The 72,089-nt window shown below is 42.8% G+C and overlaps 3 protein-coding genes across 4 annotated transcripts in view; all 3 read left to right on the forward strand.

The window, feature by feature from the left end:
• The first annotated feature begins 9,176 nt into the window (after nt 1–9,176).
• Nucleotides 9,177–22,132, forward strand: LOC112253031 (multiple inositol polyphosphate phosphatase 1). Its single transcript, XM_024424893.2, has 5 exons — nt 9,177–9,857; nt 11,393–11,587; nt 15,462–15,559; nt 17,947–18,077; nt 20,753–22,132. Exons 1-5 carry the CDS (start codon nt 9,275–9,277, stop codon nt 21,129–21,131), a joined length of 1,386 nt encoding a protein of 461 aa, XP_024280661.1. The 5' UTR covers nt 9,177–9,274; the 3' UTR covers nt 21,132–22,132.
• Nucleotides 22,133–22,527: 395 nt separating this feature from the next.
• LOC112253030 (bifunctional 3'-phosphoadenosine 5'-phosphosulfate synthase 2) lies at nt 22,528–48,453 on the forward strand. The gene is made up of 12 exons (XM_024424892.2): nt 22,528–22,698; nt 39,700–39,814; nt 39,961–40,196; nt 40,369–40,507; nt 40,909–41,027; nt 43,336–43,449; nt 44,090–44,201; nt 44,448–44,653; nt 44,863–44,998; nt 46,823–47,091; nt 47,321–47,550; nt 47,741–48,453. The coding sequence occupies exons 1-12, from the start codon at nt 22,669–22,671 to the stop codon at nt 47,880–47,882; spliced, it is 1,848 nt and encodes a 615-aa protein (XP_024280660.1). The 5' UTR covers nt 22,528–22,668; the 3' UTR covers nt 47,883–48,453.
• A 15,608-nt stretch (nt 48,454–64,061) lies between these two features.
• Nucleotides 64,062–72,089, forward strand: part of LOC112253032 (phosphatidylinositol 3,4,5-trisphosphate 3-phosphatase and dual-specificity protein phosphatase PTEN) — a 17,080-nt gene continuing 9,052 nt past the window's right edge. Inside the window, exon 1 of one of the 2 annotated variants that reach the window (XM_024424896.2) lies at nt 64,062–65,033. In XM_024424896.2, coding sequence (XP_024280664.1) covers nt 64,955–65,033 — 79 coding nt within the window. In that variant the 5' untranslated portion in view covers nt 64,062–64,954. The remainder of the gene's footprint in view (nt 65,034–72,089) is intronic. The other variant, XM_024424894.2, reaches the window with a different exon arrangement.

A 72,089-nucleotide genomic window follows, 5' to 3' on the forward strand; every position in this document is an offset into this window, starting at 1 on the left:
CTATATTTAGTTTAATACAGACCACTAAAAGATATCAAAAACAATTTAGTCCAATCAACTTAAGCTAAATATGATGTGGCTGTCCATGGTTATGATTTCTCTGTGTGTGTGTGTGTGTGTGTGTGTGTGTGTGTGTGTGTGTGTGTGTGTGTGTGTGTGAGAGAGACTCACCCTACTTGTAGAGAAACGCCAATGTCATCTTCCTCTCTTTCATGTTGAATAAATGGTCTATCACTCTGTCATACATTACACACTCATTTTTTTGTCTTAGGCTACCTGGCTAAAAAGCTTGCTCCATAGGCTAACTTCCTTTCATGGGCAACGTTAGCTAGTTAACATTAGCCTTCTAGATCTAGCTACATATTGAACTTCCATTCTCTCAGACCAGGGGCACAACAATGTATGAATTAATGGTTGGATCAGAATCGCCGTTATAATAATTGGCCAACACGGAGAATCAAGTAAAACCCCTATCTCCATCCCTGGCTAATTTAGGAAAGGGACCATTTTAGCTAGCTAGCTAGCCACCGGAGGACAACAACACAATGACATGCATAACGAGTTTCTGTTAGAATATTTTATTTTAAAAGAAACAACTATTAATGTTAATTTGAAAGACTCTGATATTATGTTTTATTTTGAAACAAATGATATGGACCCTGATTTAACTTTAATTGTTAATTTGTTTATCTTTAATGGAAGATTCTTTGTCCATAAAATTAAGTGGATAGAAAACAAACCCCTTTTCATATTATTTAAGATAGAATTGAAATATTATTTTGAAATGATCAGTAAATGTAAAAACAAAAAAGCAATATGCACCATAAAATGAAAATTAATCTTGATATGTAATACCCCTGTCTGTTAGGTTTATGTACTCTTGTTTGTATATTTCATTTTTTTTTGTATTTGTGTTCATAATGTATTTTCTTTTCTTTTTTTTTTTTATCAAAAAATCTTTTGAAAACAATAACGGCAAGTTTCTGTCAGTGACATATGAAAGATCACAATCTTTCCACACACACAAAAACCTTATATCCTCTCATTTTACTCTCGATGTGATTGGAATGAAGCCATTACACAGGTGCACTTTGTGCTGGGGACAATCGAAGGCCATTAAAAACCAGACAGCTCTTTTGTGAGGAAAAACTCATTCAGATTGGCTGGGCCTGGCTCCCCAGTGGGTGGGCTTGGCTCTCAAGTGGGTGGGCACATGCCCACCCATGGCTGCGACCCTGCCCTGTCATGTGAAATCCATAGATTAGGGTCAAATTAATTAATTTAAATTGACTGATTTCCTCATTTGAACCGTAACTCAGTAAAATCCTTGAAATTGTTGCATGTTGCATTTATATTTTTGTTCAGTATAGATATCACCTCTACAGATGGTATCTAACTGCACACTCATTATCTCAAGATGCTGAAAGACAAATCATATTTCTCCACTCGTTCCCAAGTCAAAATTTAGCCTACACTTAGTGTATACTTTTACTGCAACAAATGCTTAATTCTGCAGAAGTTAATATTAAGACTATGTGAGAGGTTATAAACCTACGGAGTGTCCAGATTTCAGTTTCCATTTAACCCATCTGAACAGAAGGCTACAGTTCCCTTGACGTGCCATAGGAGTATCTGATGTCCCTGTCTTGTCTGTCAAATTTGTATAGTGCCTCACAATCATCACACATAATATCATCCTCTTTTACCACTTCACCAAATCTTTCCCAAACATTAGGCACACTTTTCTGGCTCTCCCTTCTCAACTCTCCATTTCACAGCTTTTCTACTATTGAAATAAACTCTGACATAGTCCTTTTTGCCTCTGTGGATCAACTAACTTTTTCTGACCATTCCCAAAACCATTTGGTGATATGTATATAGGGCAGCAGCCTCTAAGGTGCAGAGTTACGTAACCATGTGGAAGCCGCCTAGTGCTGACTATTTAACAGTCTGATGGCCTTGATATAGAAGCTGTTTTTCAGTCTCTCGGTCCCAGCGTTGATGCACCTGTACTGACCTCGCCTTCTGGATAATAGCGAGGTGAACAGGCCGTGGCTCAGGTGGTTGTTGTCTTTGATGATCTTTTTGGCCTTCCTCTGACATCGGGTGCTGTAGGTGTCCTGGATGGCAGGTAGTTTGCCCCGGGTGATGCGTTGGGCAGATTGCACCACCCTCTGGAGAGCCCAGCGGTTGCAGGCGGTGTAGTTGCCGTACCAGGTGGCGATACAGCCCGACGGGATGCTCTCAATTGTGTATCTGTAAAAGTTTGTCAGGGTTTTAGGCACCAGCCAAATTTCTTCAGCCTCCTGAGGTTGAAGAGGCGCTGTTGCGGCTTCTTCACCACACTGTCTGTGTGGGTGGACCATTTCAGATCATCAGTGACGTGTATGCTGAGGAACTTGAAGCTTTCCACCTGCTCCACTGCAGTCTCATCGATGTGGATAGGGGCGTGCTCCCTCTGCTGTTTCCTGAAGTCCACGATCAGCTCCTTTGGTTAGTCGACATTGAGTGAGAGGTTATTTTCCTGGCCCCACACTCCCAGGGCATCTCCTCCCTGTAGGCTGTCTCGTCATTGTTGGTAATCAGGCCTACTACTTGTTGTGTCATTTGCAAACTTGATGATTGAATTGGAGGCTTGCGTGGCCACGCAGTCATGGTTGAACAGGGAGTACATGAGGGGGCTGAGCACTCACCCTTGTGGGGCCCCTGTGTTGAGGATCAGCGAAGTGAAGGTGTTGTTTCCTACCTTTAAAACCTGCGGGCGGCCCATCAGGAAGTCCAGAACCCAGTTGCACAGGGTGGGGTTCAGACCCAGGGCCCAAGCTTAATGATGAGCTTGGGTTCAAGTCCAGGCTCTGGCTGGGCCACTCAAAGACATTCAGAGACTTGTCCCAAAGCAACTCCTGCGTTGTCTTGGCTGTGTGTTTAGGGTTGTTGTCCTGTTGGAAGGTGAACCTTTGTCCCAGTCTGAGGTCCTAAGCACTCTGGAGCTGGTTTTCATCAAGGATCTCTCTGTACTTTGCTCCGTTCACCTTTCTCTTAATCCTGACTAGTCTCCCAGTCCCTGCTGCTGAAAAACATCCCCACAGCATGATGCTGCCACCCCCATGCTTCACTGTAGGAATGGTGTCAGGTTTCCTACAGACGTGGCACATGGTATTCAGGCCAGAGTTCAATCTTGGTTTCAGACCAGTGAATCTTGTTTCTCATTGGACTGAGAGTCCTTTAGGTGCCTTTTGCCAAACTCTAAGTGGACTGTCATGTGCCTCTTACTGAGAAGTGGCTTCCGTCTGACCGCTCTACCATAAAGCCCTGATTGGAGGAGTGCTGCAAAGATGGTTGTCCCTCTGGAAGGTTCTCCCATCTCGACAGGAGGAACTCTGGAGCGCCGTCAGAGTGACCATTGACTTCTTGGTCACCTCCCTGACCAAGCCCCTTCTCCCCTGAGTGCTCAGTTTGGTTCCAAACCTCTTCTATTTAAGAATGATGGAGGCCACTGTGTTCTTGGGGACCTTCAATGCTGCAGAAATGTTTTGTTACCCTTCCCCAGATCTGTGCCTCAACACAATCCTGTCCCTGAGCTCTATACGGACAATTCCTTCGACCTCATGGCTTGGTTTTTGCTCTGACATTCACTGTCAACTATGGGACCTTATATAGACAGGTGTGTGCCTTTCCAAATCATGGACTCCAATCAAGTTGTAAAAACATCTCAAGGATGATCAATGGAAACAGGATGCACCTGAGCTCAATTTCGAGTCTCATAGCAAAGGGTCTGAATACTTATGTTAATATGGTATCTGTTTTTTATAGTTAATACAATTGCAAACATTTCTAAAACCCTTTTTCTGGTTTGTAATAATGGGGTATTGTGTGTAGAATCTGTAGATTGATGAGGGAAAAAATGTATTTGATACATTTTAGAATAAGGCTGTAACGTAGTGTCACACCCTAACCTTAGAGAGCCTGTTTATTTCTCTATTTGGTTAGGTAAGGGTGTGATTCGGGTGGGCATTCTAGTTTTCTATTTCTTTGTTGGCGGGTATGGTTCCCAATCAGAGGCAGCTGTCTATCGTTGTCTCTGATTGGGAATCATACTTAGGCAGCCTGTTTTCCACCTGAGTTTGTGGGATCTTGTTTTTGTTCAGTTACTGTGTAGCCTGCAGAACGTTACGTTCGTTTATCTTTTGGTGTTTTTTGGTGTTCATCTAAAATAAAGAAAGATGTACATCTTCCACGCTGAGCTTTGGTCTCATTCCGACGACGGACGTAGTAACACGTAGCAAAATGTGAAAAAGGGAAGTGGTCTGAATACTTTCCGAATGCACTATAAATGTAGCCTATAAATATAAATTACAAAATAATTATACATTTATGGATTTAAGGTTTTATTTTCTCTTTATTCAACCCCCTCCGCCACCTACCCGCCCTTCATCCACACAATATCTAATGACCCTAAACCCGCCAGCTATGCGTTCTAATGAATGATATGGAATGTGTTCCACAACACGCTAGCAGAGTGGAACTGACCTCCCACGGAGTTGCATTATTTTCCAGAGAACGCATAGAGCTCCCAGTTTATTATCCCTTTATAATTTAACATGTCACTAGAAATGTGTTCATTTCCAAGTAGAAATGTGTTCAACATCCACTGAACTAGCTAGCAAGTTTACTAGATAGCTACAGGAGTTGCCATAACCAACCAGACTTGCTAGTTTAGCTAACCAAACCATCAGTCCTAGCATGCTATTATCAAAATCGAATTCAACAATACCAATACTGTTTTCAAATTAGACTTTTTCTCTCAAAAGCAGCTAAAAAACGTAAAAATTAACTACACCGTGCGTTATAGGGAAATAATGCATGCTCTAGAATACCCTTCAAGCCACTCAGAAAGAAGAATTCAACAATGCCATGTTATAATTAAGCAATAAGGCCCGAGGCCCGAGGAGATGTGGTATATGGTCAATATACCATGGCTATGTTCTGTTCTTATGCACGATGCATTGCATAGTGCCTGGACACAGCCCTTAGCCGTGGTTTATTGGCCATGTATCATAAACCCCCAAGGTGCCTTATTACTATTATAAACTGGTTACGAATTTAATTAGAGCAGCAAAAATAAATATTTTGTCATACCTGTGGTATACGATCTGATATACCACAGCTGTCAGCCAATCAGCATTCAGGGCTCGAACCACCCAGTTTATAAAGCCTATTATAAACTGGATGGTTCGAGCCCTGAATGCTGATTGGCTGAAAGCTATATTTATCAGACCATATACCAAAAGATGACAAAATATGTATTTTTACTGCTCTAATTACGTTGGTAACCGGTTTATAATAGTAATAATGCTTCTCGGGGGTTTGTGATATATGGCCAATATACCACAGCTTAGGGCTGTATCCAGGCACTCCGCGTTGAGTCGTGCATAAGACCAGCCGTTAGCCGTGGTATATTAGCCATATAACACACCCACCCTCTATGTTTTCTGGGCCTCCCACTATGACTCGGCAAACCATGCAGTTTATTAGGCTACAGATTAAATAGAAAAAACTTCACAGGGTGGTGCATGTGATGAGCTGGATGCTCCTTTGCAATAAATATAGAGGGTCTTATTCTGGTGATAAGATTGATGCTTTTATAATAATAATCTCATAATGTATGTAGCCTACCTGCACTGTATCAGCGAGCTGTTGGCTAGAGCACACATGCCAAGACCAGTGAGCACATTTGATATATAATGCAACTGTTTGTGACAAAACCATCAGTAGAGTTGAACATGCGATGGAAACCCATTCAACTTGGATTTTTCATTCAATACATGGGAATTTAACCACAAACGTTGTTTTTATGTGCACTACGTCATCACGCACATACTTTTATCCTCAATAAATCAGTTTGATGGAAACACATTTCTGGTGTGAAAATGCACATGATTTTATGCAGATTATAGAATATTCGCATGAAACCCTGTCGCAAATTGAATGCAAACCTAGCTAATGAGGGACTTTTATTTTGAAGGCGAAACTCAAATTCCATTATTGTGGCTAGCTTCACATAGGTGTGGTTTTGTGACCTGCCTGGGTAAAGGCAAATATGTGCAAATTTGGAAGTCCAACCAGCAATGAACACTGGATTAGTTTTCATGATTAAATGTAAAATTATCCTACATTTTTTGCTCAAGATTGATATGTGGGTTAATTTTGATTACTAAAAAGTAGCCTGAATCATTTTGTTATCACAATAGTGTACATGTTTTAAAACTATTTATTTAAAAGAAAAGATGAGTATGGCCAATTAATAATAGATGTATTATATATGTTTTTATATGTTTTATATATAGTGCTTTTTATTAAAGACAATCTCAAAGATGCTTTAAAAAACTAAAAATAAATGTAGGGTTTTGGCAGTGGCAGGTCTTGACATGGCGATGGTCATGTCAAGACGCCTGGATAGGTTTTTAATGTATATCAGCTGACCACATATTGTTATTGCAATCTGGTGCCCGACGGCACAGTTAATGACATGGCATGCAACCATTGGTTGATGCATGCAACGTCTGAGCAGTAGAACACAACACACGTGTTGATGCAGTTCAGAAAGGCAGTAGCGGAGGGAGTGACGACGGTACAGGGAGGGAGAAGCGCCAGTCGGGTAGACAGGCCCGGAGCTCGTCTGCATGATTTAAGAGGCCACTTATCAACATTAATGCAATTAAGGTTGCCAAAATTACTTGGCTCTGATATCTAACAACCATGGTTAGACTAACAATATGATGCCCAAAATGCACTGGAATGGGCTGTTTTCTGTTACTTGATCAAGTAGTGTACCTCCCTTTCGTGGCTGAAAATGGTGGGAAATCACACAGCTTTTTAACGACATGAACGGATTATGTGCTAATCTGACTGAAACCAAAGTTCTGTTCTATAACACAACTGTTTGTTTATGGGACAATCATAGAATTAGGAATTAGAATCATTTAATAGGATCTCTATAGATGCAGTGAAGGAGTCAATGGAGCACAGATGTTCCATTGACCAGATTGGCACACATTCAACAAATCTGATCTAACAAAGTGGATATTCATCAAATCTGTCATTATGTATTGTTATTATTTCTGTATTGTAACAGGCACACAATGTGGTTACTTAAGTCCGATTTGGATATATTTGTCTGTTTTCGCTGCATGTAGAAGTAATCCCTTTTCAGGTATAATAATAATTTTATATAATTTTGCACGCCCAATTTTTCAGTTTTTGATTTGTTAAAAAAGTTTGAAATATCCAATAAATGTCGTTCCACTTCATGATTGTGTCCCACTTGTTGTTGATTCTTCACAAAAAAATACAGTTTCATATCTTTATGTTTGAAGCCTGAAATGTGGCAAAAGGTCGCAAAGTTCAAGGGGGCCGAATACTTTCGCAAGGCACTGTATGTTTAGAATTTGCTCAATTTCATACAAATTCATTGAGAGGTGTGTTTAATGATATGACGTGTGTTTGTTTGTGACTGATTTCGAAACTTGACATATAAAACATATTAAATACTTACCAAATTAAAATGTTTTACTGTAACATCTTGTAAAACAACTGGGGGATTTGTTTAATTTAATTTCATGTTTTATTATTTAAATGTGAACATGAATTGCATCATTCAAGTCACCAGTGTGTGCTGAAGTTGATAGGTTTATTGATCCCTCGCCACTCTATGGAAGTCTCGTTCGGTTGTCACTGGGGCCTTTTCACATTTGGGCAAGTCCGTCTTCCGCCCTCTCTCCTCTGTCCTCTCATCGATAAGTGGTCGATAGCCTCCTTTTGGCAAGGAAGCACAAGTGTATCCCACCTGAGTCTTTCGCAGAAGAGTTTTGAAATCTGTTTGTATTAGCAATTGTTTTCTCAAAGGAGAAAAGCATGCGAACATTTAAAACGATATCCTACTTTCATCTGGAAAATGTCTTGCACAACTTGCTACATTTGTTTTTATAAATGTATTTTGGAATTCCACCCTGTAAACGTAATTTGCCTGATGAGGCGCGATTGGAGGAGTCTCATTTCATATGAGCACATTTTCGTACATTTTCCCTCTCTTCGATTACCTTACCTTTTTCAAAAGGAAGCGTCAGAGAACGGAGAAGAGAGGATGCAGGAGTTTAACAAATCCAATTGAGAAAAGGCATAGATCGTATACAGCTACGGACAGAAGTGACTTTACGTAGCAGGTTAGAACAGCACATATAAGCCTGGGACAGTAACCACTCAAAGTTGGCCTTCGTGGGAGTGACCTATTGAGTAAAGTGTTTGTCATCATTTCATTTTTGCAAATCATATGAGGCGTGGCTCTGTGCTTGTTGTGTGCATACGGGGATGGTTAGCGGGAAGGTGCTGTGTGAGATGACTGGTTGGTAGCACTCACTTCTGTCATCAAGAAGTGCTTTGAGAGACTAGTCAAGGATCATATCACCTCCACCTTACCGGCCACCCTAGAACCACTTCAGTTTGCATACCACCCCAACAGCTCCACAGACAACGCAATCGCTATCACGCTGCCCTATCCCATCTGGACAAAAGGAATACCTATGTAAGAATGTGGTTCATTGACTACAGCTCAGCATTCAACACCATAGTACCCTCCAATGAGCCATTGGGCCCGCACTGCAACCTCATTGGATAGTGCTGGACTGGCCTCTTGCAAGCCGTCACTAAAATGCGAGGGGCTTAGGCTCATAGGCTCATAGGCTAGAACTCTAATTACTAGGGAGCTGGCCCATGCGGGGCTAAATGTAGGGTAAATGGTGGCGGCACAGCTTCAAGAAAACTGTCGCCTTGAAACTAGAGATTTCATGGTTAATTGAGGTAAAAACAGTAATTCTGCGCATAGATTATGCGAGTATGAACTACACATTTACACAACCAGCCCAAAGTGTGGGGTTTAAAAAATACATTCTTAGTCGCCAAAGTACAGGAGTATGTATTTAATTGCTGACTTCATGTTTTAATAGATTGCCCCTAGGTGTAGCTCCAGGGGTATGACAGAGCTGTGACAATCCAGTTGGATATACAAGTATTTCAATTTATCAAAACCAAATTATCCATCCATAGTTCGAATGACTGAAATCCTAAAGTGTTCTGTACAGTTGGCCATGGACCTGAAAACTCCGGGAAAGATACCAATAGGCCTGCTGATTAATATTTAACAAAAATGGAACGGTAGTGCACGCCTGGAGTTGAGGGCAGGAATTGTCTGATACGTTTTTGGCGAAATAAAGTAAATATGCTGCTTACCATTCCGTTGAAAGTTATTAGTGCGCATTTCTTCTTTAGTTACACCTCGTGTTGTTCATTATGGGGAAATGTCCAGACCACTCCAGATATTCCAGCGATTGCTAAATATTTCACCACAAAAGGTAGATATGAAGAAGTGAACCCTTACCTCATTGATGACATACTCGCTGTAAACAAATCTCTTGTAAAGCCCCCATCTGCAGAATGTCGCGAAATTCATCTGACCGCTATCATACGGCACGGTTCAAGGTACCCGACGACGAAAAACGTCAAGAAGATGCGAGCACTTCACAATCTTGTTGTACAGAAGGCCTCTGGAGAGGAGCGCTGGTTGCGTGAAATTACGCAGTGGAAGATGTGGTACACTGATGAGATGGATGGCCGTCTCGTTCAGAAGGGAGTCCTCGACCACAGGCATTTGGCAGTCAGGTTGTCCAAGTTATTTCCATCATTGATATCTAAGGAGAAGCTACAAGATGGTCACATCAAGTTCATGACCAGTTCTAAGCACAGGTGTGTGAACAGCACCCTTTCTTTCCAGGGAGGACTGGCAAAGCTCTGGGACATAGAAGGTAGATATAACCCTACTCGTTGTCTGTATGATAACATCGTATCAAAGTGCAAGCATATTGCATACAACTCTTTATTTATTATTTGGAAGACATAAGGCATATATATATACTAAGTAGGTCAATGTTAGCCTTGTCGAATTTGAGGAAAGCTCAACTACGTTCTTAAATCGAGGCGGGGTTGAGGATCGATAACTGGTCAATTTGCTAGTAAGAGAGTGGCCAAGTCTGTTTCCCTCCAGCAGGTGGCATTGTTCTTCGTTTCGCCCACCAAGCGAGTTTTTGGATGGAGGTCAGTGAGTCGAATTTGGTCAAATCATGACGTCAGTTTATTTTCGGGTCGGAATGTCCGAATTTAAGAAAGATGCCCGAGTTGACTGTTCAGTTGGAAGACTGTTTTTTCAGAGTTCCCAGTTGTCTTGAACGTGGCATCCATGCTTATCAATTCAATTAAATGCAATGGGCTTTATTGGCATGGGAAACATATGTTAACATTGCCAAAACAAGTGAAGTAGATAATATACAAAAATGAAATAAACAATAAAAATGAACAGTAAACATTACACTCACAGAAGTTCCAAAAGAATAAAGACATTACAAATGTCATATTATGTATAAATACAGTGTTGTAACGATATACATAAGGGAAAATAAATAAGTATAAATATGGGTTGTATTTACAATGGTGGTTGTTCTTCACTGGTTGACCTTTTCTTGTGGCAACAGGTCACAAATCATGCTGCTGTGATGGCACACTGTGGAAAACAAATGTACACTGCTAATCTCAGTGTACGTAGTACCTCAAGGCCGCTACACCTGCAGTTGAGCAACACAAATTAGGAAAAAAATCTGTGGTTGTATTCGATAAAAGTTTTTATTAAAAGTATGAATTTCAGCACCCCACAGAAGGACCACAGTTGTACAGGAAAAATGTAGATACAGGTAAGCGTTTTCAGAATTGACATTTTTACAAGTATAGACTGATAAATCACGCAACCAGTTATCAATACTCAACCGCTTAGATATAAGAGAGCAGAGTTTAGCGTTCCTCAGCTAGGCTGGTCCCAGATCTGTTTGTGCGTTTGCTTACACTATTTGTCATTGACAAGCTAAACAATTGACCCTTCGCTAAGCTCCGACCCCATTGGTTACTGTTGCGTCCTTGGACAACGTGTTCCCTGGAATCCCAATTCCCCAAATTGTTTGGCATGAGTTGTTAGGAGAGCAGAAACAACACCCACGCTAGGTAAATGTAATACCAATATTATATTTTGTCATAAGTGGTCATTTTTCATGATATTGCATTGGCCAGCAGTCTTTTGGAAGTGAAATTATAAACAATTCAACATGTCTTACTGTGTCATAACATGCAGGGTTATAACACTATCGATAACACTGTAAAAAAACTTTCTGAACTTGTCACTAGCTTTTCATTTGTGCTTTTCATTCACTTTCATTGACCTTAATATTATTATAATTTTCAAAACTTTGAAGATCTCCCTTTGAATGACCAGTGCCTTCTATGTTTGATTCCAAAGATGAAGAGATTGACTACGAGGTGAACGATGCACTGATGAGGTTCTTTGACAAATGCACCAGGTTTGTGGAGACTGTCGACAAGAACCAGTCAGCCATGGCTGAGCTGGACAAGTTCACATCCAGTGCAGAGATGAGGAGGGTGCAGGAGAAGATAGCAGACCGGCTCCTGGTCCCCTACAGCCACATTACATCAGGTCTCCATCTCTAGCCTATCTGTCTCTATCTCTATTTGTGTGTGAGTTGTCACAGGACGTTGGGAAACAAAAATGGCTATTCTACAGTGGATAGTAAATATTTTATAGCTATTCTATTATTACTGAGGGCTATCCTCATGATGTTGCTCATGTTCTCTATACAATGAATGGATCTCCTTCAGATCTGCTTGATTGCAAACATTTTATAGAATATTTAGACACTAGATGGGGCTGTTTTCTCACTAACAGTACAAAACAGTTAAGCACTCCCATATACAATTCCCTCAACTGAATGGTTTTGTCAGAATGTCATTTTTACATGGAATAGCGGCAGGTAACCTAGCGGTTAAGAAAGTTGGTCAAGTAACCGAAAGGTCGCTGTTTCGAATCCCCAGGTCGACAAGGCAATTAAAGTTCCAATGGAGCCGTTTTTTAAAATCTCAATATCAAATCATTTCTGGGTAACAATTAAGTACCTTACTGTGATTGTTTTTAGAGACCGAGCTAAATGTTGTTTGGGGTCCGATATGATTCCTGTATTTTGAGGGGGAAAACGTACCGATACTGATATATCTGCCGATGTACTGTTTTACAGTGGGGGAATTAGTGTCATTTTCCCACACTGAATTCTCATACATTGCCATCCAAAAGAGCAATTGTCCAATAACTGCTTCAAATATTGATTCCATACATTGTGACATAATAATGGCACATCATGAAAATGGCCGCAAGTGTTCAGATTAGTGCCCTCAGAAAGTATTCATACCCCTTGACATACCCCTCACATTTTGATGTGTTACAGCCTAAATTCAAAATTGATTAAATCAAATTCAAAATCTCACCTATCTACACACTATACTTCACAATCACAAAGCGAAAACATGTTTTTAGACATTTTTGCTAATTTATTGATACAGAAATATCTCATTTACATAAGTATTCACACTCCTGAATCAATACTTTGTAGACACACATTTGGCTGTGATAACAGCTTACAGTCTTTCTGGGTAAGTCTTAAGAGTTTTGCAAACCTGGATTGTACAATATTTGCACATTATTATTATTTTATTTCTTCAAGCTCTGTCAAATTAGTTGTTGATCAATGTTAGAAACCCATTTTCAGGTCTTGTCGTAGATTTAAATTGAAACTGTAACTTGGCCTCTCAGGAACATTCACTGTCTTCTTGATAAGCAATTCCAGGGTAGATTTGTCCTTGTGTTTTAGCTTATTGTCCTGCTGAAAGGTGAATTCATCTCCCAGTGTCTTGTGGAAAGCAGACTGAACCAGGATTTTGCCTGTGCATAGCTCCATTCTGTTTTATTTTTTTATCCTGACAACTCCCCAGTCCTTAACGATTACAAGCATACACATAAAATGATGCAGCCATCACTATGTTTGAAAATATGGGGAGTGGTACTCCGTAATGTGTTTTATTGTATTTGCACCAAACATAACGCATTGTATTCAGGACAAAAAGTGAAGTGCTTTTTTCCCACATTTGTAGCAGTATTACTTTAGTGCCATGTTGCAAACAGGATGCTTGTTTTGAAATATTTGTATTCTATACAGGGTTCCTTCTTTTCACTCTGTCAATTAGGTTGGTATTGTGGAGTAACTACAATGTTGTTAATCTATCCTCAGTTTTCTCCTATCACAGCCATTAGACTCTGTAACTGTTTTAAAGTTACCATTGGCCTCATGGTGAAATCCCTGAATGGTTTCCTTCCTCTCTGGCAACTGAGTTAGGAAGAACACCTTTATCTTTGTAGTGACTGGGTGTATTGATACACTATCCAAAGTGTAGTTCATAACTTCACCATGCTCAAAGGGATATTCAATGTCTGCTTTTTTCCCCCCATCTACCAATAGGTGCCCTTCTTTGCGAAACATTGGACAACCTCCATGGTCTTTGTGGTTGAATCTGTGTTTGAAAATCACTGCTTAAGTGATGGACTTTACAGATAATTGTATGTGCAGGGTACTGAGATGAGGTAGTCATTCTAAAGTCATGTTCTACACTATTATTGCACACAGTGAGTCCATGCATCTTATGTGACTTGTTAAGTACATTTTTACTCCTGAACTTATTTAGGCTTGCCATTACAAAGGATTTAAATACTTATTGACTCATGACAGTTCAGCTTTTTATTTTTTATTTATTTGTAAAAATAATAATAATAATAATTTGAAAACATCATTCCACTTTGACATTATATGGTATTGTGTGAAGGCCTGTGACATAAAAATCTCAATTTTAATCTATTTTAAGTTCAGGTTGAAACAACAATGTGGAAAAGGTCAAGGGGTGTAAATACATTCTGATGGCGCTGTAAGCAAGAGATTCCCTTTTTTCCATCCTATTTATTGAATATCGGTTATCGGTGGAGTTATTGGCCGATACCAATGTAGCGTTTAAAGGCCAATATTATCCTACAATATCGGTGAACCTACAGTGCCTTGCGAAAGTATTCGGCCCCCTTGAACTTTGCGACCTTTTGCCACATTTCAGGCTTCAAACATAAAGATATAAAACTGTATTTTTTTGTGAAGAATCAACAACAAGTGGGACACAATCATGAAGTGGAACGACATTTATTGGATATTTCAAACTTTTTTAACAAATCAAAAACTGAAAAATTGGGCGTGCAAAATTATTCAGCCCCTTTACTTTCAGTGCAGCAAACTCTCTCCAGAAGGTCAGTGAGGATCTCAGAATGATCCAATGTTGACCTAAATGACTAATGATGATAGTTCAAGGGGGCCGAATACTTTCGCAAGGCACTGTATATATCGGTTGGGCTCTAATTGTTTTCAGTTAAAATAGTCAAAAAGGGAGAAAAAAATAGCTTCTTGTCGAAGAGCAATTCCTCAAGCAAGAATTTAGCTAGCACTGTGGTCAGAGTTGGGAGGGGAAAACTAGCTATTATTGCCAGAGATGTTTGGATCTCTCTTTCTTATTGGCCTGTTAACTAATTTACCGCCAGGTAATGTCACCAGGAAGGTCAAAACTCACAGGCTGAAATCTCTGTTGGTCTTTTCAAGTAGCACTTACACTGAAAGGGCATTATCATAATTTGCACATTTATTTTTCCAACCTCATAGTGTGGAAATATATTAGAGCTGGGCGATATGGACAAAAATACACATTGCGATAAATTGCCTGAATTGATCCGATAACGATAAATAGAACGATAAGTTTATAACATTAATGTGAACCACAGTTTGAAAACAAATATCCGTTAAACTACTACTACTAGTTTGATGGTTGTAGCCATCATTTGTGTCATTAACAATCACCCATTTCAGCAAACTTATTTTGTTTCATACTTCACATTATTGTTATGAAAAAATATCAGCAAATGCCTGCGATATGTGATCGGTATGGTTGGTGTCAATCATTTTCGGTTTATTGTCCCAGCTCTAAAATACACTACTTAACCAAAAGTATGTGGACACCTGCTCGTAGAAAATCCAATTTCAAAATTAGGAGCATTAATATGGAGTTGGTCCCCCTTTGCTGCTATAACAACCTCCACTCTTCTGGGAAGGCTTTCCACTAGTGTTGGAACATTGCTGCGGGGACTTGCTTTCATTCAGCCACGAGTATTATTGAGGTCGGTCACTGATGTTGGGCGATTCACATTCTGTAAGCTTGTGTGGCCAATGGGTGTGGCTGAAATAGCCAAATCCACTCATTTGAACGGGGTGTCCACATACTTTTGTGTGTATATATATAACACAGGAAAATCCCATTTTTGACTGCACTGGACCTTTAAACCTAATTGTTCCATAAGTCGATCTGGATAAGTGTCTGCTAAATGACTCAAATGTAATGGCTCCTGTGAACACTTTGCCATTACTTTCTCCCTGTAGACATGGCTGAGGCTGCATTTTACCTGTGTGCTTACGAGTTGGCCATCAAAACCATCAACTCCCCCTGGTGTCAACTCTTTGATGAGGCAGATGCACTGGTACGTCAACTGTATTCCCTGCAGTAGTAATCATTTTACGTCATTGCAGAGTATTGACCAGTTCAAGTGAAAATGGAACCATTTATTATTTATGGGGAACTCTATTTTTTTAAGCAGTGATCAAAAATGTTGAAGTTCATCAATATTGGAGAGATGAATTAGATGCATCTAGCCTTACTAGTAATCCATTGACCTTTTTATGTGAAGTGCTTTTGCTGATAGGACATTAATCTAAAACATAATGAATGTATTATTTACAATATCCTCACCTAATCTACAGTATGAATAGATGTCTTGCATTGTCAATAAGAAGCTAGGCTATGTGGGTGTGTCCTGTGTTATAAGGTAAGTTGACCCAGCTCTCAGGTGGCCTAGGGGAAATCCTACCACGACTCTACACAATGAGAGATTGTCTATCTGAGGGCGTCACTCATCAAAGTATTCATACAAAGCCTACCCTACATATCATGGTATACAGTGCATTCGGAAAGTATTGAGACCCCTTAACTTTTTCCACATTTTGTTATGTTACAGCCTTATTCTAAAATGTATTCATGTTTTTTCCCCTCACCAATCTAAACACAATACCCCATAATGACAAAGCAAAAAAGGTTTTTCAGACATTTGCAAATTTATATAATTTTTTTTTTAAATGAAATATCACATTTACACTAGCATTCAGACCCTTTGCTATGAGACTCGAAATTGAGCTCAGGTGCATCCTGTTTCCATGTATCATCCTTGAGATGTTTCTACAAATTGATTGGAGTCCACCTGTAGTAAATTCAATTCATTGGACATGATTTGGAAAGGCACACACCTGTCTATATAAGGTCCCACAGTTGACAGTGCATGTCAAAGCCATGAGGCCAAAGGAATTGTCCGTAGAGCTCCAAGACAGGATTGTGTCGTGGCACAGATCTGGGGAATGGTACCAAAAAACAGCATTGAAAGTCCCCAAGAACATTGTGGCCTCCATCATTCTTAAATGGAAGAAGTTTGGAACCATCAAGACTCTTCCTAGAGCTTGCCTCCCGGCTAAACTGAGCAATTGGGGGAGATGTGCCTTGGTCAGGGAGGTCACCAAGAACCTGATGGTCACTCTGACAGAGCTCTGGAGTTCCTCTGTGGAGATGGGAGAACCTTCCAGAAGGACAACCATCTCTGCAGCACTCCACCAATCAGGCCTTTATAGTAGAGTGGGCAGACAGAAGCCACTCCTCAGTAAAAGGCACATGACAGCCCGTGTGGAGTTTGCCAAAAGGCACGCAAAGACTCTCAGACCATGAGAAACAAGATTCTCTGGTCTGATGAAACCAAGAATGAACTCTTTGGCCTGAATGCCAAGTGTCACATCTGGAGGAAACCTGGTACCATCCCTACAGTGAAGCATGGAGGTGGCAGCACCATGCTGTGGGGATGTTTTTCTGTGGCAGGGACTGGGAGACTAGTCTGGATCAAGGGAAAGATGAACGGAGTAAAGTACAGAGAGATCCTTGATGAAAACCTGCTGCTGAGCGCTCAGGACCTCAGACTGAGCTAAGATTCACCTTCCAACAGGACAACGACCCTAAGGACACAGCCAAGACAACGCATGAGTTGCTTAGGGACAAGTCTCTGAATGTCCTTGAGTGGCCCAGCCAGAGTCCAGGCTTGAACCCTATCGAACATCTTGTGAGTGGCGCAGCAGACTAAGGCACTGCATCTCAGTGCTAGAGGCGTCACTGTAGACCCTGGTTCGATTCCAGGCTGTATCACAACCGGACGTGATTGGGAGGCACACAATTTGCCCAGCGTTGTCTGGGTTAGGGTTTGGCCGGGAAAGGTCGTCATTGTAAATAAGAATTTGTTCTTAACTGACTTGACTAGTTCAATAAAAAAGAGACCTAAAAATATCTGTGCAGCGACACTCCCCATCCAACCTGACAGAGCTTGAGAGGATCTGCAGAGAAGAATGGGAGAAACTTCCCAAATACAGGTCTGCCAAACTTGTAGTGTCATACCCAAGAAGACTTCAGGCTTTAATCACTGCCAAAGGTATTTCAACAAAGTACTGAGTAAAGGATCTGAATGCTTTTGTAAATGTGATATTTCAGTTTCTTTTTTGTAATAAATTTGCAAACATTTCTAAAAAAACTTTTTTGTTTTGTCATTATGGGGTATTGTGTTTAGATTAATGAAAAAAAACAATTGAATCCATTTTAGAATAAGGTTGTAAAGTAACAAAATGTGGAAAAAGTCAAGGTCTTTCCGAATGCACTGTACTTATACAGCAATTACCCCACTAACAGGTTAATGTATATGGAAACTATCTAACGTGGTATCCACACAAAGCCTACACCATCTAATCCCATGGTATACTTACACAGCATTTACCTCACAAACAGGTTTTGGAGTATGCAAATGACCTGAAGCAGTTCTGGAAAAGGAGTTATGGTCATGACATCAACAGCAAGTCAAGCTGCATCCTCTTTCATGATGTATTCAGCCGTCTGGATAGAGCGGCCAATGAGATCAGGTGAGGGACTGGTTAGCCTCACGTGTCAGGCTTCATGTCATTCACCAGTATAGCAAAAGTATTAAAAGTGGATGGCCTTTGGGTAAAAATGTAACTAACATTAAAAAATATATATTTTTAGGCTATATGTGTTTAAAAGGACAGGACACTCCAAAATCAAAGTTTGTCCGACGTTTACAAACCCGAAATGTAGTGTAATGTAAACATTAATTCTTGTCCCACGCCATTGGTTGTGTTGGTCCGCGTCTTTATATCCCACATGAATGGAAAAAAATAAGCACAGAATAAAATCTGGAAATTATAGCGCTTATCTTTTCCATTGATTCCATTCTACTCAACAGATGTCTGGGAAGTGGACGTATCTCAATGCAAGACCACTTTGCCTGGGGCTGTGGTAGCCTTGAGGTTGCCTTTGTGTTGTTGTACCCTTGAGCAAAGATCTTATCCTCTAACCTGCTCAATGGATGCTGCTCTGTGGCTGACCCTGTGCTGCTTCCAGCCTCTTGTGAGTGTGGGTTTTGTCTGAGTTGTTGGGAAAAAACAAGACTGCGAAAAGACAAATGTATGTTTCGCAAACTTTGATTTTGGTGTGAACTGTCGTTTTTAAGGGATACTTCCTAAACCGATTAGGACCAAACTGTAATATTATACAAACAACTGCCCGGTACAGTATCTATTGCAAGTCTCAGAAATACTGTTAGAAAATAACCTTTCAACGTGTCAATAGAATATGACACATGACCTTCTCGTTTGCACCCTGTGTCCTGTTATACATCCTAGTTTAGCCAAGTCCTCAAACTGTCAGTGTCATATACATGATACTGAGAGAAGTTTAACCAAAGCGCATACATATGGGGGTAGGATTATGGGTAATCCACATCCAACATTATTCAATACTCATTATAGGGTTCAAATGAGTAATACAATTACCCATCCATAGCAGCTCATCATAGAAGTTTGCAGACCCTTTTGTCTGGTCAGGATCCTGTTGTGTGGGTGTGTGTGTGTGTGTGTGTGTGTGTGCCTTTTCCCTGGACTGTGACGAAATTGTATTTTGTGGTTCACATACCACACCCACACGTCAATACACGTTTTTGTTACAGAATAAATGTGTCTGTCATGCTGTGTTGCACGCACAGTGCATGTAGCAGCACACCTGATCATAGAACTCATAAGAATATGAATCTGTGAGTTGTGGCACTCCTCTGTTGTAAAGGTAAGAGGAGATTTGATTTGATTTTTCAAATAAAGTGAATTCATGTACCTGCCACATAATCTCAAGGTTTCTTGTCAGTCAATGGAACACTAGAGGAGAGTGGGGTAAATGGAGCCATTTTTTACATTCCGCCTTACTATGTGAAGGGAAATATAGTACTCTTTCTAACCGATATCTACACATATTTCAGGATGTTGTGTATCCTTGGAAATAATTAAAAAAAATATAAACATAACAGTTTGTGAAACATAGTTTGTCCAAAAAAAAGTGTTCTCTTGGAACAACGGGGTAAATTGAGCATAGGCCAGGGTAGATTGAGCCGCCTTGCGGTAAGTGGATGCTTCTGTCCTGTGACAGTGGGCGATGGTGCTAGTAGGTCATAGAATGGGGCTGTGGTATATTGTATATCTTAAATGTATGTCTACATTTCGATGTAGATCACTGTTCAATATTGCTTACCCTTCCATTTCCATACCAGTTGTCTGGGACAGGGATTTTGTTTCGATGTGCCAATTCGTAGGCAAGATCTCTGCATTTGAGGTTACTAAGCCCATGAAACTGGTCCGTGAAATTCTTGACATTTTTAGCAAGCTCAGACTCCATGTCATCAGATAAAACCTTGTGTGTCTCTGCTAATCTATCATAGCGTGTCGCACAGGTACATGTCTGTTTGTTTCTTCTTTTTTTTACCTCTTCAGTGTCACTCAGTAAAACAAAATATTCCATTGCTGCTGCTCGAATGGACTTCTTCCCTTCTTTCACTTCCTTGGCTGCTCTATCAAGAACCTCAAGGGGGGTTAGACTCCTGCTTGTTTTACGTTTGTATACACAGGGCACAATGTCTGCTCTGTAACCATACAGATTTTGTTCATATGCATGACACATTGTAAAAATACTAATGCATACTAATGTTTGAATGCATAAAACTGAGAATGCAATCATCATTTGAATAGGGTATGGTGGCCATTGGCTCAACTTACCCTAGGCATTGCCTCAACTTACTCCAAGGCAAACATTTGGACTATATTAGACCACACAGCTACAAGGATGCACTTTCATGTTAGGTTTAATCAATTAATTTGACTTTCTGAAAATCTGTTTTTTGGACCTAACTTGCTCACCACTTTTTCCATGTGGTTTCTTCCTTCAGACTCCATGAAATGATGACCACATCGACAAAGGCAAAAAGCTTGCATTTTAGTACAGGGCAACATGCAGGGACAACATGTTTTCTAAAACCATGCGGTCAATTCCTGCATTCCATACATAAATACAAATCGTTCAAAACTGTTCTCAACTGACACCCCCTTGAGTATATGTAGACTAGTGTATGACAACTAGTGTTTTGCAATTCACTGCCTCTGGTCAAGCAAGTTCTTGTTCACTTGCATACCACATTGTTCTGCCGCAAATAAATAATTACCCTCCTGAAGTATACATGTCCCATTCTGTCCCTCAGATCTGGCAGTAATGTCACAGAAGCAGTGACCATCCAGGTGGGTCATGCTGACACTCTCCTGCCTCTGCTGACCCTGCTGGGCTTCTTCAAGGACAGCGTGCCCCTGACCTCCAACAACTATGTCACCCAGGGCCAGCGTGCCTTCCGCACCAGCCGCATGATGCCCTACGCTGCCAACCTGGTCCTTGTGCTGTATGACTGCAGCGGAAACCTCCGTCTGCAGGCACTGCTCAACGAGAGGCCCCTGGCCTTCCCAGGCCTGGCCGACAACCAGGGAGAGGAGGGAGCCCCGCTCTACCAGGATGTCAGAGATCACTACGGGGAACTTCTCCAGGGCTGCGACTTTGAGAAGGAGTGCCAACTGTTCCCATCCAAATGAGGGAGTCAACGCTATAAACGGGTGTCATTCATCAGTAAAGTGTGTCTCTGATGTGTATTCAAATCAAAGTTTATTGGTTGCATACACAGATTTGAAAGTGTTATAGCAGGTGCAGTGAAATGCTTATGTTACTCGCTCCAACAGTGCAGTAGAATGCTTCAAATACACAAATAGTAAAACAATATTTGCTGTAATATTATAGATATGGTTAGACCAATGTGGTGAGCTGCTGTGGTAGAGCACCACTTTACTTCTATGGCTAGATAATTTGATTGAGAGTGAAATTTCTGTGTATATGCGCAATGTTGGAATGGAATTATGATTCACTCTGTTCAAGGCCACAACATCCGTTTATTCAAATGTATGGTAGTATTAGAGACACAACACAGATTAATCGGACCAAATTTACCAATTGAGATCCATTGGAGGCTCCTAAGGGGAGGACGGCTCATAATAATGGCTGGAATGGAGCGCATGGAATGGCATTAAACACATGGAAACTATGTATTTGATACTATTCCACTCCAGCCATTACCAGGAGCCCGTCCTCCAAAATGAAGGTGCCACCAACCTCCTGTGTTGAGATCAATCCACCAAAAGTGCTGACTTTAATGTAAGCTTGCCACTACTACCAATACAGAAGTATTACTAATATTACTAGAATCTGTCAAATCAAACGGGATACAGCTTATGACCAAAAATGACAGTTACTGTACATAGTAGGTGATACACTGCCCCTCTCCAGAAACAACACCTATCCTCCATGTACTTGTGTAGACCTGAGAAGAACGCATAGGTGTAGTCATTATGATTTTTTTTAATGAAGTGGAGATACTACCATATTTCGTACACCTATTGTGGAGGTATAGGCCAGAATTGTGTTTTCTGGACAAGGACTATGTAATTTATATAATGTCCTGCTGCTAGATATTACAGAAGTTAGGCCTATAATTGTTCTAATACTGTATAACGTGATTATTATTAAAGTATAATTTAAACTACACAGGCTAGTTTATTTTGTTAAAACTTTTGAATTGGAAGTGTGAACAGTGAATTGTGACTGGTTGTCCTTTTCTTTGCAATGTAGGAAAATAAATGCCAAATTCTTTACAGTTCAATTTATTAAAATGTATTTCATTTTCAGTCAGACATCAGGGGCAAAGTTTTACCGTTGTGTCATTGTTCTTTAGTTGGTTTGCCCTCAATCTTTATAAAAACCCTACATAAGAATAGTCTGGTTGATTTATACTTTTGCAAATAAAACCTATGTAAATTCACCGGTTCCGAACCTCAGCCCCGCACTGTCGTAATCTCGATACATTGGTTTGCCAACAGGAATATGCAGATTTCTGAACCCTGGAGGAGGATTGGAGGCTGGGCCAGTGGAATGCTACGTGTCTTGAGGTCTTTCAACAGTTCTTAGATGACTATAGTCAAAGTTGTCAAGTAACTCGAGCGAGGCGACACATTCCTACCGGTTATTGGACCTTATACTCTCCGGGTCAACAGTCCATTAGGGTTAACCTTAGCCTAGTGCATGATGTTGGGTGTCAAAAAGCAGCAGACGGTAAGATATACATACACGTATTTGAAACATCATATTCAAATATAAAATAGATTTTGAAAGTTGTCTAATAGCATAGACATGTATAGAAATGTTGTAGCCCACGAAGCCCAGAGTGCTCGAGCTGCCTAGGCTAGAAATGGTGTAGCCTCAATGTATTTATAAAATAATGATTGTATAGTGCGCTTTGGGTGACCTTTATACGTGTATTTCGTTAACTAACGTTATAACCTCATTCTAATTAAAACCTTTAACTGATAAGTTACATAATAGCAATTATGTGGATAATGTGCTAGACATGTTTGTTGACCAAATCTACTTCATCAAACAACGGTTAGAAGTCTGATACGATCAGCGCTGTCACTGTTGACCGTGAAGTAGGCTATTTTCAAGTTTTCACACTGGTAGGAAATTAAACTGATTTGATTTGACATAGGCATTGGTGGAAAAAATGCCCAACTGTCATACTTGAGTAAAAGTATAGATACCTTAATAGAAAATGGCTCAAGTAAAAGAGAAAGTCACCCAGTAAAGTAGTACTTGAGTAAAAGTATTTGGTTTTAAATATACTTAAGTATCAAAAGTAAATGTAATTGCTAAAACGTATGTAAGTATTAAAAGTACATTCCTTATATTAAGCGAACCAGACGGTACCAATATATATATATATATATTTACGGATAACCAGGGGCACACTAACACTGACATAATTTACAAACAAAGCATTTGTGTTTAGTGAGTTACCAGATCAGAGGCAGTAGAGATGACCAGGGATGTTCTCTTGATAAGTGTGTGAATTGGACCATTTTCTGTCCTGTTAAGCATTCAAAATGTAACGAGTACTTTTGGGTGTCATGAAAAATGTATGGGTGTCAGTAAAAAGTACATATATTTTGGGGGGGAATGTAGTAAAGTAAAAGTTGTCAAAAATATAAATAGTAAAATACAGATACCCAAGAAAACTACTAAGTAGTACTTTAAAGTACATAGGTACTTTACACCACTGCATATAGGTTAAATTGTATATCATTTATGTTGTTGTTGAGAAGTAGCCTAATTGTCATTAATGACTCGTCATTTAGTTAATTGTATGTCCCACTTATGGTTCATTCTAACTGAAGCCTTCACAAATCCTTTATAATACCTAGTGTATTTAAGCAATATGGCCGTAATTAGAGCAGTACAAATAAGTGTTTTGTCATACCCGTGGTATACAGTCTGATATACCACCGCTGTCAGCCAATCAGCATTCAGGGTTCGAAAATGCTGATTGGCTGACAGCCGTGGTAAATCAGACTGAAAACCACGGGTATGACGAAACATTTATTTTTACTGCTCTAATTACATTGGTAACCAGTTTATATTAGCAATAAGGCTCCTCAGGGGTTTGTGGTATTTGGCCAATATACCACGGCTAAGGGCTGTATCCAGGCCCTCCGTGATGCATCATGCCTAAGAACAGCCCTTGGCCGTGGTATATTGGCCATATACCACACCCCTTCGTGCCTTATTGCTTAATAGGTGGGTCTAATCCTGAATGCTGATTGGTTAAAACCGCATTCCAGCCGGTGTCTATTCCACAAGTTACCATCGACTAAATCTATGACGTTAAAATGCCTATTTACTCTCATCGGCCCAGCCAGGCACTTTATAAACTTGCTCTCCACTATTAAAAGCAGCTAGACATTAATTCACATTTCTTTTAGACTAACATTTAGTTTTCAACAGCAGATATTTGTATAAACCTTGTTGCCTGTCTCTCCAAAATTTGCAACATTGTTTCTATATTAATATTTGATCTCCAGATGTCCCATAGTAATGAACATGTCGGGAGTTGGGATGAGACAGACAGGCAGGCAGCTTTTCTCAGCCAGTCGAAAATCATGAATCAGCATCATTTGTAAGGATATATACAAAGTACTATCAATAGTTAACAGGTAAAACTTAACAAAGTACAGCTAGTTTGCTGTCTTTCCAGCTTAGGTTTGAAGTGATTGTGTTAGCTGTGTGGTTGGCTAGCTCCTCTGAACAAGTGTCCTGACGAGAGAGCACATTTTCTACGCCAGTCGAAATCGCGCATCATTAGCTCGTTGTTATGGATGTATCCAAATTAATGTCTCTAGAAAACAAAATAAACAAATGCAAATGTAGCCACTTTGCTGTTATTCTGGCTGCACTGTTTGACTGTAAGTTAGCTGTAGTTGGCTAGCTAGCAAGCAAGGGATAAGAACGCTGCCAGCCAGTATGGCAATGAAATATTTAGAATGAACGACTGAGTCCATAGATACAGAACAAAAAGACTAAACAACTGGGTCGCGTGTCTCTGGCAACCGAACCAATAGAACAACCGACCAGCCGGCTTGGGTAGCAACCCTAGATTTGTGTCTGGACTATATCTTGTGGAAGGATGAAATAGTATGAATAAATGAATCAAAATAATGTTTTTAATAAAAATCATTATTTGAATATGTTGGTAACCTGTTGTATAAAAGTGATAATGCCCTGAACACCCGTGCCAATATATCCTCCAAACTTCTCTGGCACTATTACTTAAATGTAACAACCTTAAACCAATACCTAGTGACCTCGATCATCAAGTGTTTTGGGCCTCTTGGCATAACGTTTAAGGTGTTAGCTTGACTGTCGCTTGACAAGGGTTTGAGTACCGGTTGGGGCTACCCCCCTGAATTCGCTACTTTGGTGTCAAAATTGGGATTGAGGCCATGGGGGAGGCGTTTACAAGTGCGGGACTTGGTAAAGAAAAGCATGGGGACACACTCTCCCGAAGGAAGGGGGTAATGTAGTGACCTTAACCCAACACCTACAATAGCAACCTCATGAAGAGGTTCAGACTGTGATTCGAGACCCTGTTGGGGCCCCTACCCCTCGAAATCGCAAAAATATGCTTCAAATCAAGGTTTATTTGTCACCTGTGCCAAAAACAACAGGTGTAGTAGACTTTACAGTGAAATGCTTACTTACAGGCTCTAACCAATAGTGCAAAAAGCAAATAATTTACTAATCACTAATCATTTATAAGCAAATGTTACACCATAGCCTTATAAAGGGTGGCACAGGTTTATGCCACATTTGACAAAGCCACTGTTCATGTAATGGCTTTGATTCATTTGATTTGTGAAGTATCTAAGTTGTGCCTTAAGCATTTATGAAGCCTTTATAAGTAGGAAGTTAGTATTTAATCTTGTGTAGCGGATACAGGCTACTTCTGTGCTGCTAAGGAACTGACAAGGTTTGTGTGGCAGAAAACAATTGGCGTAGGCAGTAAACCAGCTAATGCCACAAATGCTTTGTAACAGTGAAATGTAGCTCACTTTAGTCTGCATAGTTTCTACAGGTTTACTTACAATGCGTTAGCCCAGTACTATACGTGGACAATATGTTAGCACAGTATAAGTTGGAAGAGTGTGGAAAGCAGCAAGTTGATAAGGTGCTGGTTCCAATACTTAGCATGTGGTTTTGCACAGGTATCTTATATTATCATGTACCGCTCACACAATCACAGTCTAAACTTGACCTGTGTGGGGAAACATTTGTACCAAACACAAGTAAGGAACTGATGTGTATCAACAAATAGACCAATACCCTACATGTTTTTTCATAACCAACCTGTAGACAAAACATAAAGAATGTCACTCAAGTCATTGTTTTCTCAATATTTTGATACACCTAGTACTGTAGGCTTACTTTGTCAGATTTCCACTCCACTCTGTATGGAGATTGTATAACTATGCAGTTAGGGTGTGGGAATAGGAAATGTTTCCAAGAGTAAGCACAACTGTTTATTTTGTTCTACAGATTAAGTATGATGACAAGGGCAGTAGGGAACATTTCGTTTATCACCTCCTATAGGTTCTGTTAGAATAGCCTATGTCACATGTTTTACTGCACAGTATCCATATAGAAAATTGAATTTAAACTAGGATGTTTTGGAGTTGGCCTTACAAGAGCCACTCATCCATCGTATGCTGGAAGGGGCAATGGTAACACAGATGGAATGAGAGAGGGAGAGTTAGAAACGCAGACGGAATACGAGGGGAAGGAAATGAGAAGGAAGCAGAGTGAAAAAGATGAATGTATTATACTACGGAGAATGAAAGAGAGTGAGAAACAGACAGACAGATTGAGCTGTGTGTGTTTGTGATAGTGACAGAGAGCGAGGGAGGAAGAGGCCAATAAAAGGTAGAAGAAGTTGAGTAAGAATTACAGCAAAGGGACAGAAACAATGAATCAATGGATAGATTGATGGAGAGAACAGAGTGATAAAAGTAGATTGAATTGCACAGCATGAGATGTGATTGGATCAGTGACGTTGGGGCTGCTGAAGTGACAGAAGAAGAGGGTGGAGAGGCAGGGCTGAAAGTAAGGCTAAGTGGTCGTGGGTGTCTGCCGGGGTTTGATGAACGGTACTGCTTGTTTTTTCACCCACTATATGTTTGTTTGTGCATGAGAGGGTGGATGATGATGGGGAAATGCATCTAATTAAGATGTATCACCTTAAAAAATGGAGTGTTTCACAAGTTGAATTTGCATAATGCAGTCAGTGATGTGTCATTATTGTAATAATTACACTGTAAGACGTTTGTTTGCCATTGATAGGTTCGCCAAAATGACATGACAGAGGCATAAGCAGAAGGAATTTTGAAACATGGACAACTGTGTAGCATTTCTCTGCATGTAAATGAAAAATCGACTACTGTGCGTGCCTTCAGAAAGTTCACACCCCTTGACCTTTTCCACAATTTGTGTTATAGCCTGAATGTAAAATGGATTAAATGTATATTTTTTTGTCACTTATCTACATATACAATACTCCATAATGTCAAAGTGGATTAATGTTTTTTGAAATGTTTACAAATTAATAAAAAATGTGAAGCTGAAATGTCTAAATATTCAACCCCTTTGTTATGGCAAGCCTAAATAAATTCAAGAGTAAAAATGTGTTACGGTTTTCTAGGTGTGAAGGATAGTCGGACCAAACTGCAGTGTGTAGATTGCGATCCATGTTTAATGAACAACGTGAAACACGAATAAACACAAAACACTACAAAACAAAGAATGTAACGAAAACCGAAACAGCCTATACTTGTGTAAATAAATAGAGATTTTTTTTATTTTTATAATTTATTACCATCTATACCATTCATACTTCACAAAATCATAATTCTCATTCATTCTTAATTAATTCTATTTACAAAAACATCAAACAAAAACAAACCTCAGGGGAGCATCGTCCCTCCCCGTCATACCTAACCAATACCTAACCCTTTCCCTATCTCCCCTTCCCTAATCTATCCCCTTACAAATCTCACTCTAACACTCCCATCCCTAATCCCCCCTTCCACCTCTCCCGTGCCGCATGCTGCCCCCACTTCCTCTCCTCCCTCTTCATCCTCCCCCTCAAATCACCTTCCACCCTCCTCACTATCCCTTCCACCCCCCAATCTCTCCCTGTCTTGACTAAATTCTGCCTGGCTTCCCACAGTCCCCTTTTAAAGAGACTCATGAGAAGCCAGAGCAGAAACCTGTCCCTATCCGTTCCCCTCACTCTCCCTACGCCTCTCTCTAGCCTAGCCCATGTCAACACAAAGTCACTCCTAACCACACCTAGCAACACCCGTGCCCTAGCCCATACTAGTCCGGCAAAGGCACAGTCCCAGAAGGCATGGCGCACAGTCTCCTCCTGCCACAAGCAGATCTTGGACAGGTGGTGGATCGCGACAAACTATGCCGGTACATGATGGAACATACCGGCAAGCACTTGTGGAGGCTCAACCAATTCAGGTCCTTGAGCCTGTTGTCCAGGCCCCGCGCCTGCACTCCCTCCCAGACCACTGACGAGATGCCCGCTACAGACGCAGGACTCCCTGCCTGCCTGACCTCCTCGTACAGGTGCCTGTGGTCTAAACCTACTCGGGCAACTTCAACCTCGGGGTGCGCACGCAGCCACTTGGCCGCATGGCCAAAGTGCCACGGCAGCTGTTCCGCCCGAGGACCCGCGTTAGACCACACCATTACGCTTCTCGCCTGATACGAGAAGAACACCCGCAGGAAGTAACCGGACGGGTGTATAACCGGATGAGCAAGCTCCGTCAACAAGAAAGAAACAAAAATCGCGTCCAGCTTGAGGGGGAGATGTGGTACCCCCCTACCTCCCTCCCCGATGGGACAGAGCATGCGCGCCCTGGCGACCCACTCGTACCTGCCACCCCACATGAACTGAAACACAAGCCTCACTAGAGACCTTCTCAGACAAGTCGGCAATGGGTAGATGTATGCCAAATACAAAAGAGATGGCAATACATCCACCTTTAGTACCAGGACCTTGCCCATAAAAGACAAATACCTAGCCTTCCACATTGCTAGCTTCTTCTGTACCACTGCGATACCCATGTTCCAGTTCAGCGTCGCTGAGCCAGAGGTCTCAAAATGGACCCCGAGAATCCTCAGGGCCCCCTCACAGAGAGATAACCCCCCGGGCACATCCATCCTACCGCGCCATCTTCCGAAATACTTAACGGAAGACTTTGCATGATTCAGAACCGCCCCCGACGCTTGGGTGAAATCCCCAATGATGGCAAGAGACCTTGTCAGGCACGAGTCCTTGCACAACAGCAAGGAAGTGTCGTCGGCGTACTGCGTCATCTTAACACGCAGCCCACTGCTCCCAGGGATCAACAAGCCCTCCACCCCTGTGTCTGCCCTAATGGCAGCCCCCAGAGGCTCCATGTACAGAACGAAGAGGAGAGCCGAGAGTGGGCATCCCTGCCTGACCCCAGACGAGAGGTCAAAAACGTCACCTAAGTGACTATTTACACTAACTCGACACCCCGCTCCGACATATAATGTACGAATCCATCCTATAAACTTCTCCCCAAATCCTAATCTACCTAACACCCTGAATAGAAAAGATCTATTCACGCAATCAAAAGCTTTCGCCTGATCTAGCGCTGCTACCATTAAAGGCAGCCCTCTATCTTCAACCCAAGCGATGGAATCCCTGATCAACTGTAGGTTCCATCTTATAGAGCGGCCCTCTACCCCGCACGTCTGATCCTCGTGGACGACGTAGGGAAGGGCTGTGCGCAACCGGTCTGCTAAAACCTTTGCAAGAATCATGTAATCTACGCACAGCATGGTCAATGGCCGCCAGTTGCCAAGGTCAGTTGCTTCCCCTTCTTATAAAGAAGTGACAGCACACCAACAGCCATTGATCCCCCCGGGACCCCCGTCTCAAGGATGGCCTTCAAGACTTTGAGAACCACTGGTCCAAGTATACCCCAAAACTTGAGGTAAAACTCAGCCGGCAGCCCATCCATCCCAGGCACCTTCCCTTTTCCCATCCTCCTAAGAGCGCTCTCAACCTCTTCTAGTGAGATCTGGGCCTCCATCACGTCTCTAATGTCCTCTGGCAACCACCGGGACAAGTGTTCTAAAAACACGTTTCCCTGCTCTACATCTATTTCCCTTTCCTTAAATAAACCTTGGAAATGATCAGTTGTCACCCTGACCATTTCCTCTGGTTTATTTACTATACTACCATTTTCTTCCCTAACTCCATGCATTACCTTCCTACTCTGCCTGGCCCTAACCGACTTAAAGAACATAGCGGAACAAGTCTCATTATGTTCTAGAAAGCCACTATGCGCACGCTCCAGGAAAGCTCGAGCCTTCTGCTCCTGCAGCTCCCTGAGCTGCGCCTTTAGGGCTGCGAATCTCTCCCAGTCAATCGACCCGCCGAGGTTGCCTGCCTCGTACTCGAGTTCAATTAACCTTTGGATACGATCCACCTCCCTCCTTTCCTCCCTTTTTTTCCTTCTACAATATCCTATTATAAAAGCCCTAATCCTCACCTTAACTAAATCCCACCGCTCTAACACCCCCTCGCACATGGACCGGAGGCCGTCAAGCCGCCGAAAGAAACAAAAAAATGCGTCAACGAAAGCCTGCTCCTCCAGTATATCCCGATCTAACTTCCAGTACCCCCTACCGAAGAGGCAGACTGGCGACCCTACCTGCAGGAACACCCCGACGTGATCCGTGAAGAAAACAGGCACCAGCCGCCCAGACAACTGACCCAAAGACCTGGATACAAAAATGTAGTCGAGCCTCCGCGCAACCCCCCTGGAGTTGCGCCATGTAGGACCGACCATTGCCGGAGTAGTGTGCAGGCCACCATCAACCAGACCATGGCAAGCCATTAGCCCAGTGATGGCGCATGCACTGCTATCACCACCTACCCCTAAATCTATATTAAAATCCCCTCCTATCACCAAGTGCCTGTTTGTAACACACAGGGGCGCCAGACAGTCCACCATCTCCCTCCTGTCTGCCGCCACCTGTGGCCCATACACCCCAATTAACCTATATCTAGCTTCTCTATACTTTACATCTATCCCCAATACTCTACCCTGCATTATAACAAAAGTGCTCTGTACCTTAACCTCTCTATTCCCACACAGAATCCCTACTCCTGTTGAGTGCACCCCTCCTATGCCCCAAAAAGATTCCCCCTTATCCCACTCCCTCCTAAATCTACACACATCACCACCATCCCTCAGGTGAACCTCCTGTAAAAAACAGAAATAAATCAAACCCCACACCCTCTAAATAACAAAAAAACGCCCTCCTTTTAACATTATCCCTTAACATTTAGACTAAAAAAAGAAACAGAAATATTCATTTAATTATTTACAACAAATAAACCCCAAAAACCAAAGAAAAACCAGGAGACTCACCCGATGCTCCCCTGGTCCATCTCCACCGGCGGGGACGTCCTCTCCATTCCTGACGCCCCCCCGTCCTCCTCCATCTCTCCAACCCAGGATGCAGGCAGTGTGTTAGGCAGGGTGCCCTGCACCCTGGGTTTCTCACCACCACCCACCCTCCCCCCCTCCCTGTTTGCCTCGGGGCCGTATGTAGGGGACCCCAACTCCTCACACAGGAGTTGGGATCCCTCTAGCACACCGCCCACAGACCCCTCACTGGAGTCATCCCCCACTAGGATGTAAGGGGCTGAGGCAAACAGGGAGGCCAATGTGCTCTCGAGCCACACCCGTGGCAAGCCTTGGGCTCGTCACATTCCTTGGCCTCGTGCTCTTCCGACCCACAAAAACGACATTTCTTGGAGCTGCACGAGGCCAGGATACAACGCCTGCAGAACGGGGGCTGACGGGCATAATACAGCGTCCCCCTGTCAGCCCCCAGGGAGAACATCGCCGGAGGATGGAGGTAGCCATCCACACTCTTCGGGGACTCCCTGAGTAACGCCTGGAAACCTCTTCTCCCGTTCCAGAAACCCAGGGAGTCCCTGAGGTACCTCGCTGAGGAGACATTGTCCATGTACCTCCCCAGAAAGGCCCTCACTTCTTCATCCTTCACGTGCGGATTGTACATGGTTACGGTGACCACCCTGAAGCTGTTCCTTGCCAGGCTGGTCACCGTGTAATGGCACAGGGGTTTCGCTCCTTTTCCTTCTCTCACCTTCTTCATAACTTCGTTGTGTTTTTTCTTCCACTTGTAACGTCACATCATATCCTTTCTCGATGGGATTCCCTTGAAGGCATAGTACATCTTTTACTTCCAGCTGTAGGCATCCCATCAGAACATTTCTCCCGAAGGTCTCTCTCCCCCAGGGCTCCTTCTCCTTATCTGTCCAAGAGAACCTCAAATCAAATCAAATCAAATTTTATTTGTCACATACACATGGTTAGCAGATGTTAATGCGAGTGTAGCGAAATGCTTGTGCTTCTAGTTCCGACAATGCAGTAATAACGAACAACTAATCTAACTAACAATTCCAAAAAAACTACTGTCTTATACACAGTGTAAGGGGATAAAGAATATGTACATAAGGATATATGAATGAATGAGTGATGGTACAGAGCAGCATAGGCAAGATACAGTAGATGATATCGAGTACAGTATATACATATGAGATAAGTATGTAAACCAAGTGGCATAGTTAAAGTGGCTAGTGATACATGTATTACATAAGGATGCAGTCGATGATATAGAGTACAGTATCAACGTATGCATATGAGATTAACAATGTAGGGTAAGTAACATTATATAAGGTAGCATTGTTTAAAGTGGCTAGTGATATATTTACATCATTTCCCATCAATTCCCATGATTAAAGTGGCTGGAGTGGAGTCAGTGTCATTGACAGTGTGTTGGCAGTAGCCACTCAATGTTAGTGGTGGCTGTTTAACAGTCTGATGGCCTTGAGATAGAAGCTGTTTTTCAGTCTCTCGGTCCCAGCTTTGATGCACCTGTACTGACCTCGCCTTCTGGATGACAGCGGGGTGAACAGGCAGTGGCTCGGGTGGTTGATGTCCTTGATGATCTTTATGGCCTTCCTGTAGCATCGGGTGGTGTAGGTGTCCTGGAGGGCAGGTAGTTTGCCCCGGTGATGCGTTGTGCAGACCTCACTACCCTCTGGAGAGCCTTACGGTTGAGGGCGGTGCAGTTGCCATACCAGGCGGTGATACAGCCCGCCAGGATGCTCTCGATTGTGCATCTGTAGAAGTTTGTGAGTGCTTTTGGTGACAAGCCGAATTTCTTCAGCCTCCTGAGGTTGAAGAGGCGCTGCTGCGCCTTCCTCACGATGCTGTCTGTGTGAGTGGACCAATTCAGTTTGTCTGTGATGTGTATGCCGAGGAACTTAAAACTTGCTACCCTCTCCACTACTGTTCCATCGATGTGGATGGGGGGGTGTTCCCTCTGCTGTTTCCTGAAGTCCACAATCATCTCCTTAGTTTTGTTGACGTTGAGTGTGAGGTTATTTTCCTGACACCACACTCCGAGGGCCCTCACCTCCTCCCTGTAGGCCATCTCGTCGTTGTTGGTAATCAAGCCTACCACTGTTGTGTCGTCCGCAAACTTGATGATTGAGTTGGAGGCGTGCATGGCCACGCAGTCGTGGGTGAACAGGGAGTACAGGAGAGGGCTCAGAACGCACCCTTGTGGGGCCCCAGTGTTGAGGATCAGCGGAGAGGAGATGTTGTTGCCTACCCTCACCACCTGGGGGCGGCCCGTCAGGAAGTCCAGTACCCAGTTGCACAGGGCGGGGTCGAGACCCAGGGTCTCGAGCTTGATGACGAGCTTGGAGGGTACTATGGTGTTGAATGCCGAGCTGTAGTCGATGAACAGCATTCTCACATAGGTATTCCTCTTGTCCAGATGGGTTAGGGCAGTGTGCAGTGTGGTTGAGATTGCATCGTCTGTGGACCTATTTGGGCGGTAAGCAAATTGGAGTGGGTCAAGGGTGTCAGGTAGGGTGGAGGTGATATGGTCCTTGACTAGTCTCTCAAAGCACTTCATGATGACGGATGTGAGTGCTACGGGGCGGTAGTCGTTTAGCTCAGTTACCTTAGCTTTCTTGGGAACAGGAACAATGGTGGCCCTCTTGAAGCATGTGGGAACAGCAGACTGGTATAGGGATTGATTGAATATGTCCGTAAACACACCGGCCAGCTGGTCTGCGCATGCTCTGAGGGCGCGGCTGGGGATGCCGTCTGGGCCTGCAGCCTTGCGAGGGTTAACACGTTTAAATGTCTTACTCACTTCGGCTGCAGTGAAGGAGAGACCGCATGTTTCCGTTGCAGGCCGTGTCAGTGGCACTGTATTGTCCTCAAAGCGGGCAAAAAGTTATTTAGTCTGCCTGGGAGCAAGACATCCTGGTCCGTAACTGGGCTGGGTTTCTTCCTGTAGTCCGTGATTGACTGTAGACCCTGCCACATGCCTCTTGTGTCTGAGCCGTTGAATTGAGATTCTACTTTGTCTCTGTACTGGCGCTTAGCTTGTTTGATAGCCTTGCGGAGGGAATAGCTGCACTGATTGTATTCAGTCATGTTACCAGACACCTTGCCCTGATTAAAAGCAGTGGTTCGTGCCTTCAGTTTCACACGAATGCTGCCATCAATCCATGGTTTCTGGTTAGGGAATGTTTTAATCGTTGCTATGGGAACGACATCTTCAACGCACGTTCTAATGAACTCGCACACTGTATCAGCGTATTCGTCAATGTTGTTGTCTGACGCAATACGAAACATCTCCCAGTCCACGTGATGGAAGCAGTCTTGGAGTGTGGAGTCAGCTTGGTCAGACCAGCGTTGGACAGACCTCAGCGTGGGAGCTTCTTGTTTTAGTTTCTGTCTGTAGGCAGGGATCAACAAAATGGAGTCGTGGTCAGCTTTTCCGAAAGGGGGCGGGGCAGGGCCTTATATGCGTCGCGGAAGTTAGAGTAACAATGATCCAGGGTCTTTCCACCCCTGGTTGCGCAATCGATATGCTGATAAAATTTAGGGAGTCTTGTTTTCAGATTAGCCTTGTTAAAATCCCCAGCTACAATGAATGCAGCCTCCGGATAAATCGTTTCCAGTTTGCAGAGAGTTAAATAAAGTTCGTTCAGAGCCATCGATGTGTCTGCTTGGGGGATATATACGGCTGTGATTATAATCGAAGAGAATTCTCTTGGTAGATAATGCGGTCTACATTTGATTGTGAGGAATTCTAAATCAGGTGAACAGAAGGATTTGAGTTCCTGTATGTTTCTTTCATCACACCATGTCACGTTGGCCATAAGGCATACGCCCCCGCCCGTCTTCTTACCAGAAAGATGTTTGTTTCTGTCGGCGCGATGCGTGGAGAAACCCGCTGGCTGCACCGCTTCGGATTGCGTCTCTCCAGTGAGTCATGTTTCCGTGAAGCAGAGAACGTTACAGTCTCTGATGTCCCTCTGGAATGCTACCCTTGCTCGGATTTCATCAACCTTGTTGTCAAGAGACTGGACATTGGCAAGAAGAATGCTAGGGAGTGGTGCACGGTGTGCCCGTCTCCGGAGTCTGACCAGAAGACCGCTTCGTTTCCCTCTTTTTCTGAGGCGTTTTTTTTTTGGGTCGCTGCATGTGATCCACACACTGGTTGTAAGGCAGAACACAGGATCCGCATCGCGAAAAACATATTCTTGGTCGTACTGATGGTGAGTTGACGCTGATCTTATATTCAGTAGTTCTTCTCGGCTGTATGTAATGAAACCTAAGATGACCTGGGGTACTAGTGTAAGAAATAACACGTAAAAAAACAAAAAACTGCATAGTTTCCTAGGAACGCGAAGCGAGGCGGCCATCTGTCGGCGCCGGAAGTACTCTAACCTCACGGTATTAACCAGACCAATCCCAGGTACCCCTATGTGGGGATTTTTCTGTGCCATCTTCACAAAAAAAGCTCTCTTTTACACAGAAGCCAATAGAAACAAAAAATGAAAAATCTGATAAAAATCAGATTTTTAGAATGGAAAAACTCTCCCTCCTATCCTACCTTCGACCTGAAATGAATACATCTTCTTTAATAAGACAAAGAACATATACTAGAACAATACTTATGTAAATAAATAAAGAGATAGGAACAACGACACTAAGGACAATCACCCACGACAAACTCAAAGAATATGGCTGCCTAAAATATGGTTCCCAATCAGAGACAACGATAAACACCTGCCTCTGATTGAGAACCACTCCAGACAGCCATAGACTTTGCTAGATAACCCCACTAGCTACAATCCCAATACATACACACCAAAACCCCAAGACAAAACACACCACAATACAAAAACCCCATGCCACACCCTGGCCTGACCCAATACATGAAGAAAAACACAAAATTAGACCAGGGCGTGGTTAGACCAGGGCGTGACAAAATGTTCTTAACAAGTCACATAATAAGTTACATGGACTCACTCGGTGTGCATTTCTAGTGTCAAGAATAATTTTTGAATGACTACCTCATCTCTGTACCCCACACATACAATTATCTGTATGGTCCCTCAGTCAAGTCCCTCAGTCAAGCAGTGAAGACATTGAATATCCCTTTGAGCATGGTGAAGTTATTAATTACACTTTGAATGGTGTATGAATACACCCAGTCACGTCAAAGATACAGACTTCTTTCCTAACTCAATTGCCGGAGAGGAAGGAAACCGCTCAGGGATTTCACTATGAGGCCAATGGTGACTTTAAAACAGTTAGAGTTTAATGGCTGTGATAGGAGAAAACTGGGGATGGATCTACAACATTGTAGTTACTCCACAATACTAACACAGGGAAAAAATGCCTGTACAGAATAAAAAATATTCCAAAACATACCTCCTGTCTGCAACAAGGCACTAAAGTAATACTACAAAAGATGTGGCAAAGCAATTCACTTTTTGTCCTGAATACAAAGTGTTATGTTGGTGTCAAATCCAATACAACACATTACTGAGTTCCAGTCTCCATATTTTCAAGCATAGTGGTGGCTGCATCATGTTAGGGGTATACTTGTAATCGTTAAGGACTGGGGAGTTTTTCAGGATAAAAAATGAACACCAACACCATCATTAAGTTTTCCAATGATTACAACAGTGGTAGGCCTGATCACCGACAACGACGAGACAGCCTATAGGGAGGAGGTCAGAGAACTGGCCGTGTGGTGCCAGGACAACAACCTCTCCTTCAACGTGATCAAGACAAAGGAGATGATTGTGGACTACAGGAAGAAGAGGACCGAGCACGCCCCCATTCTCATCGACGGGGCTGCAGTGTAGTAGGTTGAGAGCTTCAAGTGCCTTGGAAGGCACTACAGAGGTTAGTGCCAACAGCCCAGTACATCACTGGGCCAAGCTTCCTGCCATCCAGGACCTCTATACCAGGCGTTGTTAGAGGAAGGCCCTAAAAATTGTCAAAGACTCCAGCCACCGAAGTCATAGACTGTTCTCTCTGCTACCGCACAGCAAGTGGTACCGGAGCGCCAAGTCTAGGTCCAAGAGGCTACTAAACAGCTTCTACCCCCAAGCCATAAGACTTCTGAACATCTAATCAAATGGCTACCCAGACTATTTGCAATGCTCCCCCCCCTCTTTTACACCACTGCTACTCTGTTGTTATCATCTATGCATAGTCACCTTAATAACTCTACCTACATGTACATATTACCTCAACTAACCGGTGCCCCCACACATTGACTCTGTACCGGTACCCCCCTGTATATAGTCTCGCTATTGTTGTTTTACTTCTGCTCTTTAATTACTTGTTACTTTTATTTCTTATTCTTATCCATATTTTTTTCACTGCATTGTTAGTTTGGGGCTCGTAACCTGTTGTATTCGGCGCATGTGACTAATAACATTTGATTTCATTTGAAATTCGATATTTCTGTATTTAATTTTCAATAAATTTGATAACATTTCTAAAAACAGTTTTTCACTTTGTCATTATGGGGTATTGTGTGTAGATATTTAATATATGTATTCCATTTGGAATTCAGCCTGTAACAACAAAACGTTTAATAAGTCAAGGGGAATAAATACTTTCTGAAGGCACTGTATAGGTTACTAGTGATGTAGGTACTAGTGTCATGGAAAATCTGCAAAAATGTTGCCCTCGCCTCTATCCACCTGAAAGACTGTACTGTATGTACCTGGAGTTCCCTCCCCCACCCTGATAGAAACATACCTCTGTGTGTGGAGGCTGTCGGCCGGCCGGTGTGGTGTGGTATTTGGTAGGAGATGGTGGGTGAGAGTGCAGAAAGAGTGCCCTCTGTTTATACAAGGCTCTCTGTCTGTGGTGGGAGCGTGGGGGCCCTGCTACGGTTAATAACAGGAGGTTGTGTGCGTAACCTACACTGGGTGGGGTAGTGGAAGGGCTGGGAAAGTTTTATGGGGAGTAGGCACTGGTAGGAAAGATGGGGGGGGCATAGAGAGGGAGTGAGAGGGAAGGATGCCACATCATCGCTGGGCTGCAGGCAGCACACTGGCCACATTGTCTGGTCCTGTTCCCTTCATTCCCTGGAGCCAGCCAGCATCCCAACACCACTGCTGTGTCTACCCAGCCAGAGACTGTCTCAGTCAGACTCACTCTGAAGGGGCCTATTCACCAAGTCACATTTGCAACGGTTCACGTAGAAATGTGTTTTTTTATAAACCATACCTGACTTTCTATCAGGTTAAATGAAGAATCATGTATTTTCTACAAAATATATCCCTCTCTGTAACACTCTGAATGATGTGAATATTTGAATAAGCCCCTGGAGTATTTAAACCCCCTAGAAAGTATTTAGTAGAGTCTGTTGGGTTGATATAGCCCACTCGAATGGCAAAGCCTTCTACATATCTGGTCTGTATATCCTGTTTATCTTCTGTCTGTATGTTCAGTAAAAGTAAAATTCCTGTCCATGCAAATTAATTTGGTGAGTAAAGGTAATTCTAATTCATTCAAGCAAAGACAGACTTACTAGGCCTTAAGCAAAACCACGTAATTTATTGCAAGGCAACCATAACAAAAATGTTAGAATTAATCTAGTCTGCCATTGGAATGTCTAGTCCTGCAGGAAAAACTAGATGTAGTTCAAACCTGAACTAAATGAAATGGATTATGGTATGTTTGGCATGAGAAAGCATATGTGGACCAATGGGAGAAAAGAAGTGAGATGCATATGGACAAGATAATATCACACAGGAACTGAGCAAAGCAAATGGCTAAACACAAGGACTCATTCCTTACTGTGTTACTGTATTTAATCTCCAACTGCCTCAGAGAATATTCCACATTCTTTCAGCATTTGTATGTAGCCTACTGTAGTTAGTCAAATGTAAATGAGAATGTTTGTGAAAGACGGGAGATACGGTAAAATTCTGCATCTTCTTACCCTAAAAAGTTGAAGTTGTTCTAAATATGCTTTTGAGAGCAGAATGTGGGTGTGCATCATCTTTGAGCCAGAGACCACATTGATGTCATAACCTATGGGATATGGGACTGGGGTGGTGCCCAAAGGGTGATGTCATTATATATATTTTTTAATCCTGAGAGCGACATCAGAAACTGATGAGCTTTGCTCACATGGGTATTTTATAATTCAGTGCAAATTAAAGATAAACAACGTAGACTAGAGCATTACTCGTCAGCACAAGTCACTCATTTCCTATCATGTCTTCTGCTTTAATTTCAGGATCTGAACAGATCCACCAATGTAGTGTTTCAGGCCCACCATGTGACCCGGAGCAAGAGAGGTCAGGTGGTGGGCACTAGAGGAGGCTTCAGGGGTTGCACCATCTGGCTCACAGGTAAACCGCTCACCATAGCCAATACTCAATGGATTGTCACTATTACATGTTGCTATTACAGTAGTGCTACTAGGGACTTTAGTGATAATGATACTATTGAGCATTAGCTAATCTCACCTGTACATTCTCCATGTGTCCACTGCCAGGTTTGTCTGGTGCTGGAAAGACCACCATAGCCTTTGCCCTGGAGGAGTATCTGGTGTCCCACGGCATCCCCTGCTACTCACTGGATGGGGACAACATCCGCCATGGCCTCAACAAGAACCTGGGCTTCACAGCCACTGACCGTGAGGAGAACATCAGACGTATTGCTGAGGTGGCCAAGTTGTTCGCAGACGCTGGCCTCGTCTGCATCACCAGCTTCATCTCTCCTTACACCAAGGTCAGGGGTCATTCTTGGGAGTGTTTGTCTACCCAATTCTGTTGGTATTGTTGGTATTGACTTGTGTAGAGTGTTCAGGTGCAAATGGATGCCGTATATCAAGTATAGTGTGTGTTACGATTGACAAGACAGCATTCTGACAATCCTGTTCCCTCTCCTCTTTTGTCTAAAGGATCGTGATGATGCGAGGAAGATCCTTGAGAGTGCTGGGTTACCCTTCTTTGAGGTGTTCATCAACGCTCCTCTAGAGGTGTGTGAGAGTCGCGATGTGAAGGGCCTCTACAAGAAAGCCCGTGCTGGAGAGATCAAAGGTACACACTTTTGGTCCTTTGTTTACATTTTGGTATCCATACATCGAAATGTAACTTCCTTATAATAAGGGAAAGAACATAACTATTCCCTCTGTGTTCCATTTCTATCTGAAAGAGTCAATCAAACATCCTTTTTGAAAAGGATTTCTAATGGATTTTTTAATGTTTTAATTTAACCTTTATTTAACTAGGCAAGTCAGTTAAGAACAATTATTTACAATGAAGGCCTACCGGGGAACAGGGGGTTAACTGCCTTGTTCAGGGGCAGAACGACAGATTTTTAACTTGTCAGCTCGGGAATTCAATCGAGCAACCTTTCGGTTACTGGCCGAAACGCTCTAACCAGTAGGCTACCTGCTGCCCCAACGTTGTACTAATAACTGATCTACCTGTGTTCTCAGGCTTCACTGGGATCGATGCAGACTACGAGCAGCCCGAGGCTCCGGAGTTGGTGCTGAAAACAGGAGAGGTCACCGTTAACGAGTGCATTCGGCAGGTTGTAGACCTGCTTAGAGAGCAGGTGAACATGACAGACAGCTCACCTTTTATACCCGCTCATCTAGCGCTAAACTTTTTAAAAAGTTAAGCGTATGTGTCACGTTCTGACCATCGTACTGTTATTTTATTCTTTGTTTTAGTATGGTCAGGGCGTGAGTTGGGGTGGGCAGTCTATGTTTGTTTTTCTATGTTGGTTTTTGTGTTCGGCCTAGTATGGTTCTCAATCCGAGGCAGGTGTCGTTAGTTGTCTCTGATTGAGAATCATACTTAGGTAGCCTGGGTTTCACTTTTGGTTTGTGGGTGTTTGTTTCCGTGTGAGTGTTTGTTGCCACACGGTACTGTTTCGGTTTCGTTCATGTTCACGTCTATTGTTTTGTATTTCATAGTGTTCAGTTTATGTCTTAAAATAAACCTTATGGACACTTACGACGCTGCGCATTGGTCCTCCTATCTTTCTCGCTACTCCTCCTCAGAAGAGGAAGAATGGCGTTACAGAAACACCCACCACCAGAGGACCAAGCAGTGTGGTAACATGCAGCAGCAGCGGCAAAGTACACAGGACTTCTGGACATGGGAGGAGATTGTGGACGGCAAAGGACCCTGGACTCAGCCAGGGGAATATCGCCGTCCCAAAGCAGAGCTGGAGGCAGCGAAAGCAGAGAGGCGCCGGTATGAGGAGACAGCACGGCAGTGCGGCTGGAAGCCCGAGAGGCAGCCCCAAAAATGGTTAGGAGGAGACCTGCGTCAACTTCCCGTGCTTACCGGAGAGCGAGAGGGACCGGGCAGGCACCATGTTATGCGGTGGAGTGCACAGTGTCCCCGGTGCGTGTGCATAGCCCGGTGCGGTAACTTCCAGCTCCTCGTATCGGCCGGGCTAGAGAGGTCATCGAGCCAGGTGCCATGAAGCCGGCTCTACGTATCTGGTCTCCAGTGCGTCTCCTCGGGCCGGCGTACATGGCACCAGCCTTACGCATGGTGTCCCCGGTTCGCCAGCACAGCCCAGTGCGGGCTATTCCGCCTCGCCGCACTGGCCTGGCTACGGGGAGCATTCAACCAGGTAAGGTTGGGCAAGGTCAGTGCTCAAGAGCTCCAGTGCGCCTGCACGGTCCGGTCTATCCGGTGCCACCTCCACGCACCAGCCCTCCGGTGGCAGCCCCCCGCACCAGTCTGTCTCTCCGTCTTCTCCCTACAGGTGTTCCCACCTGTCCAGCACTGCCAGAGCCTTCCTCCTGCCCAGCGCTGACAGAGTCTCCCGTCTGTCCTGAGCCGCCAGTCTGTCCTGTGCCACCAGAGCCGCCAGTCTGTCCTGAGCCGCCAAAGCCACCAGTCTGTCCTGAGCCGCCAGAGCCGCCAGTCTGTCCTGAGCCGTCAGAGCCGCCAGTCAGCCAGGAGCCGCCAGAGCTGCCAGGAGCCGCCAGAGCCGTCAGCCAGCCAGGAGCCGCCAGCCAGCCAGGAGCCACCAGCCAGCCAGGAGCCGCCAGTCAACCAGGAGCCGCCAGAGCCGTCAGTCAGCCAGGAGCCGCCAGAGCCGTCAGTCAGCCAGGAGCCGGCAGGAGCTTCCAGAGCCGTCAGCCAGCCAGGAGCTGCCAGAGCCGCCTGTCATGCCGGCAATGCCGGAATAGCCCTTCACTCCGGAGCTGCCGGAGTGTCCGGCGCTGCCGGAGTCGTCCTTCACTCCGGCGCTGCCGGAATCTCCCGTCCATTCGGGACCCATGGTTAGGGTCCCCAGTCGGAGGTCGGCGGCGAGGGTTGCCGCTCATAAGAGGCCACGGGGGCGGTTGAGGAGGCGGACAAAAAGTATGGTGAAGTGGGGTCCACATCCCACCGCGGACAGACACCCACCCAGACCCTCCCCTATAGGTTCAGGTTTTGCGGCCGGAGTCCCCACCTTTTGGGGGGGGTACTGTCACGTTCTGACCATAGTTCTGTTATTTTATTCTTTGTTTTAGTATGGTCAGGGCGTGAGTTGGGGTTGGCAGTCTATGTTTGTTTTTCTATGTTGGTTTTTGTGTTCGGCCTAGTATGGTTCTCAATCAGAGGCAGGTGTCGTTAGTTGTCTCTGATTGAGAATCATACTTAAGTAGCCTGGGTTTCACTTTTGGTTTGTGGGTGTTTGTTTCCGTGTGAGTGTTTGTTGCCACACGGTACTGTTTCAATTTCGTTCATGTTTTGACACCAAACCTAGCTTATAACAAACATATAAAGACAAAACCAAACAAAACATATCATAAGGGCTTGAAAAAATCTACTAAAGTGATAACTGCTTATGCATACAAAACAGCTGTCATGTTATCTTTACATGAGATTGTCCTCTCTCTGTAATTGTTCAGAGTATTGTTCCAAGTGGAATCACAGAGGAGGTGAATGAACTTTTTGTTCCTGAGAACAAGCTGAAGTTAGTTCAGGTCGACGCTATCACACTTCCCACAATCAGCATCACCAAGGTAACAACACACCTCTCCACTACTATTCCATATATTTTTTATGACGACCCAAATGACCATATGTAAATATTTGACTGGATGGCAGGCTGTGCTCACAATTGCCTCTAGATCTCTCTCTTTTGGATTGTACTATATGTTCTAATCGATTGGGCTGATTGCCAAGGTTTGAAAATCAATTCAAATCAAACATAGTAAACATGCAGCTACAGTATTTGCATTGTATTTGATATGACTTATGGTTGAATTACTGTGATAGGTAAACCCTAGTATCCTGATAAGTGGAGTTGTTAGTATAGTACAACGCTACTTACTGTATTGTAGTAAAACTGTAATAATATGTGCACTTGGAAACTAAAACTTTATCATACCACCATGAAGCATGGAGGTACACTATATCACATGAAATTGGTGTGATGAAAAGTCTTACTTTACTATCTCTGTTTCCTCATGAGCTGTTTTTCATTCAGCATGGTTTTGTGTGGACTCTGCCACCCCTGATAGCATCCAATATCTCTAACATATCAGCTGTTAAGGGATATTGTTAACAGTCAGTAAGTTAAATCCCTACCAGTTTGATGTACAGTGCCTTGCGAAAGTATTCGGCCCCCCTTGTATATTACCCCCGGTCTGTGCTGTTTAGTTGGACCTCCAGTGGGTGCAGGTGCTGGCTGAAGGCTGGGCCACCCCACTGAAGGGCTTCATGAGGGAGAGGGAGTTCCTCCAGGTGCAACATTTCGGCAACCTCCTCGACGGTAAGAACCACACACACACACACCCTTATAATACATCATAACATTACTCAGCCAATTCTTATTCTCCCCTCTTCATAATGGAGTGAGTGACAGTGGATGGATATTATATAAGGTTGTTTCTAATTGTTATCCTGACCATGTGACTATAGCGAATAACCAGGGCCCGAAGTTTCCCTTGGTAGGTTCACATGTTTAGCACAAACTCCAGGCCCTATCATCACACACATTTATCGTTCCCTGGTTCAGATGGAACCATCAACCAGTCTATTCCCATTGTCCTGCCTGTTACCACGGAAACCAAGCAGAGGCTGGACGGCTGTGCGGCGGTAGCTCTGGAGTTCCAGGGAACCCTTGTGGCCATTCTAAGCCAGCCAGAGTTCTACGAACACCGCAAAGAGGAGCGCTGTGCCCGTCAGTGGGGTACCACCTGCCCCCAGCACCCCTACATTAAGGTTATCACTAACCACACACGTTCATTCATATTTGTTTAGCAAACATAGATGTCCTTTGTTGTGTTAAAACAACACTCTGTGCACACTCTTGTGCATCCAATTCCTAGCTATAATGGAGTTGAATGAAGTTGCACTTGAACATATCCATCACGTGAAATATCTTGATATTATGTCATTCATATCTTTACAACATCCACAACTTTTTACAGATGGTGATGGAGGGAGGTGATTGGCTGGTGGGTGGCGACCTGGAGGTGCTAGACCGAATCAGATGGAACGATGGGCTGGACCAGTACCGCTTTACTCCACGGGAGCTCAAGCAGAAGTTTAAAGAAATGAAAGCAGGTTAAAAGAGTTTCTCTAAAGGCAGTACAAATATACAGTACATGGCATATTAAACAAAATATACATTTGAGTTGGCCTTCACACTCGTACCCGTATGTATACAGGTTGAAAATGGCAGATTTGGCAATGATAAACGTCTAAATTGGAACCCAGTGGCTGTACAGTAACATGCTATACATGATGTCAGAGCTCAGGCTCTGCGCTTCACCGCACTGTATGGGCTTTGACTGACAGCTGTTCTGAACTTGAGCACTTCATGCAACAAGTAGTTGCCCCTATCCTTCCCGCTAATTGGGCAACTTTTGAACACTTTCGGAAAAAGCTGTAAATAAGAGGACTCTATGTATTTTCAAAGATGAGACGTTGAGGATTATAATAAATAACGCTTTGATGTCATACAAGCAAGCCAAACACCCATGCCCTTCAAATTTCCATATCATAAAACTCATGTCATATACAGTGTCAACGTTTATGATCACTGTGTTTGATGTACAGTTACAAGATGACATGGTGTCACACCCATGGTTGTTGTTTATTGTGAAGAAAATTCCTCCTTTCTATGTGCACCAAAATGATGATCTGTTTCCCTGAATTGCATTGTGAAAGCCTAACACTGTAATATCGTATTTTGTAACTTAACTAGTCGTGCTGGCAATAGAACAGGCTTTCAAATGATGCCCACTTGTCCCAGATTGCAATTTATAATGTACTGTTTTTCGATTGCTTAAACAACATAAGAAAACAACTACAAGTGTGCTTGCTCTAGTCCCTCAATGGCAGAGCTAGGCGAGTTAAAAAAAAACTTTATAGTTAAAGTCTGTTCTTTGAGTTATAAAAGTGAATTGGAATGTATTAGGAACTGTGCACACTTTGGAGAGTTGTGTGGCCACTTGAAGACACTAGTTAGTCCTCTCACTCAAAGCCTTTTAATTGTTTTGTCTTATGTTGCACCTACGCCACAATATTCTTATCATGTTCATGAATATATCCAGAGTATTTTTAGTTTTCATTATCAACAAATGCTACGAAACTTACAGTAAATGTAAAATGAATAGTGTAATGTTTGGATTCAGTCTTGTGTCAGGTGAACAGTTGTGTCCTCACCTTTGGTCTAATAATGTCCCATAATCTCCAAACTGTTATTTTTCAATTGCTGTTGTCGTTATGCATATGCTTTACATATTTCTTCTGTAAAAAAAACATTGAATTTAGCCCTATCCATTTAGTCCAATTCCCACGATTGTAAAGGGTTAAATATTAAGTCAAATAAATTAAGGTTTATGTTGAGCTACAGAAACATATTTTTTTCAGAAGCATTTGACAAAGGACCAGGTGCAAAAAAGTAGCATGGTAAAAATGACCATGCGCATCTGGTCCTTTGTCAAGTGCTTCTGAAGAAAAAACAATGTTCATATGTGCATGGTAGAATTTCTTGTTTGCACTAGATGGAGACATATTCCTCTGTGTGAGACATTGAGGACTGTTTCGTCATGAGTCAACTGTTGTGCGTACGTTTTCACCCCCTATGATATCTACACTGACAATGGTGTTGACTGTTTTTGACCAGTGTTCATTAATTTATCCACAAGTTATGTGGATACCAAAAGGCATGCAAAGTACATGCAAAAGAAAAATGTATGGGCTCCAACATGACGTTATGTTCACTTGTACAGTTACACAATGAGACCACAGGATGCAAATGATGAACTGAATGCAAATTATGTTTGATATGTCCTCTTGTTACCAACCCCCTACCAACCACTTGTAAGAAAGTCCTCACTGAAGTTAATTCCATATCTCTCTCCTATTCTCTATGACCACCAGATGCCATCTTCGCCTTCCAACTGCGGAATCCGGTCCACAATGGCCACGCCCTGTTGATGCAGGACACCAAGCGCCGCCTTCTGGAGCGGGGCTACAAGCGACCCGTCCTCTTGCTGCACCCGCTGGGGGGCTGGACCAAAGACGACGACGTGCCCCTGGACTGGCGCATGAAACAGCACGCTGCAGTACTGGAGGAGGGGGTACTGGACCCCACCAGCACCATAGTGGCTATTTTCCCATCCCCCATGATGTACGCTGGACCCACTGAGGTAAGGGTCAACAACACAGCCATCAACACATTCATAGTTTCTGTGTGTTTAGCAGGAGATATGATGCAGAATTTAGTCAGTTACAGTAAGCAAACCCCCATTTGGCGAGGCAGATGATGTCACTGTAGGGCTGTGAATACCCTATTGTGTTAGTCCAGCACTAAGGTTAACATATTTAAGACCACAATGTGTGTGCTTATGTGTGAGCATACATTTGTTTTTCCTTCAGGTCCAGTGGCACTGCAGAGCGCGGATGATCGCCGGAGCTAACTTCTACATTGTGGGTCGTGACCCAGCGGGCATGCCCCATCCCGAGACCAAGCAGGACATTTATGAGCCCACCCATGGGGGAAAGGTCCTCACCATGGCCCCCGGCCTCACCTCTGTAGAGATCATCCCCTTCAGAGTGGCCGCCTACAACAAGACCAAGAGGGCCATGGATTTCTACGACAAGGACCGGTGAGTGGAATGTTAAAGATTGATTATGGCTTTTGTAATGCATATTTACAGAAGATTTTATACAGGGCCTGTGGTGGGAAATGTTTGTCAAAGAATCTTCAAAAGCGGACACTGCTGATCATTTTCCTTCTGTCTCTCTCTTTATCTCTCATCTCCATCTATCTCGCTTCCCCTCCTCTGCCTTTCCCAGACACGCTGAGTTTGAGTTCATCTCTGGCACAAGGATGAGAAAGCTGGCACGGTGCGGGGAGAACCCCCCAGACGGCTTCATGGCCCCCAAGGCCTGGAAGGTCCTGACTGAGTACTACAGCTCTATACAGAAGGACCAGTAACTCAAAGACCAGAGCTCTTAGAAGAGCAACAACTCTAGTCCTCAAGGAATGTTCTAGTTTGATGTTGTTATGTGTTTCATTTCATTATCCCAGTAGATGATTCAGTGAGTAAGGAATCCATTAATGACTGAAATCAAGTGAGACCAAGCAGTCCTGGAGGATTGGAGTTGTGTGCCTATCTTCATTGAAGGAAAACCCATGTGATGTCAGAGGAGCTAGTGGTTGGGTTTAAGCAGTGAAAACATTCCTATGTTTGTCTATGTATCTGTAAATCATTATATTTAAAGAAAAGGTATACATATATGAGATATATTATGATCATCAATAACTCTTGTATGAAAGTTGTAAGCCAACTGGAAAGTCTATGCGAAGATTCAAAATGTCAGTGGAGAAATTGTGTGAAGAATGACATTTTATAGAAGAATGACATTTTATAGAAAAAATCATTAAAACTCTATTGCCTCAAACCAGAGAACTGTCTCAAATTGAATACTGTATAAACAATGTATATGTCCATACATGAATGTATCAGACAAGATTTTAAATAAATATTTTCTTCTCAACAAAATCACTTAATCTGTATTTCCTCATTTCAGATACAATTTTATTTGATTTACAAGGTGTTAGTCAATCAGATAAAGATGAAAGGTTGGTACTGACGTTTGGATTAATAGAGCCTGCATCTCTGCTGAGTACAAGACTGAAACTGCAACACTGCCCTCTGCTGGCAGGAGATTGTACTTCTTTGACAATAGTTCAACATTTTACATTATGGATTTGATCAAGTTTTGTGATTTGAATTGCACATTGACTCTTGGAGGTGCCTTAAAAATAATTGGTGGGACCAAATGTAACATTGACAATGCTTATGGGGTTATAAAATGTCATATTGGCTTATTGGGGTATGCTGATAGGAGTACCTGTCTATCACATGTAGAGACCACATGCAGTGAGCTATATAGGTATTGGGACAGTGACACGTTTTTGTTTTGGCTATGTACTCCAGCACTTTGGATTTAAAGTGATATAATGACTAGAACGTTAAAGTGCAGACTGTCAGCTTTAATTTGAGGGCATCCATATCGGGTGAACTGTTTAGAAATTACAGCACTTTTTGTTCCTAGTCCCCCCATTTTAGGGGATCAGAAGTATTGGGACATGTTCACTGATTTGTATTAAATTAGTTAAAAGTTAAGTATGTGGTCCCATATTCATAGTACGCAATGACTGCATCACACTTGTGACTCTACAAATTTGTTGGATGCATTTGCTGTTTGTTTTGGTTGTGTTTCAGAGTATTTTGTGCCCAATAGAAATGAATGGTAAATAATGTATTGTGTCATTTTGGAGTAACTTTTATCATAAATAAGAACAGAATATGTTTCTAAACACTTCTACATTAATGTGGATGCTATCATGATAACGGATAATCCTGAATGAATCGTGAATAATGAGTGAGAAAGTTGCAAATATCATACCCCTCCCCAAAAAATGCTAACCTCCCCTGTTATTGTAATGGTGAGAGGTTAGCATTGTATGATATTTGTGCGTTTGTAACTTTCTCAGTCATCATACTATGGGCCCGTGCACTCAGGTAATCCGTTTCTTGCTTATATTTATGTGTTATGAATCACATTTTCTTCAGTGAGGCCGTTCACATTTGATGTAACATCATGTCCACATTTATGATCCATAACAGCAAATAAGAACATGACTCATTGGGCACAGATGTCAATTCAACGTCTATACCATGTTGGTTCAACGTATTTTCACTGAAACAACATTGATTCAACCAGTGTGTGCCCAGTGGGGATGAAGTGGGCTAAAGAACTGGGAAAAAAACATATTAGTATCATAAACTGATTCATCAATTCCAATGACAAGCAATGGTTTTATGGACCCTCTTTTTGATCCTAAATCCATTATGAATTCTTATTATATACAGCAAAGTCAATAAACTGAATCAACTGATTTAATACTGAGTGAATGAGTTAACTAAATTAACCTAATAGATTAATTGGAAGCATTTAAAATCACCAGAGACTCATGGAGATGGTCCAATGTTCCTGAGGCAGTGATTAATTATGCTTGGCGTTAAACTGCTGTAAGGGCTTGTGTTGCTATGAGATAAGTGTTCTCCCATGTAGGGGTAATATTGGATTTTGGCGAACGCCACATCCTCCCGCCCAGCTGTCAGCTATGTCTAGAGCAGGGGTGGGCAACCCTGTTCCTGGAGTGCTGCAGGTACTGCAGGATTTTGTTCCAACTAGGCACCACACCTGACCAACTGAGGTAATAGATCATTTCAGCCTAAATTCAACACACCTGGTCTTCCAGGTTGGTTAAATCAAAATTATGAAGTGCATGAGTCATTCCAGAGCCAGTGTTGCCTAACCATGAACTAGAGGTTTGGCGTTTAAAATCCTATATACCAGGGATATTGTCACGACTTCTGGTGGTCCATTCGGTTGGATAACTTGCTGGTCACCCACGGACGTCCAGAGAGGGCTCTGTCGATTCCCGTACCGGAGGAGGGGCTTTCACGTGTACCATCTGTGGCTGCAGATGTCACACTGCTGGTCGGTGCCGTATTGGTTCCTCTAGGGTTCGAGGCAGCAGGCAGGGCACTCTGGCGTCACCCCAGGTGAGAAGGCACCATTCTCACCCAGAGCCCTCTGTTGCACACGTTTTTGTTTGTTTCTTTTCCTGAGCTTTTCCTGCATTCCCAGCATAAGGCGCTCGTCGATTCAGGCGCGGCTGGGAATTTTATTGACAGACCATTTGCCCATAGTTTAGGGATCCCCATCGTTCCCGTGGATGTGCCCTTCCAGTTCACGCCTTAGATAGTCAACCATTAGGGTCAGAGTTGATTAGGGAGTTCACCGCTCCTTTGGACGCAGGGGGGGTCATACGGAGAGAATTAGTCACTTCCTTATTGACTCTCCTGCGTTTCCTGTGGTACTGGGCCTACCCTGGTTAGCTTGTCATAACCCCACTGTTTCTTGGCCACAGAGGGCTATCACAGGGTGGTCGTGAGAGTGCTCAGGTAGGTGTTTTGGGATTTCAGTTGGTGCCACTACGGTGGAGAGTCCAGACAGGTCTCCACCATGCGCATTCCCCCTGAATATGCCGATTTGGCACTGGCCTTCTCCAAAAAGAAGGCGACTCAATTACCACCTCATCGACGGGGCGATTATGCGATAGATCTCCTGGTAGACCCTTCACTTCCCAGGAGTCACGTGTATCCCCTCTCACAGGCGGAGACGGGAGCTATGGAAACATATGTCTCCGAATCCCTGCGTCAGGGATACATTCGGGCCTCCATTGCACCCGCCTCCTCGAGTTTCTTTTTTGTGAAGTAGAAGGAGGGAGGTCTGCGCCTGTGTATTGACTATAGGGGTCTGAATCAGATCACTGTGAGGTATAGTTACCCGCTACCGCTCATAGCCACAGGATAGAGTCAATGCACGTTCTTCACCAAACTAGATCTCAGGAGCGCTTATAACCTGGTGTGTATCCTGGAGGGAGATGAGTGGAAGGCGGCTTTCAGTACCACCTCTGGGCACTATGAGTACCTCATCATGCCATACAGGTTGATGAATGTTCCATCTTCCAAGCCTTTGTAGATGAGATTTTCAGTGCAGGCACGGGCAGGGTGTAGTGGTGTAAATTGATGACATTCTGATCTACTCCGCTACACGCGCAGAGCATGTGTCCCTGGTGCGTAAGGTGCTTGGTGGACTGTTGGAGCATGACTTGTACGCCAAGGCTGAGAAATGCCTGTTCTTTCAACAGTCTGTCTCCTTCCTAGGGTACTGCATTTCCACCTCAGGGGTGGAGATGGAGAGTGACCGCATTGCAGCCATGTGTAATTGGCCGACACCCACCACGGTAAAGGAGGTGCAGCGCTTCTTAGGGTTTGCCAACTACGGTTTTGGTCAGGTAGCAGCTCCCATTACCTCACTGCTGAAGGGGGGCCTGGTACGCTTGCAGTGGACAGCTGAGGAGGACAGGGCTTTTAGTCATCTGAGGGCTCTGTTTACCTCGGCACCCGTGCTGGCTCATCCGGATCCCTCTTTGGCGTTCATAGTGGAGGTGGACGTGTCCGAGGCTGGGATAGGATCTGTGCTCTCTCAGCGCTTGGGTATGCCACCGAAGCTCTGCCCTTGTGCCTTCTTCTCGAGGAAGCTCAGCCTGGCGCAGCGAAACTATGATGTGGGGGACCGGGAGTTGTTAGCTGTAGTCAAGGCTTTGAAGGCATGGAGACATTGGCTTGAGGGGGCTAAACACCCTTTTCTCATCTGGACTGCTGTGACCGGCTGATCTATTAGGCCCACATGTCACCCTCCTCTGGTCATCCAGGCATCGGTCGGACAGTGCGCTGTCTGAGCGGGAAGTACTGGTGGCCCACTTTGGCTAAGAACGTGAGGGTTTATGTTTCCTCTTGCTCAGTGTTTGCCCAGTGTGAGGCACCTAGGCACCTGCCCAGATGTAAGTTACACCCCTTACCCGTTCCACAGCGGCCATGGTCACACCTGTCAATCGATTTCCTTACCGATCTTCCCCCGTCACAGGGAAATTCCACGATCCTGGTCGTTGTGGATCGTTTCTCTACGTCCTGCCATCTCCTCTCTCTGCCCGGTCTCCCTACGGCCATACAGACTGCGGAGGCCTTGTTCACGCACGTCTTCCGGCACTACGGGGTACCTGAAGATATAGTGTCTGATCGAGTTCACCAGTTCACTTGGAGAGTCTGGAAGGTGTTCATGGAACGTCTGGGGGTCTCGATCAGCCTTACCTCAGGGTTTCATCCTGGGAGTAATGGGCAGGTGGAGAGAGTTAACCAGGATGTGGGTTTCTGAGGTTCTATTGCCAGGACCGGCCGGGGGAGCGGGCAGCGTTCGTGCCCTAGGCAGAGATGGCCCAGAACTCACTCCGTCACTCCTCCACTAACCTCTCCCCCTTCCAGTGTGTATTGGGGTATCTGCCGGTTCTGGCCCCTTGGCATCAGAGTCAGACCGAGGCTCCTGCAGTGGACGACTGGTTCCGGCGCGCGGAGAAAACATGGGACGCTGCCCAGAAAGTTGGCGCAGACCGTTACCGTGACCGGGTCTGGCTCTCGACCCGAAACCTGCCCCTCCGCCTGCCCTGCCGGAAGCTGGGTCCACGGTTTGTGGGGCCATTTAAAATCCTGAGGAGAGTGAACGAGGTTTGTTACAGGTTACAGCTTCCCCCCGATTACCGCATTAATGCCTCGTTCCATGTGTCTCTCCTCAGGCCGGTGGTGGCTGGCCCGCTCCAGGAGTCTGAGGTGCGGGAGGTTCCTCCGCCCCCTCTGGACATCGAGGTGCTGGATCTCTGCTGCGAGAGTTCCACCGTCTCCGTCCGGATCGCCCTGCGCCTCGCCCTCCGGGTCGTCCCCGAGGCCGGTGTCCAGCCGCGTGTAGGGGGGGTACTGTTACGACTTCTACCGAAGTCGATGCCTCTCCTTGTTTGGGCGGTGTTCGGCGGTCGACGTCGCCGGTCTTTTAGCCATCGCCGATCCACTTTTCATTTTCCATTTATTTTGTCTCGTTGTCCCACACACCTGGTTCTCATTTCCCTCATTATGTGTAGGGTGTATTTAACCTTTCTAGTGCGGAACCCCTCGACAACATTCCGCTGAAAAGGCAGCGTGCGAAATTAAAAAATATTTATTTGAAGTATGTAACTTTCACACATTAACAAGTCCAATACAGCAAACGAAAGATAAACATCTTGTTAATCTACCCATCATGTCCGATTTAAAAAATGATTTACAGCTAAAGCACAACATATGATTATGTTAGCCAAGTTAAAAAAACACAGTCTTTTTCCAGCAAAAGATAGGAGTCACAAAAAGCAGAAATATAGATACAATTAATCACTAACCTTTGATGATCTTCATCAGATGACACTCATAGGACATCATGTTACACAATACATGTATGTTTTGTTCGATAATGTGCATATTTATATCCAAAAATCTCAGTTTACATTGGCGCCTTACGTGCAGTAATGTTTTCATTCCAAAACATCCGGTGATTTTGCAGAAATACTCATAATAAACATTGATAAAATATACAAGTGTTATTCACTCCTTAATGCAACCGCTGTCAGACTTCAAAAAAACTTAATCTGAGAACGGCGCTTAGAGGAATATCCTCCATTTTGGAATCAACAAAGTTAGAAACAACACCATAAATATTCACTTACCTTTGATGATCTTCATCAGAAGGCACTCCCAGGAATCCCAGTTCGACAATAAATGACTGATTATTTCCATAAAGTTCCAAAATGTATGTCCAAATAGCCACTTGTTGTTAGCGTGTTCAGCCTAGTAATCCATCTTCATGAGGCGCAGGCACTTCATCCAGACAAAAATTTGAAAAGTTCTGCTACAGTCCTGTAGGCTACATGTCGTGTTATAGGGTTTTGTTCACAAGCCAGATGGGTTTGGAATGTTCCTCTATTTTTGAAATATTCTATTTGATTACTTGGATGGTTGATCAACCATTGTTTCAGTTATAACGGTGTAATACCAACATTAATCATCTAACACAGAAGCAGAGAAACTAACTAGCCTTCTATAAACTGGCCCTTTTATCCTAATCAGATAACACTGCTGTTTATCAAAAAATGGTTCTAGAAACTAGGAGGAAATCCAAATAAGGTAGTGACCTTCGTCAACTGCTACAAAGTTAAAAACATCAGCTGTTACAGAGTTAGAAAACGTAATAAAGGGATGACAGACGTCAAAGGATCATCAGTTCTCAACAACATGAAACAGTAGTAATAACATCAAACAGTAGTCCTAAACTTATCAACTAACAATGATGCTAACATGTTTCTCCATTTTCATGTGAAAGCATGTGTCAGTGTCTCCCTGCTCCTACTCACACCGGGATCACAATTTGATTTGTTTTGCATTTGTCACATACGCAGAATACAACCTTACTGTGAAATGCTTACTTACAAGCCCCCAACAACGCAGCTCAGAAAATTGAGTTAAGAAAATATTTACTAAATAAACAAACAAAAAAAATATATATATATATATTATTTAAAAGTAACACAGTAAAATAACAATAATAAGGCTATATACTGTACAGGGTGTACCGGTACCAAGTCAATGAGCAGGGGTACAGGTTATTCAAGGTAATTTGTACATGTAGGTATGGATAAAGTGACCATGCATAGATCAAACAGATTAATAACATGGGGCACCACGGAGAAGTTTATTTAAGGAGTTCCGTCTTCCGAATGAACTCTTAGAGATCTCTTACATTTCAGTCATCAATCATTCTTGAATTATTCTTTACCTTCTATCAGTCTCATCTGAACATCGTAAAATACTTGGTTATCTGCACGAACCCTAGTTTCCATAATGAATCAGCAATATACAAATTGGCTTAATAATTTATTTACTAACAGAAATACATTACAAACAAACAGTAGATATTGGTTACTATCAATGCTAGAAAAGTCCCTAGAGGGCTAAGCGGATATGACGGTTTGGTCGACAAAGGAAAGGGGTAGGTACTGAGAAAGAGAGCGGGATAAACAAAATGGATACACTACACACAATCTATAATTATATTCATTGCAATGTTAATCCTTTGCACATGAATGGCCGCTCATTCGAGAATAATTGCAATGTATATATATTTACACCCATATGTCTTTGTGGTCTTCTCTGTTGGAATCCTCGATCATCCTGTAGGGTTCATCAGAGTCTCTGGTTAACTTTCCCAGAAGTCACAATGCCTTTCGTGGTTGTAGGTGGTTAGAATGGATACTTCAGAGTGTCATTCGGAAATGTTCTCATAGAATAGTATTCTCATTGTAGATTTACGTAATTTCTAGCTGCAGACTAGTAATTGTACTTCTAAGATTTGCTCTTATTCTGTTGTGATCAATTGTGTCACATTCTGACCATAGTTCTTTTGTGTTTTCTTTGTTTTAGTTGGTCAGGACGTGAGCTGAGTGGGCATTCTATGTTGTGTGTCTAGTTTTCCCGTTTCTATGTTTGGCCTGATATGGTTCTCAATCAGAGGTAGGTGTTAGTCATTGTCTCTGATTGGGAACCATATTTAGGCAGCCTGTTTTGTGTTGGGTTTTGTGGGTGGTTGTCTTCTGTCTTCGTGTGTCTGCACCAGACAGAACTGTTTCGGTTTTTTTCACATTTGTTATTTTGTAGTGTTCACGTTTATTGTCTTTATTAAACATGATGAACACTAACCACGCTGCGCTTTGGTCATCTCCTTCGTCCACAGAAGAAAGCCGTTACAGATAGTCTCAGAGTTTAACCATTTCCAGCCGTATAGCCAATGCTCCACGTGGTATGGTCTTGTCCGTTGGTAGCGTTTTAGTGCCAACTATTTCAGCATGTCGCATCAGCTGCATGTTTTCTAGTCTTAGAAATTGAACCATTTGCAACCTTAGCATACACAGGGGTTTGCGTGGTCTGCTGTGATTTTCATCAGGAGTGGGTTTTATACATTTCAGTGGAAAAGGGTGGTTCCATGATGCCTACGTAATGTCTATGCTCACGTGGGCGTAACCAAATCAATGGCTAACTTTATATGAAAAACCCATACTCTCATTTAGAAGGTTAACATCACATTAAACATGAAACTATTTGTGAAAAGATGTAATCACAAACGTTTCACAATGCTTAGATGTAAACCTGACAGCTGGGAAATGTACACTTTAAGAGATACAGTTGTGTGTTTCCTGTCATGAGATCACCAAATGAAACACACTCGTCATAACTGTCCCCTAAGTGTCCACGGAGCATTCTCAAAAGTAGAAATATTGTTTAATTCTCCCATTTTGGGGATTAGTAGTTGGCCAAGAGAGGTTCTTTTTTCTCTTAGACTCTCTCAATAGTGCATGGCTGTTTCTACAAGGTATTTATGACCTGTCGTAAAGTTATAAAACTGTAGAGAGAGAGGACTATGATCCTTCCCCCAGGGCACATCATGACAGTCCCCTTCTGCTTGGTTGAATCTTGTGATTATCCTGCAAGTTGCAAACCCACATAAAAATAATCACCACGTGATGTCCTGGTTGTGGATCATTGTTGCGGTCCTCCCTCTGGTGTTTGAACTTGGTAGGCTCTCTGAAAGCGGAGCAGTCCACCACAAGAATGGGCAGTGGATGTCCGGTTGGTGCTCGCATTAAGAAAGCATAAACAAAAGATATACAAAAAATTATCACACCAAAATCATCTATTTGGACTGTATTCTATATATGCCCAAGGTCCTAACAAAATGACCCTATCATGGCATTGTCTAATGTCATCTCTAGAGCGTTCCTAATTTGCAGTGTGTTGCTTAGGGCACTATCCTAAATTGATAACTACATGATAAGTCTACATCTGTAAGGCACCAGCTTTGGGCAGTCTACAGGGATGACCTAAGAACCTTTGTGGAGAAACTGGTGAGTACTGTAGCCTCAGAGTAATTTTCAACTTTACTAAGGCTGGTATTTTGTTCGGACCCTTAAGTGATCTGAGCATAAATCCTCATTAAATGTTCAGTTGTACGTGTGCGTTTATGCTTACATTGGCGCACATGCCAAGGGAAAGAACCATGTATCCTAGTAGGTTGTAACCTGATGTCATCAGATAATTTCCAGGTCAATGCCTGGAGGTCAGTAATATATGATGTTGACCTCAAGACATGTGTTAAGGTGATCTGTAGTAGTATTACTACACATCACTGTGTCTTACACCATTGTAGCGGTGATAGGTATGAAGGAGTTTATTTCATAGCTATTTAATCCATAGTGAAGCTAACCTCATGCCGGAAGTACTCTCTAAGCACTGAAACAGTCGTATGCGGTGTGATCATGGTTCATGATTTCTAATAACTTTCCTCCTGAATTAAGGGTTCTCTTTATTATTTTTTTTATTTTATTTAACCTTTAACTAGGCAAGTCAGTTTTAAGAACAAATTCTTATTTACAATGACGGCCTACCAAAAGGCAAATTAGTGGCATGTGTGATTCCCTTACACGTGTTGCAATCTGAGTGACTACTAACTGTTACGGCTCTCGTTTGTAGAATGACCGGACCAAGGTGTAGCGTGGGAGGCGTACATTGTATTTTTATTGAGACACCAAACAAAATAACAAAGACAAAAAAACAAAAGTGCACAGATCTGTCAGGCTCAGATACTAAACAGAAAACAAGATCCCACAAAACCCAAAAGGAAAATGACAACTTATAGACAGCTGCCTCTGATTGGGAACCACACTCGGCCAAAAACAAAGAAATAGAAAACATAGACTTTCCCACCTGAGTCACACCCTGACCTAACCAAACATAGAGAATAATAAGGATCTCTAAGGTCAGGGCATGACACTAACTCCTCTGTCGCTATTATCAATAGCAATTTGACTTGTGAGATCAATCCTCTTACTGATTGTGGCTGGACTGACTGTGGTATTGGTACTGGTACTCAAGGGGACCAGTTGTCCTACCAATTTATTCTGAAATGTTATCCTACAGGAACACATGATTAGAGCGTTTTACTAGTTGTATTGTAGTTGAACCTACAGATGGCAAGGCATGACTATTTTTGTGATTTGTTTTGGAGGTGGAAGACCACTGGACTTCTTTTACAACCAGTGTGGTACACCTCAGTAATATCTTAAATGTGTTCTAAGATAATCCCCGTCTAGGGGCCTATATGCTCCTCACTGTTATCATAGGGGAGTTTACAAATAGATTTTTTTCTGCTCTGCCGGCCTCATACGGTGTTGCACTTGGTCTCGGTGAGGCTCATCATGGGTCTGGGCTAGTATTCCCCTTCTTTGTGTCTCGGGACCCCCCGTATCCGAGGTACAAACGAAAAGGTCGGACCTTATGTATAAGCAGCGACAGCGACAACATTCTGAGAATGACTGTAACCTTTCAACCGAATCTCCTGGTGTCTGTCCTTCAAAATGCTCAGTGGCTGTCGAGTCCTGTCAGTCACCACAGCGTTCGCGTGTGGCAACCTCTTCAGTACCTGCGAACTGAGGTGAGGATATCTGTCTGTGATGTCGCAAAGTGTTTCACCAGTGGGAGTCATTGGGTCAGTTGCTGGACTTACTACATTAGTATCATTGAAAGGGGTGACAGTCCCCCACAAAGTGGAAGATGTATCATCGGAAGCAGAGTACACTCTGCACGTCGATGTTTTACTTGCTGAGATGGCCGCAGTGCTTGCGGGAGTGTCCAAAGGGCAAGAGAACTTAATCTCAACACCAGTAGCAGGGGTTCAGATTTGAGGCTGGTAATATACACAGGGTGAACGAGTGATACGTCCTGGAAGTGTAGTTTCAGCATGACTCTCAATGTGAGAGGCGAAGTAGTCTGAGTGAAACCTTGAAGTGTAGTGTCGCATTGTTCCACTTTTAACCAACATTTTGTTGGCTTCAAAGCCCTTTTGAGATCATTGAACAATGTTTGAGAGATGAGCGATATTGTCGTGCCAGAATCAATTAGTGCATGACAAGTTAAGCATTCCTCCAGGACTGTTTCCAGGTATGACCGTTTAGAGTTGCGTTTAGTGGACATATTCTCCACAAAGTGGAGTGGTCATCCGCAATGGCGTGATGTGCCATTTCTGTTCAAGGTGAAGGCAGATCAACTTTTTTGATTTTGAGTGGGCTTGGCTTTAGCGAAGCTTTTGACCTTTTTCTTCACAACCTGTGTATCAGAGTCTATAGACAAAGCCTGTTGGCTTGTTTAATGATCGAGCGGGCCCTGGATAGGTTCTCGAGTGAGAGCGGGAGATATTCTATTTTTTACATCCTCGCTAAGGGTTTTAATTCCTGCTGACCTGGTGTCCGGCAATTCCCCGTCTAGTCCTTGTGACTTATCATTTACCCTTTTCTCAAATGTTTCTCACTTTAGTTCTTCACATAGCGGAACTTCTAGGGAACATTGGTCTACATTTTGATCATCCTTCAACCCTTTGTTACCCTTGTGTTCTGACACTTTGTGTGGGTTGGGTGCAGGAACGTAGTGAACAGGTCGATTGTAGCGGTAGTCGTTTCGATGGCGACGTACTTTACAGTTATTTCAACCTCGGTGGTTATTGGATTTGTGGTTTCGTGGTACAAACTGTTGTTGTGTGTCATCTCTGAACACTCTAATACCTGATAACGCACCCTCTAACTGGAGTGAGTGCTCCTGGTCAAACTTCAAAACCGAGTGGTCAGGTCTCTTAGTGTGGTGAGCTTTTGATGCCTCAAAAGCTGTGCTTACTAGCTCTCTGAGTTGTAAGATAGGCAAGCCAACATGGGCTGTAGGGCCCTAGTAGGTAATGAAGGTGGGATACTTGTTCAACAGAAACATTTGTTTGATTGGTAACAGCTCTTCCATTCCAGTTTCACTGAGTAGGCCAAAGTAAGCTAAATGAAGCCTATGATAGTAAGCTTGTGGGTGTTCATTCCGAGCTTGTTTGACAGTGTAAGCCAGTGATCTATCGTGTTTGCGAGTAGCAGAACCACTGAATTTTCATTTCAAAGCTGTGGCAAGTTTATCGTAGTCGTTAAGCACCTGCTGCTATTGTAGATGAATGAACCTCATCACGTGTCTATTTGATGTTCGCTTCAACAAGTAAACCCTGTCAGAACCCGTAGCTTTTGGGTAGCCATCCAATGCATCCTCTATGTCAGCTAGGAATGTCTCAGTATTGTTTGGCTGACCTGGAACGGGGTCAAAGGTGGGGAAATTCTTGACGAGTTTGTCAAGGTGTTCTACACCAAGCGGACGGAGAGGGTTGGCTTCATCCTGTGGGAAAATTGGGTCCGAAAGGCCAAGAGGAGAAGCCAAGCTTTGCCTTTGCTGACAAAGAGGTGCCATATTACTCAGTGCCGAATAGCCAAGAGGAGAAGACTGAGGGACACATGAGGGAGGCAAAGTCTGAAACCTTCTATCATCTTCACTCTTTTGAGTACCGGGCTCCAGTTGCTTGGTTGGGTAGTCACGCTCTAGTGTGTGACCGTTCTGGAATTCTACCAGATTGTAACTAAGAGTGGTATTCTGTCGTTGTTGTCTTCTTTGTTGGAATACTTGATCGTCCTGTAGTGTTCATCAGAGTCTCTGGTTAACTTTCCCAGAAGTCACAATGTCTTTTGTGGTTGTAGGTGGTTAGATTGGATACTTCAGAGTACCATTCGGAAATGTTCTCATAGAATAGATGCTTCTGCGGTTGTCTGTATTCTCGTTCTAGACTTATGTCATTTCTAGTTGCAGACTATGTAAGGGTTGCGGAACTGGTGGCAGTAAAGTTAGACGCAGGCGAGCAGAAATAGGTAATAGCCGGAGCAGTCTAATATCAAATCCAACAGCAAATAAAAAAGAACCTAGAGCATTGTTCCTTACCCACATCTCTGGGGGCCAAATATATATCCAAAAATACACACTGCCATCTAATTATGTCAATTAATTTCACATCAGGTTCCAAATCTTAGAGGCGTAGTTTACTATTATACAACTTGATGTTAATGTTTCCTCACCCTTAAAGTAGTCTTATGGGCCAGGAGAAACTGTAATCCATGGTTAAGTTTTCTTTAAACAGCCACCAAAACCTAACAATCAAATCAAGCCTAATTGTATTTGTCACATGGTTCGTAAGCAACAGGAAAGAAAATAAAGATATAATAGAAAAGTGGTAATAAATACACAATAAGTAATGATATCTTGGTTATATACACGGACTAACAGTACCGATTTGATGTTCAGCCGAACAAGGTAATTGAGGTAGATATGTACATATAACTAGGAGTAAAGTGACAGATAGTCATCAGTAGCAGCAGCAGCATATGTCACGAGTCAAAAAAGTTGGTGCAAAAAGTAACTTGGCAAGTCAGTTAGGAACAAATTGTTATTTTACAATGACGGCCTACCCCGGCCAAACCTTTCCCTAACCCAGATGACGCTGGGTCAATTGTGCGCCACCCTATGGGGACTCCCGATCATGGCCAGTTATGCTAAAACCGAGCTCAAACTCGGGAGCCTATTTGGTTATAGTCCGGGTAACTATTTGGTGAACTATTTTGCAGTCTTATGGCTTGTGGGAAGAAACTGTTCAGGGTCTTATTTGTTCCAGACTTGGTGCATCGGTATCGCTTGCCATGCAGTAGCAGTCTATGACTTGGGTGGCTGGAGTCTTTGACAATTATTTGGGCCTTCCTCTGACACCGCCTGGTATAGAGGTCCTCGATGGCAGGGAGCTTGGCCCCAGTGATATACTGGGCCGTACACACTACCCTCTGTAGCGCCTTGCGGTTGGATGGCAAGCAGTTGCCATACCAAGCAGTGATCAACCTGTCAAGATGCTCTCAATGGTGCAGCTGTAAAACGTTTTGAGAATCTGAGGGCTCTTGACAAATCTGTTCAGCCTCCTGAGGGGGAAGAAGGTATTGTTGTGCCCTCTTCACGACTATGTTGGTAAGTGTGGACCATGATAGATCCTTAGTGATGTGGACACTGAGGAACTTGAAGCTCTCGACCCGCTCCACTACAGCCCCGTCGATGTGAATGGGGGCGTGCTCGGCCTTCTGTTCCCTGTAGTCCACAATCAGCTCCTTTTTCTTACTGCTGTTGAGAGAGAGGTTGTTGTCCTGGCACCACACTGCCAGGTCTCTGACCTCCTCCCTATAGGCTGTCTCGTAGTCTGTGATAAGGCCTACCACTGTTGTTTAATCGGCAAACTTAATGGTGTTGGAGCCGTGCGCGGCCACGCAGTCGTGAGTGAACAGGGAGTACAGGTGGGTACTAAGCATGCACCCCTGAGGACCCCCATGTTGAGTGTCAGCGTGGCGGATGTGTTGATGCCTACGCTTACCACCTGGGGTCGGCCCATCAGGAAGTCAAGGATCCAGTTGCAGAGGGATGTGTTCAGTCCCAAGGTCCTTAGCTTGGTGATGAGGTTTTGAGGGCACTATGGAGTTGAACGTTGAGCTGTAGTCAATTAACAGCATTCTCCCATACAGTGGCCTTCAGAAAGTATTCACACCCCTTTACTTTTTCCACCTTATTGCCTGAATTTAAAATGGATTAAATTAAGATGTTGTGCCACTGATCTACACACAATATCCCACAATGTCAAAGTAAAATTTTGAATACCACTCTTCATATTTTCAAGCATGGTGATGGCTGCATCATGTTATGGATATGCTCGTCATCGGCAAGGACTAGGGAGTGTAGGTGTTCATCGTGTCCAGGTGGAAATGGGAAATGTGGAGTGCAATAGAGATTGTGTCATCTGTGGATCTGTTTGGGCGGTATGCGACATATGAAATGTATGCCTGGGCAGAAGATATCTCAGAAGAGGAGATGCTTCAATTCATAGGCACCATTTTTTTCTAGGTCAAAACCAAAATGTGTACCAAACCCTGTCTAAAAAAGTAGAAACATCAAATATGAGTCATCAACAACAAAACAGTATGTTCCATTTGATCCAGTCAAATCAAGACACATGGTGAGTGACAACATGTCTTGGGGAGAAAAAAAATTGCACTGTACTGGTCTTTTCATGACACTGAGTGGAAGTGGATGTTTCCCCTTAAGTCCTAGCCTTCAGAAGTGTTTTACTACGAACAAATGGCCTTTCATCCCAAGCTTCAGGCAGGGAGAGTTGGTCTGAGCCTTTGAATTTTACAGATCATGTTTGGTGTGTTTTGTGCCTACGGAATGTTTGACAGACACCCCCACTTCTACACCCCACCCTTGTCTCTCTCTCTCTCTCTCTCACACACACACACACACACACACACACACACACACACACACACACACACACACACACACACACACACACACACACACACACACACACACACACACACACACAGGTAATTGGTTGTCTCAGAGTCAATTAATGGACCCCATGGATACATTCAATAAGGTAAACTAGGACATTATAAATAATATACTAAAATTGTGTATCTGACTTCTCTCAATTGTTTTATATGATGACATGAACAGATATGCTTGTCAGTCACACTTAAATAGCATAACCCAATTTAAACCGAAAAAAAGTGACATTATGTTGGAAACTTCCCTAATTACAAAAAACACGTGATCACATTGACAGAGACTTGCATGCGCTCTGATTGTGTCCTTCCGCTGCCAACAAAAGAACTAGCCGACTACAAAAAACGTAAATTGACAATACACTGACTACGATATAAAACTTATGCAAATAAATAGCTATTCTGAGAATCAACAATTATTTATTTGATAGGAAGAAAGTGTTTTTGATTTCGCTCTAGAACTATATATTTGCGGCGGTAGGATATTTATTTTAAAAACCTAGCCTGCTCTACATTTTCTTCCTCCGTTGGAAGCCATGATGGAAGCTTGAGAATTCAGCTGGAGAGAAACGCGAAAAGATGATCCCCAGGACATAGCTATCTGTCAGACGAATCTGTGCTCATATTTGATCCCTGTATAGACAATATAAATGCACGGTGGAGCCTGTCACTTTTTCCGGTGTAGTTTAGCAAATAATTCACGACGATGTTGATTCGCTAGGAGGTTTTTTGATTAAAAAAAGGGGGTAACGTTAGCTAGCTAGTTACTATACTGTAGCTTGCTAACGTTAGCTACGAGTGGATACTGTTGCTGTCCTTTCCGAGAGTAACATTATTCTTCAAATTTGAGCGCCGGAGAGTTTTCTCTCCTCGCTGTCCGGTCAATCACGGCGGCTACTGTAGATCAAGAGGTTCGGACCGTCTCTTATACCATACGGTTAGGCGGGAGGAGAATTGTATGCATTTTTCAGGGGGGATTTGAAAACAAATTCCAGGATTGGGAAAGTTGGGCCTGCGTGGAGGAGCAGAGCAAGGCCCGTCTTTATGATCCAGAGAAGACATTCTAGTTAGCTAGTTAATCCTACTCACAACGACTACCACTGCTAGCTTTGCTAGCTTGTCATTGCGAGAAAGGAGCTGCAAAATCAAAAGCGCAAAGGGCGAGCGAGAGGCAAATCAAGCGAAAGCAACGATACTTTTTCATAAATAGACCTCCTGTCACTAAGTTAGCTACAATGGCTGCGAAGATAAAATTAATGGTCAGCCGGAACAAAAGGAGATACCAAGAGGATGGGTTCGACTTGGATTTAACGTGTATCCTTTTCTTAAATAACTAACGTTAGTTTATCATACAGTAAACTAGTCACGTGAGTATGCATATTGTATCAATTCAATAGCGATGATTGCTTGCTAGCTAACGTTAGCTAGTTAAGGTAACTGGCTGTTTTTGATAAGCCGGAAAGCATGTTTGAAATATGGTGGATCTGTCAAATGAGCACGCAGAAATATCTGAAGCAAGTATGTATGACATCCAGTAACTACCTAGCTAGTTGTCATTATCAGGTACAGTGCCTTCAAAGTATTCACAGCCCTCGACTTTTTCAACATTTTGTTACAGCTTGAATTTAAAATGTATTGCATTGTGATTGTCACTGGCCTACACGAAAAATACCCCATGTCAAAGTGGAATTATGTTTACAAATTAATAAAACATGAAAAGCTGAAGTGTCTTTGAGTCAAGTATTCAACCCCTTTTGTTATGGCAAGCCTAAATAAGTTCAGGAGTAAACGTTTGCTTAAGTCACATAAGTTGTAAGGACTCCCTCTGTGTGCACAATTTTTTTTTTATGACAACCTCCTCGCTGTACCCCACACATACAATTATCTGTAAATCACCCAGTGAATTTCAAAAAGATTCCACCACAGAGGCCAGGGAGGTTTTACAATGCCTTGCGAAGAAGGACATCTATTGGTAGATGGGTACAAATAAAAAATCAAATGTTAAATATTCCAAAAATGTGGCAAAGAAATGAACTATGTCCTGAATACAAAGTGTTACGTTTGGGGAGAACAACACATTAGCACAGGCAAAATCTTAGGAAAACCTGGTTGTCTGCTTCCCAACAGACACCAGGAGACAAATTCGCCTTTCAGCAGAACAATAATCTAAATCTCAAGGCCAACTGTACATTGGAGTTGCTTACCAAGACAACGTTGAATGTTCCTGAGTGGCCTAGTTAGTTTTGATGTAAATCGGCTTAAATCTTTAGCAAGAGTTGAAAATGGCTGTCTAGCAATGATCAACAACCAACTTGACAGAGCTTGAAGAATTTTTTAACGAATGTGCAAATATTGTACAATCCAGGTGTGCAAAGCTCTTAGAAACGTACCCAGAAAGACACAACTATAATCGCTGTCAAAGGTGATACTAACATGTATTGAGTGGGTGTGAATAGTTATGTAAATTAGATTTCTGTATTTTATTTTAAATTTGTATGCAAACATTTCTAAAAACATGTTTTCACTTTGTCATGATAGGAAATTGTGTAATGAAAAAAATACATTTGATACATTTTGAATTTGGGCTGTAACACAGCAAAATGTTGAATAAGTCAAGGAGTATAAATACTTTCTGAAGGCACTGTAAGTTGTGTTACGAGTAACATTAGCCAACACATTATTTTACCAATTTAGCTTGCTAGCAAGGTTCAGGTTAGCAGCCAGTCATTATTACTCAACTTTGTTGGCTACAAATTGTCAATATAGACATGACTGCTTTGCTACTAGATAGCTAATGTTAGCCAGTGGTGTAAAGCACTGTAAAAATACTTGAAAGTACTACTTAAGTAGTTTTTGGGATATCTGTACTTTACTATTTATATTTTTGACAACTTTTACCTAAGTACATTCCTAAAGAAAATAATATCCTTTTTACTCCATACATTTTCCCTGACACCCAAAAGTACTTCTTACATTTTGAATGGCTAGCAGGACAGTAAAATAGTACAATTCATTCACTTATCAAGAGAACATCCCTGGTCATCCCTATTGCCTCTTATCTGGCAGACTCACTAAACACTGCTTATTTTGTAAATTATGTCTAGGTGTTGGAGTGTGCCCCTTGTAATCCCTAAATTAAAAAACAAGAATTGTGCCATCTAGTTTGTTTAATATAGGGAATTTGAAATAATTTATACTTTACTTTCAATACTTAAGTATATTTTAGTAATTACATTTGCTTTTGATACTTAAGTATATTTAAAATCAAATACTTTTAGACTTTTACTCAAGTAGTATTTCACTGGGTGACTTTCACTTTTACTTGAGTAAAAGTAATGATATCTTTGATAGAAAATTACTCAAGTATGACAATGGGGTACCTTTTCCACCACTGATGTTAGCCAACCCTCGGTAATGTAAACTAACATTTGGTTTGCTTGCTACAGTAAAACTTGACTTATTTGACAGTGCAGGGAAGCTGGTTGGGCTGCTGTAACGATGTTTTCTTCTCTTAGATGAAATATTGATGACATGAGGCATAATTCTAGCTACCTAGCAAACTATCTAACCTATTGGCCAGCTAATCAACCGCAAACTTGGTTTGCGAACACAGAGACTGCATTTACATAAGCTGCCCAATTCTGATCTTTTACCCAATTATGGGCAATATATCTGAATTTGGCTGCTTGTGTAAACGCAGCCAGACAGTTCTGGGATGTTGGCCCAAAGGCCAATGTATCACAGATTTAATCATTGGACATGTTGGGAAGCAATCGATTTGAATGTTTTAAGACGGTGCAATGCACCTTTCGAAAAGCACTGTTAACCAGATTGAGAAACTAAATATGTTCTCATGAATTTGGCAATCATGCAGCATTTGCTGCTAACTAGCTGTCAAACGTGATCTAAATTAGGTTCCCTTAGGGTATAGGGAACATATCTGGCAACCTTGGATAGAAAACATTTGAAAACGAAGCCTCAATTCAGTTCATGTTATCTTTATGCAAATTATTAATTCAATATGCCAATTTTCAATGTCTAGCTTTTCAATGAATCGCTATATACTTTTTACAAATAACATTCACACTGATGCACCACGTCCTGAAAATTCTTAAATTGAGAAGATCTAATGCTAATAAAGTCCAAATGGAATCTGCATGATTGGATATTGTTAATTTATTGAGGTTAACTTCAGAACATCCTCATGTATTCTGTCAAGTGACATATGTGATCTAGGCCTATACTGATTTTGTTAACCCATAATATGCTGGTGGTGAGAATGGTAGTCCCTTGCTGCAGCACATCTCATACCTGGCCCTGATATTGAAGACAAGTTTAAGGGAGTGCACTGTATGGGTTTGGAGGAGAGATAGTGGGAAGAGTGGACACAGGGATTGTGTTAATTGTATAGTTTTCTCTGACATGGATTATGTGCACAATGTTTATTTGGAGCAGTTTTTTGTGCACTTTGCAAAAAATCTAGGGACTCTAATGGCCTGTATAGTCCTTTTTATCTATGGTGTGGTAGGATGGTGTTCACCCTAATGGCAATACCTTTGACGGTTTAGTGAGGCATTTGTTCAGTTACTTGTGGGCCTGAGCAAATCAAAACGACTTGTCCCACAGTCTGTTTGAATCCACTGGTTGTGCAGGCTATACAGTATTATAATGTAGAGACCATATTGATGTAAGTTGCGGCACAGGTTAAGGGGGTTTTGCTTTACTTTTCTATCTTGTTTTAAAATTGATACTTACATGTGACTAATAGGAAAACTGGTCACTGTCTGAGCATTAAGCTTACCCCTCATTGAAAGTGTCAAATGCCACTATTCTGTTTTGAATGGACACCACTCACTGGAGAAAGGCATTTATGTCAATTCAACTCAGTTTATTCCCTGCACCCATTCAGTAGAAGAAACCACAGATGAATGGATAACAGGCTGATTGTGTAAAGATGCTGTTATTGAGATATTGATATCAGATTTGTCCGTTTCTGTGGGGTTTTCTGCTTGTGAGATAGACGCGAGGGAGCGAGAGGGGTGTGTCATTCAACCCCAGTAATTCCTCTGTTGATGAGCAACAGCCAGTCAGTGTGAGTCCCCTCTCTGCTGATCTAAATTCAGGCACTTGTGGACGCAAACTTTTTTTTATCGGATTTGGCATGGTGTCTTAAAACAATATGAGCTCTTTGCAGTTATGTAATGCAGTAGGGATGGACATTTCGGTTAACCAGTCAAACTGTAGAAAAAACAACATCCAAACAGGAAAATAACGTGACCAACAGAAAATAGTATGCATGCATACAAGGAACTGACATATTTCATTACGAGCTTAATGAAAATTTGCAACAATAGCAAGCCCTCCGTTTTACAGTCAAAAGGCTATTATTGAACGTTCGACAGCTGTAGTGAAGCAGGTAATAATATTTTATTTTTAATATATTTACCAAAATGCAATTTGCGTGAACACCGTTCTAGCAACAACTAGGATGGGTTGCTAATATGACTATGATTGTGCCTTTGGCTTCTGGACAATGAAAGAAAGTTATGAAAACCAATAGAACAGGAGAGAAATGCTGAGGAAGTATTTATAAAATAATTGCATCCATGTTTCTATGGTTGGACTTTGGCTAGGCTAATTTGAAGCAAGGTAAGACATTCCACATTATTTAAAGTTAAGTAAAGTGTTCAAGTTTCAAGCAATGATACTGCCTTAAAATCACATTGCAATGTGGTGGGTGACGAGCTGATAGCCTGCCTACCGTTGACTATAGCCTATACATGCGCATAGGAGGCGCACTTGAATTGAGAGTTGAGATTGAGATATATAAATAGTAGCTATTTTTAATTGTGGCCATCAAAACTGTTTTTAACATGCCATTGCATTTAGAATTATTTGTTGCACAATGACTGGGTTTATTTATGAAAGCATATTTAATTCCAATAGCAGCTTTTTTAAAGGGTCTGCTCTCGTGTTGTCTGACAGGTGATGGGCCATTCCGCTCCTCAAACTAGGCTCTGTATGCTGTGCATGTGTGATAAATAATTTATCCTTTTATTTAACTAGGCAAGTCAGTTAAGAGCAAATTCTTATTTACAATGACGGCCGAACCCGGATGACGCTGGGCCAATTGTGCGCCGCCCTATGGGACTCCCAATCACGTCTGCATGTGATACAGCCTGGATAATAAATAAGATGCATGACGACTAACAGAAATACACACGCGCCAATTTAATTCCACTAAATTATGCAAATTAACATAAAGACCGATAAGCATGACTGGTCAAATGTGTTTTCGACAGCTAACCGATTAACAGTTAACCGTTTATATCCCTATAATACAGTATCAGGGTTCTGGGAATAATCCTTATAATAGAGCACCAGTGATCTTGTATCAGCAATGCTGCCTGAGTCCCCATCACCAACCAACCACCTGCCCTCTTCCCCACATTCTCTCCTCTACTCTTATCCACCCTTCCCATATCATTCGCTCTCTGCCTGCTCCTCTCATTTTCTCTTTTCAACTCTCTCCCCCTCTACTCTCTTTTTTTCTGTTGCCCAGCCGTGGAGTTAGCTAGAGCACAGAGCTGTGGCAGGACAGCTGAAAACGCCAGAGAGAAAAGGCGTTCCTGAAATGTCCGGTTTTTATGGGAGGTCCGGTCGGGGGTCCTGTATGTGCGTTTCCTCCCAGCTGCAGAATTCCGAGCCCCCCGTGCCCTAGGCTGTAGCTCCTCTAGGAGCTCTGGAGCTTTTTAAAAACACTTAAAATAGTCTGAGTGGGATGATTTTGCCAGTAGGACCAAAGGCAGAGGTTGAGGTTGTAGCCCATTATGTGGTATAGAACGGCCTGCATTTGGTTCCTAATTAGGTCTTTGAGGCATTAATGGAAATGATTATGTTCCTCTATGTAATAGACAGGCTCATATGCTGAAGGCCACAGGCAAGTAGCTTGGCATTATGCAAATACTATAATAAAATCTCTGCTGTGTTTTATTGAATTAATGCAATGTATTGTGTTCCTCTTGAATTTTAATGCCATAGCTGGAATTTGGTAGATACTACGCCTATCTGACATAGGGCATCATATTCTTGCTAGTTTCATTCAAATTTTGGTCAAGTTACATTGGATCTTGGCAAATGTGTTCATCACATCCACAGATACTGCCATTGCACTGTGTGTTTGTGTGCATGCATTATGCAGAAATTAGAGGCAGTTCAAGGGAGTCAAGTCTTCACCTTTCTCACCAGAGTCAGTGGTGTGTCAAATCTTGGAGACCAGTTTTAAAATGATTTGCTCCAAAATAACTTCTGCTAGAAAAGAACAGACATTAAATTAGAGCTGTTTGCCATTCTATTTCTGACACGGTGACACAGGAAACGTACAAAAGGGTGACCTTTCGTCAGTGGTTAAAGTGCAAAATCCCACGGCTTATGTAGGCAGACAGGCTTCAGAATGTCAGTTACAGGTAGGAGTTGAGATGATGTGCAATCAATTCAATAATGTTTTGAGATATGACATTGAAGTTGATATGGACATGATCACACATAATATGGTTGACATTTGTCCTCCAGAGACAGAAATTAGTTTAGTAGTTTAAAGTATCTTTCAAAAAACCGCAGATGCACTAGAAAATGTTCAATATGCAGCTGAAAGTAACAGCTTCATTTTGCACTTAATGAGTGGAAACTCCAAATGCATTAGCTAGGTTGAGGAATATAATATGTTGCTAGTAAGCCATGTAATTGGTTAATCTAACAGCAAATGTAATAACTTTGTAGCATTCCCAATGACGTCTAGGCCTATGTAATCACTGTAAATGGCAGATGCGTGCTCCCCCGTTCCGCATATCTCAAAGCCCATAGCCTACCAGATACTTTTGTTTAAGAAACGGCACTCAGACAGTCAATATTGAGAGTTGAGAAATAAATGTAATACAGAAAGCTGAGAACCTCCTCTCTCCAACAGTCACAACAGTAGTTGCTTTCGGAGAAAAACAAATATTTTGTAAAGGTTGCTATTACAACACATTTCTCTCAGCCACTCCTCTCCCACTAGCCTACTCAGAGCCTGCAGGAAAAATGGGCACAGGCAAGCACTTTCATGCACTTTAGGCCAGGGTTTCCAAAACTCTGTCCTGGGACCCCCCTGGGTGCACATTTTGGTTTTTGCCCAAGCACTTAACAGCTGATTCAAATAGTCAACTCATCAATCTTTGATTATTTGAATCTGCTATGTAGTGCTGGGGCAAAAACAAAACGTGCAGAAACACTGCTTTATGCTAGTTTGACCAAGTCATGATTTTAGCCACCCCATAATAGAATGTTTTGAATGAAGTAACCAGATAGAATTTGCAGCTTGTGCCAATGTGA

Source organism: Oncorhynchus tshawytscha, linkage group LG06, assembly GCF_018296145.1.
Source record: "Oncorhynchus tshawytscha isolate Ot180627B linkage group LG06, Otsh_v2.0, whole genome shotgun sequence".
NCBI classification, from domain to species: Eukaryota; Metazoa; Chordata; class Actinopteri; order Salmoniformes; family Salmonidae; genus Oncorhynchus; species Oncorhynchus tshawytscha.

What these genes read in the sequence shown, in the direction of transcription:
- LOC112253031 (XM_024424893.2), top strand. Translation starts at nt 9,275, where the DNA reads ATGCTGCTTACCATTCCGTTGAAAGTTATTAGTGCGCATTTCTTCTTT. An exon ending in AAAGCTCTGGGACATAGAAG is followed by an intron (nt 9,858 to 11,392) that starts GTAGATATAACC and finishes TTGATTCCAAAG; the next exon opens with ATGAAGAGATTGACTACGAG. An exon ending in CTACAGCCACATTACATCAG is followed by an intron (nt 11,588 to 15,461) that starts GTCTCCATCTCT and finishes TTCTCCCTGTAG; the next exon opens with ACATGGCTGAGGCTGCATTT.
- LOC112253030 (XM_024424892.2), top strand. Translation starts at nt 22,669, where the DNA reads ATGATGTTGGGTGTCAAAAAGCAGCAGACG. An exon ending in TCATCTCTCCTTACACCAAG is followed by an intron (nt 40,197 to 40,368) that starts GTCAGGGGTCAT and finishes TTTTGTCTAAAG; the next exon opens with GATCGTGATGATGCGAGGAA. An exon ending in CCGTGCTGGAGAGATCAAAG is followed by an intron (nt 40,508 to 40,908) that starts GTACACACTTTT and finishes CTGTGTTCTCAG; the next exon opens with GCTTCACTGGGATCGATGCA.